The sequence below is a fragment of the Petaurus breviceps genome, unplaced genomic scaffold (assembly GCF_028583685.1).
Source record: "Petaurus breviceps papuanus isolate PSGF00001 unplaced genomic scaffold, PetGlider_PUasm1.0 187, whole genome shotgun sequence".
In the NCBI taxonomy this organism is placed as follows: domain Eukaryota; kingdom Metazoa; phylum Chordata; class Mammalia; order Diprotodontia; family Petauridae; genus Petaurus; species Petaurus breviceps.
In genome coordinates this window covers 23,456,717-23,528,805 of record NW_027185799.1, presented here as the reverse complement: position 1 = coordinate 23,528,805, position 72,089 = coordinate 23,456,717, and the positions used below count along the sequence as shown (strand labels likewise).

At 38.4% G+C, this 72,089-nt stretch overlaps 1 pseudogene; it reads right to left on the bottom strand.

Moving 5' to 3' along the window:
- Positions 1–30,145: 30,145 nt before the first annotated feature.
- LOC138163064 (small ribosomal subunit protein uS2-like) lies at positions 30,146–46,661 on the bottom strand (annotated as a pseudogene).
- Positions 46,662–72,089: the final 25,428 nt, after the last annotated feature.

The following is a 72,089-nucleotide window of genomic DNA, read 5'->3' as shown; positions in this document are numbered from 1 at the left end:
GGTAGTGAATTTACCTTTGGTGGGTAGGCTAAATGGAAAGAAGATGCCATAGAAGGAACTCATACTTTAGGCATATAAAATATTAGATGCTTTCTGTGCTCCTTTAGGAATTTGAGGGTCTATGAATTTATTGTAAAAAATATCTATTAACCTATAATCATATCCTTCTGTGTGTGTGTGCTTTCATTCAATACTCTCACAAAAAGCAGTTTATACTCAATATGGTAGATTTTCAAGGTTGCGTGTATGTATGTGTACACGTGAATACAAGTACCTATCTACATAGGTTTACATAAAAGTATACTTACAACAGTACATATGTGTAAATATGTGTATTGTATATACATATATGTACTATATATAATGTGTATATTCAAGTAGACAGATAAGCGATGTTCAGCTTTGTTTTTCTCTTCCAATAGGATATACGATCCTTTGTCTTCTTAAACTACTCAGAGTGATCTGCCTAGTCAATAACCTTTTCTGACAAGTTCCCCCAAGGGTCCTACTTCAGGTATTGAGAAGAACACATGTTAACCCCAGCTGTCAAAGGAAGCTGCTGCCTTCTCAGCCTAGAGTATGCAAACTTAAAAAGAAACCAAATAAACAACATAGGTTAGTTTGTCTTTAATTAAAATCTGAAGCCAAGGTTCCCTAGCTCTGGCAAGGGCTTTCCAACTGAAAATCTGCCTTTCATAGATTTGTCTCACTCCAACTTGTCTCACAGCAGGCCTCTTAAACTGCTACCGTGAGATCCCGAATAGAGCAAAGGCTTTCAAAGCCAGGAAGAAAAAGAATTAAAGGCCACAGGGACCAAGAGGTCTTTTCAGTTCACTAAACAATGCTAACTTGAGAATCGTTACTGAAGGGAAAGATTGGACATCTTGTGCTTCAGTTGTTTCTGGTTCTTCGTGACAGAAAGTGGTTTGCCATTTCCTTTTCCATCTCATTGTATAGATGAAGAAACTGAGGCAAATAGGGTTAAGTGACTTGCACAGGGTCACACAATTAGTAAGTGCCTGAGGCCAGATTTGAATTCAAGAAGAGAAATCTTCCTGATTCCAAGCTTAGTGCTCTGTCTACTGTGCCACCTAGCTGCCCAACAATTGGGCAGTTATCAGAAAAAGATCAGTGACATCAGGTAGGCTGTTGGCCCTGGTCCCCAAATGTCCCACAATGATCATGGACTCCACCTCTTATACCTTAATCCCAAATTTAGTTCTGGCTTTTAGGAATAAATCTATGTGTAAGCAGAAAGGTGGTAGGGAACAAAGTGTTCAACTTGCAGTAAGGAAGACTTAAGCTCAAATCTGCTTCAGATACTTTAAAAATTCTGTGACTCCAGGCAAGACATTTCACTTCTCTTAACCTTAGTTTGTTGATCTGTAAAATGGAAATAATGATAGCATCTACCTCTCAGGGTTATTGTATGGATCGAGTGAAATAATATTTTTCAAGTACTTTGCAAACCTTAAAGTACTATATAAATGCTGGCTATCATTATATCTTTTTCCTATTCACTTTTCCTTCCTAAAATATAAGGAGATACAGTATGCTGCAGTCAAGTCTTCATATTCTCATTACTAAAACAAGGGTTTGCCTCTGTTTTATCTATCATGGAATAGAGCACAAATGTTCACTCGGGAATTAAAACACAAGATAGGAGAGGAAAGGATAGGAGAGGAAAGGAGAGGAGAGGGAGAAAGTGTTTCCAAGCCTTTGGCAAGTTCAGACCAATAGACCCAGGGGAACTGAATCTCCAGTAGACTGTAAGACCCTTGAGGTCAGGACCATTTTATTTTTGCAAGAGTCAAACAAAGAACCTTGTAAATAGTAGTTACTTCACAAACATTTGGGAATTAAAATAACTTCCCTGGAGTATCAAATAATTGAAAGTTTGAAAAGTTGTGGTGATTGAATGAGGTCCTTCATGGCCAGGCCAAGGCAAATGCTCAATTGAGTTTCCATAAGTGGGAAAAAAGAGTCTCAAATATAGGGTAGTAAGTTTGACTTTGATTCCTGGCAATATTTTAAAACATATTATTAAAGACATGGTTTCTGAGCATTTGGAGAGAGAAGTAGGAATAGTTATAAGATAGCATGAAATTCATAAAGAACAAGTCATGTCCAACTACCCTTATTTCTTTTTTTGAACTGGGTTCCTAGATGGGCAGTTCAGGCAAATGCTAGAGACAGAGCATATCTGGATTTCAGCAAGGGATTTAAACAAAATTTCTTGTGCTACATTTGGGGTCAAAGATAGAGAAATGTAGCTAGTATCATAGTATGATTTGGCAGATTCGGATGGTTAAATAACCTGTTCTGAAGAGTATTACTCATTGGATTGATGTTACCTAAAGGGAGGCCTCCCTGGGTGCTGTCTGGTTTTGGCCTAATTTGTTCTGATTCTTATCCATGGCTTAGATCCAAGCAAAAATGTCATATTATCAAATGTGCAGATACAGAAGAATGTAAGGAGAGAAGGAAGTATAAAGGAAAGGAGGAAAGAAGAGGAGGGAGGAAAGGAAAGAAACATTTATTAAGGACTTATTATGTGCCAGGCACTATGCTACAAATACATGCCAAAAAAAAAAGTTTCTGCCTGCAAGGTACATACAGTCTAATGAGGGGAAGACAACTCACAAAAGGGAACTAAGAAGTGATAGTGAGAGGAAGCAGACCTGGGGAAGCTATCAAATGTCAGGTGACAGAATTGGAATTTCAACAGTTTGGAACAAGAGGTCAAATTGAATAAATTGAAATAGGAAAAAAAATATGAGCCCCACATTTAGGTTCAAAAAATCAATAGCACAATAATTGCATGAAGAAGGCTTAACTAGAACACAGTTCATGTGAGAAAGACCTGGATGTTTTAATGATCCACAAGTTCAATGTCAGCCAAAAGGCTGACATAATAGTCAAAAAAAGCTAACTGCAATTCAGGTCATTTTAACAGTGTCCAGAAAGAAGGAGGCAATAATTCTGCTTCATTCTTTCTTGGTCAGATCACATCTGGAAGGATTTTATTCTGTTCTGGGAATCACATCTAAGGAAGAAAACTGAGAAGCTGGAATATTTCTGTGGTATGTGATCAGGATGATGAGGGGACTTGACACAATGTCATAAAAAGGTTGATTGAATGAACTGGGAATGGATGTTTGCTCAAAAAAAATAGGAGGCTTATGGAGGACATGATGGATTCATTCAAATATCTAAAGGGTTAACATATACAAGAAGGATTACGCTGACTCTGCTTGGCTCCACACGGCAAAATTTGAGCATTAGCTAGAAGCCGGTCTAAGAAAAAATTCTCTAAAAAATAAAATGGGTTGGGTTGCTGTGGGAGGTATTGTGTTTACCATTGAAGGAGATTTTGTGGCTCAAGCTGGAGGACCTCTTCATCAGGGGTGTGGTATAGGTGATTCCTGTTTGGAATAGATTGGATATGATAAAATCTAAAGTCCCTTCCAACTCTGAGAATTTCCATCTCTGAGATTCTGTGCAGTAGATTTCAACAAATGTGCCTACATAGTTTACCTAATTAATTTGATCAACAGTCTAGTAACCAAGGTATACCTGGGACAGGGCTGAGAATATAGTAAAGAATAAGTATTTCTATAATCAATATAACCCACTGGAAAATATGTTCATGCTTTCCAGTAATTGGATATTTGGTCATCTTCTAAAAGCTCTAAGCCCTCAGATCAAGAATTACCCTACAAGGATGGTGCTATGATTTACCTGGATAAGCAGTATTTCCTTTTCTCAATTATACAGTTCATTCTTATTTGCCCTAAGCAGCTTCTATAAAAGGAATAATATTTTCTTTGTTTTCACTGAGGACCTCTCTCATGAATGCGAACTCTAGATTGATCAAAAGAATTGCGAAGGTTGAGTGTGATTTTTTTAAAATCTATATTGAGGAATGGGTCAAAAAAATAATACCATTAAATTTGGGGCTAATTTTTTGACCCAGAAATCCAAACTCATCTTCCTGATGCTGATCATAAAGTGATAGGAAATTTATGCATTGCCCTAGTAATAGAGAAAAGTGAACCTTACACTAAGGACTTAAATCAAGTGGAACTTAGTGGCTTCTTATGGCTACTACTGTGGTCCATATCCTTTCTTTTATTAAAAAAAAAAGATCTACTAATACATTTTGTTTTCATATCATAGTGATTTGTGGGCATTTTACCCCCTAGCTACCAATCCTAGAATTAAAACTGTTAAACAAAAACAACCAATTCTCTGATTTCATATGGCAATAACTTTGATGTGCAACATTCTGCCACCCTAGTCGCAACTCCAACTTTTTTTCAGAGGAGAAGAAGCAAGTATATCTGTTGTCTCTTCTCCATGGTCCTTATTTCATTGAAAGAAAGGGTTTTTCCAATGGTAATGAATTAAAAGGGTATTATACCAATTTTGATTTTATAACCACTTAAGCAACATTAACAAGAGAAATACTTTCTCCTCTTTCTTAGGTCTTAAAATCATAGGATTTCATATTTAAAGCATCCTTAGAGATAATCTAGTGTAATGTGCTGATTTATCAGGTGAGGAGACAGATTCAAAGTTTGTCTGAAGTAAATGGAGGAGTCAGGATTTGAACTATGGTCCTCAGGTTATATATCTTATTCTCTTTCTACCAACAAGTAGCTGCCTAGTTTCCTTAAGGATAGTCTGTCCCAATGAAGGCTATATAGTTAGTGACCCAGAGCCCTAACCCAATATGCCATGCATGGAACCCACTCTACTTTGAAACTCATTAATAGAATTTCTAGGACAAGGAATACCAGCAGAACTAAGAACATGGTCTACTTTTATAATCAATTGACTGAGAAGTACAGAAGCAGTGGCATCAGACTCAAATAGAACCATTTCTGCGATAGCATATTGACTTAGAAAACCACAAATCAAAATTATCTATGTTCTATTTTATTTTTATTTGGTTCCTGCTCTGGGGGTTTTGCAGGCTATATTTAATCAGCTATCATGAATTTGACACCTCTATTGTAGAGAATATGATTCCATCATATCTATTATTTCCGGATTGCCAAAAAAAGTCATTGGCCTAGCAAAGGACACACACACAAAGTTTCTCCTTAAGCTAGGTATCTCTTATACACATGTTAAAAAATCACATAAGATTCTATGACAAATGTGGTCATGGAAATAATATTCCACAACTGATGAGTATCCACTGAATATCAACATTAAGGAGGGCATTAAAACAGGAAAGCATTCTCCAATGTCTGTGCAAAGTTCAAAAAGGGAATCAACTTCTCTAAATGATCCTATTTGCTGATTGCATCAAGCCCCAGAACATTAGGAAAGCATCATTGCCATGCACAGGAAAAATAGAGCAGATGAAGAACAGAATATATATGGGCTAGATTTATGACACATGTTTACACATTATTGTATTAGTCCCTTTGTTTACCCAGGACGGGAGCTACCAAAGGATAGCGTGTTTTTTTCCACTGTTGAATAAGAGGAAGACAAGGACTGCCTCTCTTTACACTTGTACTTGTATCAACAGTGTTTAGCAGTGCCTGGTACATAGAAAGCACTTTAAAACTGTCCGTTTCCTAGTAGGTTAATTTTTAGGAGGATCTCGCCTCTTTTTAGGGGATTAAGTTCTCCATTCTCACGTTCAAAGGTTCATCGAACCCCCTCCCTGGCATCCCAGGGACAAGTTTACTTAGAGCTCTCATCTAGACTTACTCCCCAAAGAGGAAAGTAGCAAAGGGTACTTTCACAATACGAATTCACAATATGAATTGGTCATTTGTTCCTACATGAAAAACAATGCTACACTTAAAGAAATAATGACATAGATTAATAGAATTATTTTATTTTATACTGAACTAAAGAAATCTGCAATAAAATGAGCATTATAATGATTATATTATATGAGCAATATAAGTGAGTACTATATACCAAGTAGAATAGAAAATGAGGATTTTCCTTCTCTACCCCTCATTGAAATCATATCTTGAGGACGCAGGCCGGGAAGGCGCGGTGGTGGACGCAGGCCAGGAAGGGGCCTGATCAACTCTGAGGGCAAGTCTTCCCACCAACCACAAGGTCCACTACCAGGCCTATCACCAAAGGGCTGGGACTGGAAAGAGCAAGGTAAGAAGCAAATACAGGGGCCCCTGTCCTGGACAGCAAACACTCCTGGGGTTACCACATCATAGCACAGAAATCTTTTTTTAAAAAGCCCCTTTCAGGACCTCCAAAGATGAGGATGACAGAGTGAACCCCACTTGCTCCAAACCCCCCCTCTGACCCTGAAAATATAGTAACTATTGTCCAGGGCAAAACCCTCTACAGTAAAGGCTTGGGATCCTAGAGGAAGGGCGTGCTTAGGACCCTGCCTCAAAATGGGTAGAAAGCAGACTACAAAGACAAAGACTCTAGAGTCCTACTATCCTCAGAGAGAGGAACCAACCTCAGAGGGAGACAATGGGGACTCCACACCCACAGCTGAAACTTCAACAGGGAATGGATCCCAAGCACAGAAGGCTCTCCTAGATGACATCAAAAGGAACTTTGAAAGCAAAATGGGAGAGATAGAAGACAAAATGAATAATTCTCTCAAAACAAAAATAGCAGAATTTGAAAAGCATTATAATGAGGAAAACATCTCTCTAAAAAGAAAAGTGTATGATATGGAAAAGGAGCTTCAAAAATTAACCAAGGAAAATGATTTGCTAAAAACCAGAATTAAACAAATGGAAACAAATAACTCTATGAGGAACCAAGAAGTAGCCAAGCAAAACAACAAAATTGAAAAATTAGAAAAAGAGGTAAAATACCTCAAAGAAAAAATAACTGACCTGGAAAACAGATCCAGGAGAGATAATCTGAGAATCATAGGCCTACCAGAAAATTATGATGAAAAAATGAGCCTGGACAACATTCTCCAAGAGCTCGTTAAGGAAAACTGCCCTGAGATACTTGAACCTGAGGGGAAAATAGAAATCGACAGAATCCACCGGACACCTGCTGTAAGAGATCCCAAACTGAAAAATCCTCGAAATGTTGTGGCCAAACTCCAGAACTACCAGATGAAAGAGAAAATACTTCAAGCGGCCAGAAAGAAACAATTCAAATATCGAGGGTCCACAGTGAGGATTGCACAGGATTTGTCAGCCTCCACACTGAAAGATCGGAGGCAGTGGAATACAATTTTCAGGAAGGCAAAACATCTTGGATTACAACCAAGGATCACATACCAAGCGAGACTGAGCATATTCTTCCAGGCAAAGAGATGGTCATTCAATGATATAACAGAGTTCCAGAGCTTCTTGATAAAAAAGCCAGAACTCAATGGAAAATTCAACCTCCAATTACGAGAAGCAACAGTGACTTAGAAAGGTAAACAAGGAGAACACACATCATTTTCGAGGGAAAGAGGGGAGGGAGAGGAGTTTCGCATGAGATCTGTTCCTGTCATTCTTGATGCGAAGAAAAAATAGCATACCTCATTAAGTATAACAATATCCTACAGGTAGTAGGAGGGGGAAAGGGTTATAAAAGGGGGGTGGGAGTGGTTTGTAGAGAGGGAAGTAGTAAGGGGAAAAGGGGAGGAAAAGGGAGGGGGGCCGAAAAGGGAACACTGAGGGAGGCGGTGGTCAAAAGGAAAACTATTAAGGGGGGAAGGGAGAAGGGAGGAAAAATATGAACATTAACAGGGGCAGGAATAGGATAAGGGGAAAGAAACAGATAACAATCATAACTGTAAATGTGAATGGAATGAACTCTCCCATAAAATGGAGATGGATAGCAGAATGGATTAGAAATCATAATCCTACAATATGCTGTTTACAAGAAACACATCTGAAACAGAGGGACACACACAAGGTAAAGGTAAAAGGTTGGAGTAAAATATATCATGCCTCAGCTAAAGTAAAAAAAAAGCAGGGGTAGCAATCCTTATCTCAGTTAAAGCAAATGCAAGAATTGACCTAATTAAAAGAGATAAGGAAGGAAACTATATCCTGTTAAAAGGCACCATCGAGAATGAAGTAATATCACTACTTAACATATATGCACCAAGTGGTGTAGCTTCCAAATTCCTAGAGGTGAAGGTAAAGGAATTAGAGGAAGAAATAGATAGCACAACTATACTAGTGGGAGACCTTAATCTCCCCCTATCTGAACTTGATAAATCCAACCTCAAAATAAACAAGAAAGAAGTTAAGGAGGTGAACAGGATTTTAGAGAGGATAGGTATGATAGATCTCTGGAGAAAACTGAATGGGGATAAATAGGAATATACTTTCTTCTCAGCGGTTCATGGCACATACTCAAAAATTGACCATGTTCTAGGGCATAAAAACTTCACAATTCTATGCAGTAAGGCAGAAATATTAAACGCATCATTCTCAGATCATGATGCAATAAAAATTATATGCAATAAAGGGCCAGGGAAAGACAGACTAAAAACTAACTGGAAATTAAACAATTTAATCCTAAAGAATATGTGGGTCAAACAAGAAATTATAGAAACTATCAGTAACTTCATTCAAGAGAATGATAATAATGAGACAACATACCAAAATCTGTGGGATGCATTAAAGGCAGTTCTTAGGGGAAGTTTTATATCCCTGAGTGCATACGTGATTAAATTAGAGAAAAGGGAGCTCAATGAATTGGGCATGCAATTAAAAAACCTAGAAAAAGAACAAATTCAAAATCCCCAATTAAATACTGAAATAGAAATATTGAAGACTAAAGGAGAGATTAATAAAATCGAAATTAAGAAAACTATTGAACTAATAAATAAAACCAAGAGCTGGTTTTATGAAAAAACCAACAAAATTGATAGACCCTTAGTCAATATGATAAAAAAAAAAGAAAGAAGAAAACCAAATTTTGAGTATCAAAAATGAAAAGGGTGAATCTACCTCCAATGAAGAGGATATCAAAACAATAATTAGGAATTATTTTTCCCAATTGTATGCACATAAATTTGACAATCTTAGGGAAATGGATGAGTATTTAGAAACATAAAAGTTGCCCAGATTAACTGAAGAGGAAGTAAATTACTTAAATAATCCCACATCAGAAAAAGAAATTGAACAAGCCATCAGTCAGCTCCCTAGGAAAAAATCTCCAGGGCCAGATGGATTCACTAGTGAATTCTATCAAACATTTAAAGAACAATTGATTCCAATACTCTACAAATTATTTGGGAAAATTAGTGAAGAATGAGTCCTACCAAATTCTTTTTATGACACAAATATGGTACTGATACCTAAATCAGGAAGAGATAAAACAGAGAAAGAAAATTATAGACCAATCTCCCTCATGAATATAGATGCAAAAATTCTAAATAAAATTCTAGCCAAAAGACTACAGCAACTTATCTCAAGAATAATACACTTTGATCAGGTAGGATTTATTCCAGGAATGCAAGGATGGTTTAATATTAGGAAAACCATCAGTATAATTGAGCATATCAACAATAAAACTAGCAGAAACCACATGATCATCTCAATAGATGCAGAAAAAGCTTTTGACAAAATACAACATCCATTCCTATTAAAAAACATTAGAAAGTATAGGAATAAATGGAGCCTTCCTTAAAATAATAGGTAGCATCTATTTAAAGCCATCAGCAAGTATTATATGTAATGGGAGAAGCATTTCCCATAAGATCAGGGGTGAAACAAGGGTGTCCACTATCACCCCTCTTATTCAATCTGGTACTAGAAATGTTAGCAGTAGCAATTAGAGAAGAAAAAGAAACCAAAGGAATCAAGTTAGGCAAAGAAGAGACCACGCTATCACTCTTTGCAGATGATATGATGATATACTTAGAGAATCCTAGAGAATCAAGTAAAAAACTGCTTGAGACAATAAATAAATTTGGCAAAGTTGCAGGATATAAAATAAACCCACATAAATCCTCGGCATTCCTATATATTTCCAATGAAATTCAACAGCAAGAAGTAGAAAGAGAAATCCCATTTAAAGTTACTGTAGACATTATAAAATATTTGGGAATCTACCTGCCAAAACAAACCCAGGACCTGTATGATCATAACTACAAAACACTTTTCACACAAATAAAGTCAGATCTAACTAATTGGAAAAATATCAATTGCTCATGGCTGGGTCGAGCTAATATAATAAAAATGACAATTTTACCTAAATTAAATTATATATTTAGTGCCATACCAATTAATTTACCAAAAAACTACTTTATAGAGTTAGAAAAAATAGTAACAAAATTCATCTGGAAGAATAAACGGTACAGAATATCAAGGGAATTAATGAAAAAACATGCTAGGGAAGGTGGACTAGCTTTACCAGATTTCAATCTGTACTATAAAGCAGCAGTCATCAAAACTACCTGGTACTGGCTTAGAAATAGAGAAGTGGATCGATGGAATAGATTAGGGACACGAGATTCAGAAGTCAACGACTACAGTAATGTATTGTTTGATAAACCCCCAGACCCTGGTTTTTGGGATAAGAACTCACTGTTTGACAAAAACTGCTGGGAAAACTGGAATATAGTATGGCAGAAGCTGGACATAGACCATTATCTAACACCACATACTAAAATCAAGTCTAAATGGGTTCATGATCTAGGTATAAAGGTTGATACTGTAAGCAGTCTGCTAAAACAAGGAATAGTTTACCTATCAGACTTGTGGAGAGGGAATGACTTTATGACGAAACAGGAATTAGAGAACATTATAAAATGTGAGATGGATAATTTTGACTACATGAAATTGAAAAGTTTCTGTACAAATAAAGCCAATGTAACCAAGATTAAGAGGGAGGTGGGAAATTGGGAAAGAATCTTTACAACCTATGTCTTTGACAAAGGACTCATCTCTAAAATATACAGAGAATTGAGTCAAATGTATAAGAATACAAGTCATTCCCCAATTGATAAATGGTCAAAGGATATGAACAGGCAGTTTTCGGAGAAAGAAATTAAAGCTATCTATAAGCACATGAAGAAATGCTCTAATTCACTATTGATTAGAGAAATGCAAATCAAAACAACTCTGAGGTACCACATCTCACCAGTCAGATTGGCTAAGATGACAAAACAGGAAAATGACAAATGCTGGAGAGGATGTGGGCAAACTGGAACACTAATGCATTGTTGGTGGAGTTGTGAACTGATCCAGCCTTTCTGGAGAGCAATCTGGAACTATGCCCAAAGGGCTATAAATACTTTCATACCCTTTGATCCAGCAATACCACTCCTAGGGTTATATCCCAAAGAGATCATAGAAATGGGAGAAAGACCCATATGTACAAAAATGTTTATAGCAGCTCTTTTTGTTGTGGCAAAGAATTGGAAATTAAGGGGGTGCCCATCAATTGGGGAATGGCTGAACAAGTTGTGGTATATGCATGTTATGGAATACTATTGCGTCATAAGAAACGGAGGGCAGGCGGTCTTCATATTTACCTGGAGAGGCTTAAAAGAACTGATGCTGAGTGAGAAGAGTAGAACCAGGAGAAATTTGTACACAATTACAGACACAACGTATGTGTGATGACCAACTTTGATAGACTGGACTCTTCTCAACAATGCAGGGATATAAGTCAATCCCAAAAGACGCATGATGGAGAGAAAAACGTGCATCCAGAGAAAGAACTAGAAAGAACTAAATTTATATCCAGGTGGAAGCAAAATACCTGATCTTTTTCATTCTCTTATTTGATTTTATGTCCTCTTTACCATTTTTCATTCCAGCTGGTACAATCCATCCTCATAACCTGACCATTGTATAATGTGAAAGTATTTACAGATCCTATACTTGATAATAAGCCACCATGGGGGGGAAGGGAGGGAGGGGGACAAAATGTGAAATTCAAGGAATTGTGGAATTGAATCCTGTAAACTAAAAGGAAACAAACAAATTAATAAATTAAAGTTAAAAAAAAAAAAGAAATCATATCTTGTTGCCTGGAAAGTTCCAGTCAGAAGGCTGCTGTTGAAAAGTCTTTTAAAAAGTCACAAGAAGGCAGTTGGGTGGCACAGTGAATAGAGACTAGCCCTGAAGTCAGGAGGACTTGAAATTGAATCCAGCCTCAGACACTTACTAGCTGTGTGACCCTGGACAAGTTGTTTAACCCTGATAGCCTTTAAAAGCAAAACAAAAACAAATAAAGTCACATGAGTTCTTAGTTCTTTTAGCCCATCAGTCCAGATAGGGAGACTTTGAGCACTGAATCACATGTGGCCATAAGCCAGACCCCCAAATTCTTTTGTTGTCAACCAGAACAGGCAAAGAATATCTGTGCATGCCCTATTCATCCCTTGTTTCACAAAAAAACACTATTCTGTGATCGGAAATCACCAAACATCATGAGCTCAGAAGAATCATGATCACAGGTATTCTGAAGAGCAATGGAAGGAGGTATGCTGGGTATCAGCAATCTAAGGCTTGTTACCAAGAGTGACTCATATAAGAGATATCAGTAAGCCGAAGTATGATCCAGAAAATGGTGAACCAGTCCCTTGTGAGAACGAAGTAGTTGATAACCCAAATGCTACATTGTTATCTACAACCAGAGTAAATCTCCCATTGTATTGGATAGATATGGATAATCTATGGGGGAAAAGTGGACAAAAGTCTCAAAAGCTCAGAAGGTAGAGAAGAAGTTGTGGTCTATGCCAATGGAGAGAGTACCTATGCTAATGAGATCCATCACGGATCCATTTAAGCATTTCAAGGAATTCAGTGAAAGGAAGGAGAAATAGGAAATGGTAGCTGGAGACAAAGGAAGAATTTGGGGAGAGGCATTGGAAGGACTTGAATAGGATCATAGTTATGAAGTAAGTGTCCACTTAAGAGGGAGACATTTATGAGAAAAAGATGGTGTGACTGATAGAGCAAAGTTCCAGGAGATGAATCAGAGGATGAAAATAAAAGGACAGATGAGAATAGTGATAAACTGAGTAGTTTCTAAGAAAGGAAGAGGGATGCTGAAGGAGTTTACATCTGGAGGCCTCAATCTTTTCTTTTTTTTTTTTTAAGCAATAGGGGTTAAGTAACTTGCTCAAGGTTACAGGGCCAGTTATTTCTGGGTGTGGTGCTGAGTATCTGAGGCCGGGATTTGATCCAGGTCATCCCGACACGGGAACCGGTGCTCTTACTCGTTGAGCCACCTGGCCGTCCCACCTCAATCTTTTCAATAAAAAAGGTGTCTTGGTTATAATCATGGGGAACTGGAGGCTAGAAGTCAAGAGAACCATAGTTCTCTTCCAGGTTCTACCATTAAGTCTTTGAGTGACTTTGGGCTAGTCACTTTATCTTGCTGGGCCTTAGGTTTGGCATCTGTAGAATAAAGGAATCAGATGTGATGATCTCAGGTTCTTCTTGAATCTGATATTTTATATAACTCTTTTATAATACACTATTTCTTTCTATACTACAAGTTGTAGTAGCATATGGTGCTGTGAAATTTTTTTTAGTTTCAGACAAACCAAAGATAGGAATGTAGATCAGTTTCCTATCATGTTCAGCATTGTCCAACAGGAGACTAACCAAATTAAAGATAACATGGAAAATTATTTAGAAGATGAAAAAACAAGAAAAGAATGGAGGATAAAATATGAAAATTGGAATTTTTTCACTTAATTGTATTTTTCCCCAATTGCATGTAATGATAGTTTTTTTCAAATTCATTTTTCTAAGATTTTGAGTTCCAAATTTTTCTCCTTCCTTCCTTCCTTATCCCCTCCGCAAGACAACAAGCAATCTGATATAGGTTATACATGTACAATTATTTCCACATTAGTCATGTTGTGAAAAAGAATCAGAACAAAAGGGAAAACCTATAAAAAAGAAAAAGCAAACAAAATAATTAAAGTAGTATGCTTCAATTTGTGTTCAGACTCCATAGTTCTTTTTTTGAATATGGATAATATTTTCCATCATGAGCCTTTTGGAATTGTCTTGGATCATTGTATTGCTGAGAAGAGCTAAGTCTATTATAATTGATCATCACACAATGTTGTTGTTACTATGTGCAGTGTTCTCCTAGTTCTTACTTCACTCAGCATCAGTTCATGTAAGTCTTTCCAGGTTTTTCTGAAATCTGCCTGCTCACTAAAACTTGTTCAGCTATCCCCTCAATTTCTAATTCTTTACCACCACAAAAAGAGCTGCTATAAATAAAGAGCCTGTGGGGTTTGCTTCAAGAGGATCCTATAATTATAAGGTTTTGTGTGAGATTTCAAATCTGTGCTGCATCAAATTCTTCCCTTCTTGCTTCCTTTCTCCTTTCTTCCTTCCATCTTGCTTTCTTCTTTCCCTTCTTTTAAAATTCAGTTAAAAAGAGTTTCAGGACACCTGTACTACAAGCCTATGAAAACAGCCACTTTGGAACAATGCTGTTGAATAGAACGTCCTAGTCAAACATTTTCTGGGAAGCCACAGGGTTTTCCATCTTGTCAGGAAAAGATTTTGATCTTTTGGATAAAGCTGAGTTGTACAGGCTACAGCAGACACTCAAAGCAGCCCTACTCTATAATGGAAAATAAATAGGAGCTGAGATGACTGTGCTACAGGGCTGACACTGCACTTAGGAGTGTGTAGACAGTGTGTTTCAACTGTATGGCTTTTATTTTCTCTAAAGAGTAATTTGGGGGATGGTGAGTTGGCATTTGCAAGGGGTTAAAAGAAAAAGAAAATTGTTACCCTGCTGTGAATTTGTTCATGCGCCTGTTTTATGTTTCCAAATAGCAGCCTGTGGCTTTATTCAATATAATTGTGAACTGTATTTATAAGAGGTTAAGAGAGAGAAGTTTCTTAATTTAAAAAGTATGTGAGAGCCTCCAGACAGAAGCAGCACATTCCAGTGCAAACTTTGGTCTTTTAGGATATGTGGGTTTTCTGCTATAGATTATATCTCTCCATTACATAGAGATTGCTTTAGCAATCCATCCACAATATGCTTGCTGTATATATAATAATACCATGGAAAAGAAAAAGAATGAGCAAAAATGCCCTGTTCTACAGAGTTTCCCTACTATGGGAATAATTCTGTGACTGCTCAGTTTATGTGGTAAAGCATTTTCAAGAGATTCAGTTTGGAATTTTTTTTTTTACCACTTACTCTCAACTAATGTCATTCTTACTCTATACGCACATCAAAGACCCAAGATGTGGCTGACTTTTACTTTAATATCAGAGACTACAAAGGCTTCTGGGAAACCTAAAGTATAGAACATATTTCTATAATGCTAGGTATTGTTACTTCAAGGATCATGGTGTCATCTCTGTAGACCCTACTTTTACCATTACAACTGACAGCCCTCTATATAATCAATGAAAAACACTCAAAAGACATCAATGAAACTTGAAAATAAAATAAAATGCATTGTTTTCAGTTCAGGGATGAGGATGAGAAGAAATAGAATAGTAAAGTCTATGCCAACTGTGACTCTCTCTACGTCCTTTCCATCCTTTCCAGTTTTAATCCTAAGTGAGTAAGCAATTCATTCTTTCTAGTAGGAGTGATTCACACTCCCTTGGGCCACATCATTTAGAGGTATTTTTATTTGTTCCAGCATAAGTAGTTCAATGAGCATTCACGGAATTAGCCCTTTTAGTGCTTAACCACCACTTCTAGAGTCAGTAGCCAGAAAAGTGCTGCTTGTCTGGATTGGTCAGACTTTTGTCTGCCTACATTGGAGAAAACTCTGAAATTTGCTCCTAGTGTAGGATCTATCTCCAGGCCCAAAGTGTGATTTCCTGCTTGAAAATGGCAGTACATCCACAAGAACTTTCCTCCTTGCATTGTGTTCTTGTGCAGGAAATACCACAAGAGTCAATGTTCTCCTTTGTATTTTTCCTAGTCTAGGAAGGAAATTATTGGATACCAGAAAAGACCCAAGAACCTTGTCTGAATTAGAGACAAGTTGAGGAAACGTGTTTGTTTGTTGTTCACAGACTTAAAATTCTAAAATTCCTTGATTTATTTTCAAACTTTTCTTAGATACAATATGGGTATCAGGTATAGTAGAGTTATTTCCTCTAATGCAGAAAACACTTCAAATGCAAAAAAACTCAGAGGCGTGCATTAATAGAGAGACCAAAGGTCTCAAATAGCTCATCCCACACCTTGTACTGCAGGGGAAGTTGTAGAAGCTTATAGAAATACTGGGTAGTTGTTTCATATTCACATTTGCCTTTGACCTTCATTCTTCAGCACATCCAAAGGTTCATATCCAAAGAAGGTTGGAAGAGAAAGTTTGTATAATGACCAAGAGGTCCCAAAAGAGAAAGACCCAAAAGACAGCTCACACAGATGGGAATGTTTCCTCAATAAAGCTTCATTTCCCATGACTCTCAGTCACCAACCATCTTTCATGAAACCTCCAAGTCATGAAAACAAAATACAGTGTTATTGTGTCATCCCAGCATCTCAAGAGGACTCTTTCCTCTCTTTTTTTGCTTTATTTTTTTCTTTCTCATAGTTTTTTCCCTTTTGTTTTGATTCTTCTTTTACAACATGACTAATGTGGAACAATGTTTACTATGATTGTATGTGAATAATATATCAGACTGCATGCTGTCTTCAGGAGAGAGAGGGAAAATGTAGAACTCAAAATCTTATAAAAGTGAATATTAAAAACTAAAAACAAATAAAGAAATTTCCTTAGAGTTAATCCTAAGATGAGAGTATTAAGCCAGAATAAGACACCTCACTCCCACAACTCCCTGAACTTTGGGGTCAGATTCCCCTCCACTGCCCATGATGAATCCAGGTCTGTGTGAGCCCTTGAACATTTTTCAAACACCTACTATGTGTCATCATATTGACAAGACCCCTTCCAGGAAGATTTATGGGAAGGATAGGGACAAAAGTGATACAGAATGAGCAGGCATAGATAGGCTGTGATCTGCTTTACTAAATCAATGAGATCACAGATCCATTTAAGCAAATGTCAGCCACTGGAAATACAAAGACCAATATAACAGCCTCAGAGCACTTCCATTCAAATACTATATTCTTTGTGGATAGAGAAGAAGGGGGTGAATGATTGAGCTGGGTTCTTCCAGGTCTGAGTCCCTCCTAAGACCTTGAGGAATTTCTCTAAGAAAATGTAATGCTTTCTAATACCTTCACTTATGAAGCAGCTCATTCACATGCAGTCATGATCAAAATCTGTCAATTGCACCCACCAATTCTGCCCATTTCCCCTCCCAGTCCCAGTCTCCCACCACAATCCTCTACTAAAATAACCAATGGGATTCAAAAGGAGAAAACAGATGGAGGAACCAGAGACTACCATAAATTTCTAAACTTCTTATTATGTCTAACAAGCAATTTTCTCTTTTACTTTACACTCCCTGCAACTGGCAGAACAATTTGGCCTTGTTACCTGGGGTTCCCAGTGGGTACATTACCTGCCTTCCCTGCAGGGTCACTCTATTAAATGTGCCTCTGCATATGAGTATAAATGAGTGTCTCTAGACAGAGAATTGTCACTGGAGACAAGCCTATGGGCTATACTAACAGAGTATCTATGCGATGGTTGGGTCAGAGACACCAATTTTCCCTTCTTCCAAGAATAAAGTGTGCCAAAACCCTGGGGCACTTCAGAAGGTTGCAGGGATGGTCATCTCCAATGTTTCTACAACATTCTTAGTGAGAGTAAGATTCACACATATTCCACCAATATCCACTGTATTTTGTTTCTGGGATTTTGCATCACATTTTTTAGTATTTCATATCCTAGTGGTAGAGTTAGAAAAAAACTTCAGAAGTCATCAAGTTCAAACTCCATTTTACAGATGAAGAAACTGAGGCCCAGAGAGAAGTCATTTACCTAGAGTTATAGCAGATATGAGATTTGAACTGAAGCCCTCTTCACTGCTTTTTATTTTTGCACCTTATGCTTCACAAAAAGACTTTTTTAAAAAAATTCCTTTTTGGGGGCAGAGCCAAGATGGTAGAGTAAAAACAGGAACTTGCTTGATCTCCCACTCCAACCACCACCAGTACCTGTAAAATATGACTCTAAACAAATTTTAGAGCTACAGAACCAACAAAGTGACAGAGAGAAACAATCTCCCACTGAGGCAGTGCCAGGCTGACAGGAAGGGTCTATCACACCAGGCTAGGAGCAGAATATAGTCCTGTGTGAGCCATGAGGGCCCAGACCCGGGGCAGCCCCAACCAGCATCCCAGACAGGATGGATCAGACTTCAGGAGAGTGAATCAACAGCAGTTGTGGAAGTTTCCAGAATTCTCAACCCATAAATGCCAAAGAGAAAGTTAAAGCTCAGTGGGGAACACAGCTGATCCTGGGTGAGAGAAGAGTGAGGTCTGGACCTCACCCCCGGGGCAGAGGAGGTGACAGCAGCTACAAATGCTGCCACTGCTGCTGCTTCCAGCTCCTGGCCTACAGATCATAGGGGGACCAAGTGACTGTCCAGAGGGCATTTGCAGGAACCTCTCTGCTGGCACTGAGGCAGCCTTGGGTGGTGGTCCTGGGGTGAGGAGTGCTGGTGTGCAGAGATTGTTGACACTGTGGAGAGAAAGTCATTCTCACAGTTCTGAGGCAGGTGCCTGGAAAAAACTCTGACAACAGCTGCAAAAACCCCCAGAAATTTGGGACATAGCACTCTCCACTCTGGAAGAAGAGTTCTATCATGGCAAAGAGCTCAAAAGTCAAGTAATTGCCTGGCAAGATGAGCAACAGAGGAAGCACAATCAGACTATAGAATTCTTTTGAGGGGACAAAGAGGATCAAAACATGGAAACAGAAGAAGACAACAAAGTCAAAAATCCTACATCAAAAGACTCCAAGAAAAATATGAATTGGTCACAGGCCATGGGGGAACTCAAGAAAGATTTTGAAAATCTAGTAAGAAAAGTAGAGGAAAAATTGGGAAGAGAAATGAGAATGATACAAGAAAATCATGAAAAACAAGTCAACAGCCTGACTGAAGAAAATAACACCTTAAAAAATAGATGAACTCAAATGGCAAAAGAGGCCCAAAAAGCCAATGAGGAGAAGAATGCCTTAAAAAGATAAATTGCCCAGATGGAAAAGGAATTTTAAAAACTCACTGAAGAGAATCATTCCTTCAAAATTAGCTTGGAGCAAATGGAAGCTAATGACTTTAAGAGAAATCAAGATACTATAAAACAGATACAAACAAATGAAAAAATAGAAGACAATGTGAAATATCTCATTGGAAAAACCATTGACCTGGAAAATAGATCCAGGAGAGATCATTTAAAAATTATTAGACTACCTGAAATCCATGATCAAAAAAAGAACCTAGAAATCATCCTTCAAGATATTATCAACAAAAATTGCCTTGATATTCTAGAACCAAAGGGAAAAATAAAAATTGAAAGAATTCACCAATCACCTCTTGAAAAAAGATCCTCAAAAGAAAACTCCTAGGAATATCATAGCCAAATTCCAGAGTTCCCAGGTCAAGGAAAAAATATTACAAACTGTCAGGAAAAAACAATTTGAGTATTGTGGAAATACAATCAGGATAACACAAGATCTAGCAGCTTCTACATTAAGGGATCAAAGGGCTTGGAATATGATATTCCAGAGGTCAAAGGAGCTAGGATTAACACCAAGAAACACCTAGCCAGCAAAACTGAGTATAATGCTTCAAGGGTAAATATGGTCATTCAATGATACAGAGGACTTTCAAATATTCTTGATGAAAAGACCAGAGGTGAACAGGAAATTTGACTTTAAAATATAAGAAGCAAGAGAAGTATGAGAAGGTAAAAAGGGAAAAGAAATCATAAGGAACTTATTAAAGATGAACTATTTACATTCCTACATGGAAAAATGATAGTTGTATCTTATAAGACTTTTCTCAGTATGAAGATAGTTGAAGGGAATATATATGTATGTATATGTATGCATGCATGTATATGTATTATAGGAGTATATGTGTGTATATATGTATATGTATGTGCATATGTATATATGTATGTACATGTATACATAGACAGGGAACAGGATGATTTGAATATGAAGGGATTATATTTAAAAAATAAAATTAAGAGGTGAGAGGAATTTATTGTGAGAAGGAGAAAGGGAGAGATAGATTAGGGTAAACTATCTCATACAAAAGAGGCAAGAAAAAACTGTTAGGATGGTGGGAAAGAACAGAAAGGTGAAAGGGAATGAGTCAAACTTACTGTCATTGAATTTGGCTTAAGGAGGGAATAACATACATACTCCATTGGGTATTTTATCCTACAGGATAGTAGGTGGGAAGGGTATAAGAGTGGGGATGATAGAAGGGAGGGCAGATTGGGGGAGGCAGTAGTTAGAAGCAAACACTTTTGAAAAGGGACAGGGTCAAAGGAGAAAATAGAATAAATGGGGGGTGGTACAGTTAGTCTTTTCATAATATATCTACTATGGAAATGCTTTGTATAACTACACATGTACAACCTATATTGAATTGCTTGTCTTCCCAGTGGTGATGGGTGAGGTGTGAAGAAGGGAAAGAATCTGGAAATCAAAGTTTTAAAAACAAATGTGAAAAATTGTTTTTTACATACAACTGGGAAATAAGATGTACAGGCAATGGAGTATAGAAATCCATCTTGCCCTACAAGAAAGTAAGGGGGATAGTATGGGGAGGACATAAGAGAGAACAGATTGGGGAAAATGGGATTCAGTATACTTGTTATGTTGGGGTATGGGTAGGGGAGAGATGGGGAGAAAATTTGTAACTCAAAATCTTGTGAAAGTGAATGTTGAAAACTAAAAATAAAAAAATTGATTTTTAAAAAATTCCTTTTCTTACATAATGAAAATATCTTATACTTTTCAGATTCCCTTCATGTAGGATTTTTTTTTTTAGGAAGCAACTTCCCTCTGCCCTCTGCAACCTCTTTCCCCTTCACAATTTATACTGCAGGCCAATCTGCCCATCTCCGCATCTCAAAGGCCCACAGCTGCTTTCTCCAACTTTAAGCTGGCTGCCCTCTGAGTTTCTACAGTCTTCCCTACCTGCCATTTGCCAGTGATGCAACTGCAAAACCTGACAAGAAGAAAATTGTTGCCAGGTTAAAGGAGAAAATAAACTGACTGTTGCTTTGTAAAACTAATCTTCCCCAATTTGGAAAGCAAACTTGAGGGGCAAGAATCCTCCTGAGGCATCCTTGGCCATCACTTAGAGTTACTAGTGATCTGATAACCAAGTTTAAGAAGGTAGGCCTAATGTGGTGGCTAAAATTCTGGACTTGGAGTGAGAAAGATCTAAACTCTTCAGATGCTTTCTAGCTGTGTGACCCTGGAAGAGTCATTTTACCCTTCCCAGACTCAGTTTCCTCACCTGTAAAGTGAGTATAACAACAATAGCTACCTCACAGAGTTGTTATGAGTCTCAAGATATATAATTCACTGTGTAAATCTTATCGAGCAGCTAGGTGGTGCAGTGCATAGAGCACCAGGCCTGGAGATCTGAGTTTAGATCTGGCCTCAGACATTTACTAGCTATGGGACCATGGGCAAGTCACTTAACCCCTATTTTCCTCTGTCCCTCATCTGTAAAATAGAGACACACTGGAGAAGGAAATGGCAAACCATTCCAGTGTCTTTGCCAAGAAAACACCATGGCATCATGTAGAGTCAGATAATCTTGAATAATGAACTTTAGAGAACTATATAAAAGTTAGCTTCTACTTGTAGTACAAACAGCAGAGTTTAGTAGATAGAGCGCTAGTTTGGAGTAATGAAGAACTGCGTTCAAATCTTGCCTCTGACAGTTGCTGGCTATTTGGCCCCTAAGCAAATCGCTTGACCTCTAAACATCCCAGGCAACTTCCTAGATTTAGCTACCAATTCCTATATAGAAAAGTTAGGATCTGTATTTGAGGGAGGAAGTTTCCACGCTGGTGGTAAGAGTTTCCCACATTGAGGAAATTACTGACCCTCTGAGGATATGAGTATGTGCATTGTCAATTACACTTAATCCCTTTTAAGAATATTGGAAGCAGCATAACATAGCGAACACTGGATTTGGATTCAGAGGACCTAGGTTCAAATCCTGTCTCTGCCACATACTAACAATGTGACTTGACTAATAACAATAGCAACAACAGTACATAAAAGCTAACACTTATATTGCACTTGAAGCTTTGCCAAGAGCTGTACATTGTATCTCATTTGATCTTCACAACAATCCTTTAAGGCAAGTGCTATTTTTAATCCTCATTTCACAAATGATGAAACTGAGGCTGAGAGAGAATAACAGACTGGCTAGTTAATGTCTGAGGCAGGATTTGAACTCGGATCTTCTTGAAGTCATTTAAATTCTGCAGACCTCAGTTTTCTGATTTGTAAAATGAAGGGATTGGACTAGATGACTTCTAAAGTCCCTTCCAACCCCAAATCTAGGATCCTTGAAGTATATGTTTCCCAATGTGCACAAAGAGAAATGGTATGATCCAATCTCGTCCTCTTTCACAGGTTGAATTTAACCTCTTACTGTCCTAGAACTCCACTCAACAACTCCAACGTAAGTACTGAATGTTTTTCTCTCTTTAGAGCAGCACTCCTGTCATTTTCTCTTACTAAAATAGGTAGTAAATGGGAGGGAGAGGAAGGGAGAAAAAGAAGCACTTAGTAAATGCCTACTATGTGCCAGGTACTGGGTCAAATGCTTTATTAACAACTCTGGGAGTTGGTGCTATTATTATCTCCATTTTACAGTTGAGGAAACCAAGGCATACAGAGGTTAAGAGACTTGTTGAGGGTCCTCTGGCTATTAAGTGTCCGAGGAAATGGGAATGTTGGCTTAAGGAAAGCAGAATTTTTAAGGGAGTGCTGCTACAATGCTGTTTGGACTGGTTTTCTTTTCTCCCCCCTCCAACATCTGATCTGAACTGCTGATTGATTTTTAGTTGTGAGCTCATTAAAATCAAGATCTCAACTGTTATTTCAGGTTTCTGAGGAAGAAGGCAGGGTTGTGGTCAGACACATCAAGTTCTGCCATCACTCACAGCCCAGGAAGTTGAGCATTTTGGCACCCCTGGGTTCCTCCTCTTCTCTCTACCTCACTTGATCACTGGGTTGCTTGGCTCCATCAAAGGCTGCTGGAGAATAAAGGAGATAGCAAATGCCCACAGAAATGGAGAAAGATGGTTTACCACAAAGAAAATAATGGTCAAAATGTATTGTTCATATGGATTATTGATTATATACTTAGAAGGTCCTTTCCCTATACATATGCTTCCATAATGGGGGAAAGCCATGTCTTTTGGAATTGAATAAGAAATTCAAAGAATTTGCCCAAGAGAATCCTATAAAATGGGAATCCAAAACCCTCTTAGTGATTTGAAACTTGGTGTTGGATTTAGAGCTGTAAGGGACCTTCAACAATGTCATCTAATTCAACATCCCAGTACTTGTATCCTTTTCTGGCAACATTTATCTTAAGAATGTGATCATGAAAATGCATAATTAAATTCTAGCGTGGGGTAGAATTCATTGTTGTAGATTCAGAAGTAGGATCAGAGAACCTAGAACTAGAAAGGTTCTTAGGGATAATCTATTCCATCCCCCCCCTTTTTATAGATGAGGAAACTAGAGCTTAAAGGAGTGATACATTTTGTGCACATTTTTACAAGCTTCTCGAGAATTAAGTATATTCTCTTTGACTTAGGCCTTTACCCAGAATCTTTCTGGGAAGAATGAGAATCTAGCTTGTTTTAGCTCTTCTCAGGATATTAGACCCTCCTCTGGTAAATAACTCAAGGCATGTAAAAGTGGATATCTTTTTTAGGACAATGGTGAACATAATAGAGACTAGAACCCTAACTGCTTTAATAAATTAATAGAAACTCTATCTCACCTCTAGGTGTCATCACCTATCATTCCCCAGAATCATTCCATCTAAGTTCCCTCAAAACTCATGATACTAATTGGAAGAATCTAAGAGACATTCCAATAGGGTGGGTTCCATGTTTGCTATAACCTGTTTAAGTATAATAGGGCAGTTAGGTGGTGTAGTGGATAGAGTGCCAGGCCTGAAGTCAGGAAGGCTCATCTTCCTGGGTTCAAATCTGATGTCAGTCATTTACTACCTGTGTGATTCTGGGCAAGTCACTTAACCTTGTTCACCTCAGTTTAGTCATCTGTAAAATGATTTGGAGGAGGAAATGTATCTTTTAGTACCATGTTTCCCCGATAATAAGACACTGTCATTATTTTTTTTTGGAAAGAAAAACACCAGAGGGCTTATTTTCAGGGGAGGGCTTATGTTGTCCTGCCTCAGCTCTCCTCCACGGCACTGCTCTCAATGGCGCCAGCAAGCAAATCACTGGGGAAGAACAGGATGACGCGCTCACTGCTGCAGCTCTGATTGGATGCAGCTCAGAGCGCGGCGTGCATTTCACGGGGGTGGGGGGGACGGTGCATACAGAGGGTACCGTAATGTAGCGTGTAGCGCAGGGGATCACCTTCACCACAGTAGCAATATCAATAGGGCTTATTTTCGGGGTTGGGCTTATTTTAGAGGAATCTTACACGGTAAGGGGAGGGCTTATTTTCGGGATGGTCTTATTATCAGGGAAACCCGGTATCTTTGTCAAGAAAACCCCAAATGGGATGTAAAGGTTATGGGATTTAAAGATCTTCCATGCCCCATTGGACTTGCTGATGTAGCAGGAAGGGGCGGAGCAAGAGGAAGCAGAAGCCAAGCTAGAGTTCCTGCAATGGCTAGTAGTGGCAGCGACGGTGGCAGCAGCAGCAGAGGCAGTGGCAGCATGGACCCCTTTTTGAGTCAGCCAGAATTTCTGCTAAGGACTCCTGCTGAGGACTGCCAGGGGCCGGAGCTGCTGGGAGCACACTTCCTGGATGCTGGGTGTTTGCTGTGAATGGGGAGAGGAGGACCTTTCCCTGAGGTAGACTGTTCTGTTTTAAAGGCTTGAGAATGTGGGTGCTTTCTACTTTATCTGCCTGTGCCAATTTCATAACTACTCTGATGGCTTTGACTTTCTGGTTTTGGGACTCAGTCTTTTGGTATTTTAATAAATGTTCCAGCTTATTCCCCCATATAGCAAGCCCGATATATTTTGTGATGGATAATTATATCAGCATATCTGTAATTTCCATAGGCATTGTGAATATTGCATTGCTGATACATGGGGTCATGAAGAGTTGGACTTAACTGAAATGACTGAACAATAACTATAAATCAGGTGCTTTTATCATAACTCCCAGTGTGGGAATGCCCTTCATTCACCATTGCTGTTGCCACCACCTTTAGTTGGTCCTGTTCTGCAGCCACCATCTTTGATAGGATTTTGTAGCTCCAAGGCCTCTTTCAGGTATATCTAGCCACTTAATTTCAACCACAAATCTCTCTTCTCCATCTCCCCCCACCTCCACCCCATGCATAGATATTTCATAGCTTTTCTCATTGCCCCTATGTCCTAGAGATCTTCTTGCATGTAGCTTGCCATCTTTTTTTTCCTGCCACAAACCCATGCTAAATGCTTCTAGTTCACATCATTTGGGGCAATGAAGTCTTTTCCCTCTGCTGCAGGGCTACCACAGCACACTGTTCTCTTCTCTAGGGATGGGGAAAGGAGGAGGGGTTGTTGCTAATTGCATATATTACTCAAGAGGTAGAAAGTAGTGGGGCTGGGGTTTGAACCCCAGTTCTTGTACTCCAAATAGGACCTCACTTCAAAGTTTGGGCAATCTCAAATTAACCCCTCATGCAAAACATTATCCAGTGAAGGCATTTCCAAATGAATTGTCCAACAACTAGGGCACAAGCTGTGATGGTAATTAAAGATTTTCCCTGCCTCTTAAGAAGCCCAAGGGAATTTGAAGACCTTACCTGCTTTGAAGATACACCCTGCACCCTAATAGACTGAATATAATCACATGGAGCCTGTTGTGGGAGGAGTTAGATGAAGGGAGGAGCAGAGTTCACAGGAAACTGGGAGTCAGAGCAATTAGAGATAGAGGGAACAGAGGACACACCCAAGGGAGACAGGCTTGTGAGTAAATGTTAGTTTGTAGGAAAGTTAAAGGATGGTGTGGCTCTCTGTGGTGTTATGGCTTATTAACTTCTATGTTGCTATAATGAATTAGATTTTCTGGTTTGGGGATTCAATTTTCTGGTATTTGAATAAATGTTTTGCTTCTGTTTTCTGTGTGGAAAGTCTGTTATATTTTACCATTGAACACTACGTCAGCATATTTACAGTTACCATCAGAGCTGTGAACATCGCATTGGCTCTGCACAAGCCTAGTAAATAAGAAGTTGACCAGTATGGCATAAGATGAAGAGCACTGATTTTGGGGTCAAAAGAAATAACTTCAATTGTTTACCCTGATACTAAACTGCTCCTAGTCTCCCAGGTTGCAACCTAGGTGATGCCCTACTCACCACTATAGCTCACTCCCCCACCCCCAACCAATCTGCTGCTAAGATCTTCGATTTCACACTTGCAATATCTCTCAAATATATCCCTTTCTCTCCTCTCATACTGCCACTTCTCTGGTGCAGACTATCATCTTCATGCACTTGGGACTGTTGCAATAGCTTGTTGGTGCATCTGCCTGCCACAAGGCTCTCCCCCCTCCAGTCTTTCGCTTTGCTGATAAAGTGCAGAGTTCAGCTTATGTCAACCTCCTGCCCCCTCCCCCAACACATACACACTTGTTAAGCTCCAGTGGCTCCCAACATCTCCATGATCAAATACAAAGCCCTCTTATTTGGTTTTCAAAGCCCTTTATAACATAGTCTCCCCTATGTTAACACTTTCCAGTGTTCCCTAACATATACTCTTTATTCAGGGACACATATGGCTTTACTGTCTTATAAGTAAAACAGTCCATCTCTCTTGACTCTGGGCATTTCTCTGACTCTCTATATCCCATGCCTAGAATGCTTTCCCTCCTCAGCTCTCTTACTGGCTTCCCTGGCTTTTTTTAAGTCCCAAGTACATTAATGTCTTCTATAGAAAGCCTTTGGGAATCTCTCTTAATTCTTGAGCCTTCCCTCTTGTGATTATTTCCTATTTTTCCTGTAGCTTGTCTGTACATAATTGTTTGCCTGTTGTCTCTCCCATTGGACTACTAGTTCCCTGAGGACAGGGACTGTCATTTGCCTCTTTTTGTATCCCCAGCACCTAGTCCAGTGTCTGGCACACAATAGGTGCTTAAAAAATGCTTATTGATCGACTGACATTGGGTAAATTATATCATAGCTCTGGGGTTCCACTTCCTTTTCTAAAAAATGAGGTGACTAGACTCTATATTTCCACATCTCCATCCTAGGCATGGAGCCTTTTGAACCTCCAAGTCTTTTAACTTGAATAACAGGTACAAAATGCTTGCATTCCCACAGGCCTGTTTATTGCATTCATATCTATTAGGTAATATATATTTGAGGCCTCTGGGGGAAATAATGACAACTTACCCTTGGCAAACATTCTTCTTTTCAAAATGTTTGTAATATATCATTTCATCCCCATTGCAAATGTGTGAGGAAAACCAGAATGGATATAATTTTCTCCAATGTATGGGCAAACTAGTACACAACGTCCTGCTTGGGGTCACCCAAGTGGTTAACTGCAGGTTCTGGAAGATAGCCTAGAGCTCTCTTCTACTTCCCTATATATCAGAAGTCATTAAATCAAGCATAGGGATGTGGACAAAGGGCCTCCAAGAAATTAGGCTGAGCCTATTGGAAGCCAAGCTCAAAAAAATTTAAGCAATTTCATGGAAATCATGACCCATGAGTATCATAATCCTTTAAGCTTTCAGATTTAACAATGGTACTGCTTTATATTTTATATAAGATATCTTATTTATATTAAATAATACAAAAGGTAATGATTCATCAAGGATCTATGATTTTATTGGGGAGGGAATTTTCCTCTACTCTTACAAATCCCAAGCTCTTTTTAAGTCTTAAAGGACTGCTTAAAAGGAAAGCTTATTATTAGAGATATAGAGTCTCCCGTGGGGTTAAGAAATCCTGGGTTCAGATCCCATGTCTGATACGTACTTACTATGAACATTTGGACAAAGTATTCAACCTTTCAATGTCCCAGGTGAGTCTCTAAGAATTTTTGTTCCAGAGAAGGGACCAGTGATGTGCACTGGCAGAGGAATTCCACTCAATGGAAGCACCCTATACCAGTGAAATTAACGTTCTGGTTTCATATAAATATACAAAATGTATAATACCATGATAGTATAGTTATTACAAAATGTATCCTGGTCACAATGACCAAGAGGCAACATAGTATAGGGATTAGAGATCTGACCCATGAAACCAGGGAGACAGGTTTACATTCTCCTTTTGACACATACTGACTTTATGGACATGGTCAAGTCACTGAAACTCTGAACCTTAGGCATTTCTCTAAGAAGTAAGAAGCTGACATGACAGTAGCAACATGGTCTAAGACAAAGAGGATTTGGAGTCAGCAGAGTTGGTTTCATTTGTTCACCTTACTTATCATCAATGGGCAAATTATATCATCTTATTGCAGAAAAGGTGCCAGTTGGTAGTTAACCTCACCTGGGAGTTTCTTATATCAATTAAAGTCTAGTACCTTTCTCTACAATGATATTAGTATCCCTGTGGGCAGCTAGGTGGTACAGTGAATAGAACACCGGCCCTAGAGTCAGGAAGATCTGAGTTCAAATCTGGCCTCAGACACTTAACAGTTACTAGCTGTGTGACCTTGGGCAAGTCACTTAACCCCAATTGCCCTGCCTTCCCCCACTCCAAAAAAATAAAATAAAATAAAATATAATAACCCTGAAAAGGACTTCATGACCATTCTGTTCATAGATAAAATTATCACAGACAAATACAAGCTGGAAAAAAACCCTAAAACAAAAGGTACACTATAGATATGACTTCTTAGCATAGAAGTATGGTCAAATTCATCATATGCTTTATATCGGTGAAACATAGCCCAGAGCTCAGAGAGAGTCAGGGTTCAATAAATATTTGTTGATGCTGAATATGATAAAGTATAGCAGGGAGAGGGAGGCATAAAAATTCAATATCTATAAGAAATAAAATACAATCATCAAAACTTATTACTATCAATAATTGAAAACATAAACCCACCCAATGACCAGTTGACCAAAATCTACTCCACAAACGTTGTAATGGAACACATCATTGTACCAGGGAAATGGTCCTAGTTCCATATGATTATATGATAGATTTAAAACCGGTAGGGACCTTAGTGGTCATGGAGTTCAAATCCATCTCATTTTACAGATGAGAAAACTGACAGATCTGACAGGTAGTACCAAGTTGTAAGGGTCTGTACTATAGCCCATGGATGGACCTGTTCCTTTGCATACAAGGACCTACCTAGACAAGATCAGAGAAGGTCATCACTCACATTTTGAAGTTTGGATGATATTTACATGTGGATGGCACACAGTAAGTCATGAAATTTACCTGCATGGAGAACTTGGCATCTGCTTGAATGGAGGGAATATTCATATCAAAGGATTTGAGGCATCCAGCATAGTATAGCAGAAAGAGTACTGAATTTGGAATCATGTGACTAGTTCAAAATCTAGCTCTGGGACATAAAATTAATATGATCTTAGTAAAGGTAACTTATGCCCTTTGGTACTTAGTTTCTTCCTCTGTAAAATGAGGAATTGGACTAAATGATTCCTTCTAGCTCTAAATCTATGTTCCTGTTGCATTATTTTTAAAACAGGCTGAATAATAGTGGTGAAAATGGACATTCTTATTGTATCATCATTACATTAATATTTGCTCTTGGTTTTAGATAGATACTATTTTTTAAAAGGCTCCATTTATTCCTAGGCTTTCGAGTGTTTTGAATAGGAATGGATGTTGTAGTAGTTTTTTGTGTGGCTTTTTCTGTATCCATTGAGATAATCATATGATTTTTGTTGGTTTCATTATTTATGTAGTCAATTATGCCAATAGCTTTCCTAATATTGAACCAGCATTCCTGATATAAATTCCACTGGTCAGAGTATATGACTTGATTTTTGTTGGTTTTGTTGTTGATATGGTCTTTTTTTATTTTATTTTTTTTTTTGAAGAAGCCAATGTTTATTTTCCATCAGCATTTTTCCAACAGTATTAGAGAGAATCTGGGGTAAAACTTGAGATCACTCTGTGGTAGTTGCTACCCACTCAGAGTCCTGAGCAGTAGGTTCCTCAGTAGCAAGCAAAGCACTCCAATCTTCAGTAGGGAGCTGCTGAATGGGCACAGGTGGTATCTGTACTCCCTCAGACCAATCAGCCACCTCCAGGTGAGGAGCAGTGAATTCTAGGGTGGGTACAGTCCATTCACCCTGAAATTCCTCCTTTTTCACTGCCTTCTCAGCTGTGGCCTGCTCTTTCTTTTCAGTCTCCTCTGGATGCCTGTAGAAGTAAAGATCAGGTATAACCTCCCATGGTATTCATGGAAGATGGTACCATGCATATGCCAGCATCTACCACATCAGAACCACTGAGTGAGCTCCCTTGTTACATTGAATGGCGATGCCCACATAGTGAAGTGGGGATTCTGTGTTGCATAGTGCAATGGTTGGGAAGTTAACATACAATGCTTCAGTCAGAGGTTGGTGATCTGCCCAAGGATCAGTGAACATCAACAGGTGAGACTTTCTGAAAGCTGCCTGGATCTGGTTAATGAAGGTACACAGTGTGAAGCATCTAACAACAGATGTGATGCCAGGCACAGCAGCAAATTTCAAAACATTGTGGGTCAGTGTTCCTGGATGAGATGGCTCTAACATCAGCTAGATTTTCAGTGGCAACAATGGCATGAGGTGCCAGCAGAAGCTTTTCCAAAGTTCTCTTCAAATTAATGATATAGATGCCATCACTCTTTCTTTGTTTTATATTTTTTTTTCCTTTTGGATGGGGCAAAGCAAAGCAATTGGGGTTGTGACTTGCTTTTGGTCACACAGCTAGTAAGTGTGTCAAGTGTCTGAGGCTGGATTTGAACTCAAGTCCTCCTGAGTCCAGAGCCAGTGCTCTATTCACAGAGCCACCTAGCTGCCCCCATCACTCTTTCTTTTGTATATATACTGCTCCATCTGGAAGTCCAAATTGGTGCCACCCAAATGGGTTCCTGCTGCAAAGAATTTGAGGACATCTCCCTTCATCTGCAAGATATCTAGGGCTCCAGACATTGTGAACATTTCCCTTTAAAGTTAAAACAGAAACCTAGGACAATGCCATATAGAACCCTCTTCTGGACAGCATGGAAAGCATATGGTCTTTTTCAAGAATTTCATTCAATAATTGCTTGAACTGATCAGTAGCAAAGAATATCATATGTTTTAGGATCATAGCCTTTGAGCTGAGGGGTACCTCAGAAGTCTACAAGTCCAGTCCTCATATTTTGCCACTGAGGAAGCCAAGAGTTTATTAACTGCTGTGCCCAAGATACAAAATTTCAGGTGCAGGATCTGAACCCAATTTTTCCAACCTCAAATTCATAAAAACAGACACTGGGTTGCATTTCACCCCTGCAATTTGTCATAGTGCCTGGCACATTGCAGTGTTTGTTCAATTAAATGGAATTTTATTCTTCTTTCAAAAGGGTGGGTTGTTTTTAAATGTCCCCTTGGAGCCAGCTGGCCTATCAGCCTCCTTCCCTCTACTCAGTTTTATTTGCCTATACCTATTTTCTTGAAAACCCGAATATGAAACTGCCATGACAGCATCAGACAGCAGGTAGGGAAAACATAGGGAGGCCAAAAAGCAAAGATAGAGAAAGAAAGCAAAGTCCATGAGACCCAAAGCAGACAAGAGACAGAAACTGAGACCAGGGAAACTATTGAGGGGCTAGTTTCTATCTGACAAAATTAAAAGCAAAGTTGATCCAAGGCAGAAGGGAAGGCAGCTAACTTTTCTTTCATAATATCCCCCTTTTGGAATTTGGCTTCCAAATGGATACTAGTTAGAAATACCATGTCATCTTTCTACCATGCCAGTAGAGAAGCAGGAGTTAATTTAACTCAACAGTTGGCATGTCTATCCTTTAAAAAAAATAAAACTTAATTTACTTTTACTTAATTGCCTTGTTTCACCCTTGCTATATTTATTAATAATGAATATCTGTTCATTTTAAAATGGCATTGATCACCAATTTCTAGCACTGCTGAGGTCATTCAACATGACAAATATCAGGGGCTGGAATTTGGGAGCCATTGTGAAGCTATTCACATTTACAGCTAGATCAATTTATGAGGCAATGTATAGTACACCTGTAGTGAACCAGCTATTTACATGGTAGGGGAATGCAGCCCTATTTTCCACTGTGACTTGCCCAGGAGTATAACTTGATGAACTTTAAAAGCAAACACATTTCTCTGCCTTTCATTATTTCCTAGGCCCCCTGTCCCTTTCCCATCTGGGTCTACAACAAATGTGACCAAGACTAATTGATCTATTTCCAGTTTGCAGAAAATACCCCAATGGATGCAGAAAGCCACCTTTTTAACAATGTTAAATGGTAGAAAACTGGCGGAGTGAAGGACATTTACTGCTCCCTGCGAGTGAACGGTGTAAATGGTATTGATCTGCTATGAAGGGTTTACAGTAGAGAAACATTCAGCACATTATTTAAAGTGTAAATACCTATTTGATTTACTTTTGGACTTTATCCAAACATTTGTAACACAGTTTACTCCTTTGTTTGCTGTGTTTTTCCCCTACTCCATGTTTTGCCACAAGCAACACCAGGGTCTGCCCTACAGATGAGATTGTTCCCGTTTCATGATGAAAGGCTGAAATTTCAAGAAAAACAAAAGAAATGGAACAGCCAAAGGAGAGAGTAGGTAGATTTCCACTAACATTGGAAAGGATCCATGAAGACAGCCTCCATGCTTCAAAGCCAGCACCAACCCACCAAGAGACAAAGCCAAAGACTTTGGAAGGCAAAGTCTTCTAAATTGGCAACCTCCCTGTTTCTGATTATGCTCATCTGGAAACTCTTGAAGGGGCAGCCAGGGGATCACAAGCCTGGCAGGAATGTAAAAGATACTTTTATGGCCTTCATGAAAGATGCTAAAACATTCAAAAGAGAAAATTGGAAGTGGGGAGAAGCAGGGACAGGATAATCTTGGGTTGAGCTAGAACTAGAGATTTTGGCACTTGGGGAAAAGGTGGAATATGGTGGCTAGGAGGAAAAGGATACCTCAGGGAGAGAACTTGAGTCTTCTTTTCAGAAGTCCACCCATGGAGAAAGAAGCAGAATGGGGTTGAGCTAGGGAGCTAACCTGAAATACTAAGATACATCAGGATCCTACCTCCCATGATGTTACTAGTTGTTAGTGCTATTCTTCCCCTGCCCCCCCCAAAGATTACTTTGCATTTATTTTATATATGGTTTGCATATCTTTCCTCCCTCCTCCCCCCATCCCCCAAATAGCTTACAAGCCACTTGAGGGCAGGGGCTATTTCATTTTTTCTTTTGAATCCCCAGCATTTAGCATGGTATCTTAATTAATAAAGGACTACTGAGTGGAATTAAATTGGATTACTTCATATGTGAATTTCCTGCAAACCACTCATGGTCAGATGCAGTAATGCTGGAGACATTACTCTTATTACCCTACCCTACTTACAATTCTGATTGTAGAAGCTGGAACAGACAGAGGATGAAGGGGAACAAAAAAAGTGTGACATTATAAGGTTAGTATGTAATAGTGAAAAGAACCATGTATATAGAGTTGGAAAATCTAAATTGGCAAATCATCTCTTCTACTTACTAGCTATGTGTGACCTGGCCCATACTGGGTTCTCAGTCTCCACATCTATAAAAGGAATGGTTTAAACTAGATGTTTTCCTTAGATTCTCTTTCATCTCTAACAGAATTTTGAAGTCAAGATGATAACGAGCACTGTTTTCCTTTAGATCAAGTCAATGGAAAATGAAATAGAGCTTCAGACTCACATTCACATGTCATATTCCTTTGTTTTTCACAATAAGGGTAAATAGGAAGCCAAATTTTATTTATCTATGTGTGTGTGTTCAAATATTATATTAAATATAATACACAATATTATAATATTCTATTATTACATTGTATGGTATAATATCTTATATAATGTAAAACACATGAAATTCATATATGTGGATATACACATACATAGATATGTACATATGTGTGTACATACAAATATACATACACGCACACACACACATATATATATATAAATCTGCAGCTATGGGATACTTTAGGACAAAAATTATTTTGCCTCATCCTTATAGAATGACACATACTATAGTTTGGAAGATCACTCTTTGAAAAGAAAGTAGTTGGAATACATAATTCAATACATCATTGGGCCAGTGATCTCACAGAAGCAGGTGCTCCCTCCACTAGTGCAATAGTGAGCCATCCTTGACTTCTCTCGTCCTATATGATCCTTGTTTTTCCAAAGAGCCTCAATAGAATGAAGGCCTTCTTTTGGCCCTATTGACATTTTGTGAGTTTGAATACAATTTCAGGCTATCAATTTTTATTTTTACTCAGACTACATGACTAAATGAACTTTTCTAATCATGTGATTCTTCTAAGTTGTTTTTCAATCCCACATCAAAACTGGCAATATATAATCCCCCTACTGACATCTTCCATGTGACTTTCTTCTCTCTTTGGTCACCTGAAATTTTTCTTTTCTGAGATCATAGGATTATAGATTTAGAGCTAGAATCAACCTTAGAGGTCATCGAGTGGAAGGGCTTCATTTTATAAAAAAAGGAGGTTAAAAGGTCAAATGACTTGCCTAAGTCATGAATGTAGTAAATGACAGGACCAGAATTTGGAACCAAGACACCTTAACTCTAATTCCAACATTCATTCATCACATCATGGCATTCTAGGACTCTCAGCCATAGAGTATCAGAGGGAGAATACTAGTGCTACAAAAACATGTGTGTGTGTGTGTGTGTGTGTGTGTGTGAGAGACAGACAGACAGACAGACAGACAGACAGACTGGGAACATTGAAAGTGCTGAGGGGCTTTACAAATGTTATATAGCTCCCTTCTCCTCTTTCTATTCAGTTCCTTATCTAATTCAATGCTATCATGAAATGGTAGTAGTTCCAATTCCACAAGACTTTACAGTTTACAGAACACTTTCCCCATAACTAACTACACTGTGAGGTGTAGTTAAAAAACACTTTAAAAGTCACCTAGTCCAACATTCTGTCCCATGTACCATTCACTTAGACAATCTCTTAAGTGGATGTCTAGTCAGCTCCCATTTGAACATTCTTAGTTGATAGGCATCTCATCACTATGGACATACTCAGCTTCCCCTTATAAGCAAAGAACTCTGCTGAACTTTTTGGAAAGGACCAAATCTGCATGAGATTCCAGTGTAAACTGACAATAAAAGAGATGAATTAGCATAACTGGCTGTTTCCGTTATGAAGATTAAATAGCCTTTTACTGCAGATGTTTGCCAAGGCAAATGCTCCCCAGTGGAAAACTCTAAGCAGTTAAGATAGATTTGATGAGGGTTTTAATTGCTGTTATGCAACTGGTAATGGAAAGTTTTTATTAAATGTCATGCAAGAGCCAATCAATACTTTAAAAGAGAAAATCTTCTTTCTTGCGTCCACCTCAGGCTTCTGAGCAGGGGTTTATCAGCCAAAGCAGTATCAACAGTAGCTAATATTTACCCAGGGCCCAGTATGCACATCTCTCTATCAGAAATATTATGGGGATTTGTAGAGGATAGAATAGATTCAGTCCTTGCCCCAGGCGACCTGACAACATAAAGGTAAACAGACTGTAAAGGTACTGTAGAGTTAAAGAATACAAAAAAAAATGAAATGTAGATAGATGGGTATAGGTATGTTCCATTGTTATAAAGCCTATCACAGAATTATTGGAATTCATAGAGTCATAAAGGATATCAGAAGTTATTTAGTATGACTTCCTCATTTATCAATACAGATACTGAGGAACAAAGAAACAAAGAAATTTGCCCCAAGTCCCCTGGGGAGTAAATGGCAAAGTCAGCATTTGAAACAAGGTCTTCTGACTCTAAAAGCACCTCTTTCTGAAGAAGAAAATGACAATTTATAATATTAGTAAAGCATCTAGAGCTTTAGAGGCACTGTGTAAATATTCATTCCCTTCTATTTCTTTTCCGTATTTACATGTAAAAAAGGATTTACAGAATGACTCATCATGAAAGTCTTTTAAATAATGATCACACAGAATGTATTCAAATTATTTTTCCTTTACAAAAATTGAATTTTTGTACTTTTTGGACACTATAACATAAAGTGAGGTATTCCTGGGAACAGCTAGATGAATCAGTGGATAGTGTGCTGGGCCTAGAGTTAGAAAGACCTGAGTTCAAATTTGGCCTCATGTACTTACTAACTAGCTGTGTGACCCTGGACAAGTCATTTAACATCTGTTTACCTTGATCCAGTGGAGAAGGAAATGGCAAACCTCTCTCCTATCTTTGCCAAGAAACCCCCCAGACAGTATGGTCCATAGGGTCATGAAGAAATGGAAACAACTAAACAACAAGAGGTATTCCTATATTTTGTTCATCTTTTAAATTATCAATTATATATGTATATGAACAATAAAATTAAATTTCCCTCAAAAAATGGATGCTTTAAACATTAGAGTAGAAATTTACTCAGCTAACTACATCTGTACTCAGTTCCCTCCAAAGCCATTGGAGGGAACTAATCTGGCCATTTTTCTCTAGTCCCAATCTTGATGCAAACTACACTAGTTAACTAGTTCAACATTATACTACTTTCTACTCTTGGATTACTATTGCTACTTATTCTTGCCAAACTTCAATCCTGGATGATTCTCACTGTCTACCTCTCAGTGCTGGAGGAAGCAATGCAACCATACTAAATGGGTCTGCTACAATTTTGTTATTTAATCTCAAGTAGGCTTTCAGTGAAGCAAGGCAGTATTTTAACTCTTCCCTAACTAATTCCCTGCACAGGCTCCCAAAGTGGGTGATACCACCCCCTGGGGAACACTGAAATGATCAGGAGGGGGTGGTGGTAGTAGCCTTGGGTGCAATTGAAGTGAGTTGAATAAAAATAAGGCGGGGGGTGGGGGGGAGTGGAAGAATAAGGAAAGAAAAGAAGAAAATTTTGAAAAACCATTCACACCTGTTTCATCTGTTGTATAACAGAGTTAAAGTCATAGTGATCACATTATTTTCCAAGTAAACACACAAAATGCAAGCTATAACCAATCAGTGGTCAAATCCACCAACAGGTCTTAACAAATGAATATTGGCAGGTAAGCTTGTCACGCTGCATTGTAAGGAAGTCCAGCATGCATCAGCAGGAATATGTGCATATAATGATTTGTTTACAATACTATACAATTACATGACCCAATACTGTGTCATCAAAATTTCAATGCAGGAAAAAACCCTATAAATTTACAATAAATTATTAAACTTGAGATGTGTCATTTTAAAAAATTACATTTTTAAATAACACAATTAAAAAAAAACTGCTAAAGGATTAAAGAAAGTAGATTTTCAGGGAGCCCTGAGTAATGTTTCTTTTAAAAAGGGGATGGTAGGCTAGATAAACTGGGAAACCACTGCTATAGGGCATTCCCCAAAACAATGATACTAAACGTTATCTTCTATCCAAGTCTCCCATATCATCCTTTCTTTCACTTTCTCAGCAGAGGATTTCTCCTCATAAAATTAGACACCTCATAGTTACCCAAGAAAATAGAGGCCATTTTCCATAAATTCCCTCTTCTCCCATCCTCTATATCACAAAACTCCTGAACTTCATTTCTCATTCTCTCCACCTTTATTCTGCTCTGATGAAGAGATGTCTTTTTTTTTCAGTCAATCCTTCAATCCCATCTCCTTCCTTCTCTGCTGAGAGTAAGAGACAGCTCCCTCAATCATCCCACTCTTTGTAAATTCCATTCTCTATTTAATAATTCATTTCCTGATGCCTACAAATTCTTTTAAAAAATTTTTAAGTCTCTCACTTGAACATCTTCTCAAACTATCATCCTATCTCTCTACTGCCTTTCACAGTCAAATTCCTAGAAAAAAAAAACTGCCTACACTTAGTACTTCCTCTTTTCACTCACATTATGTGTGACCCTAGACAAGTCACTTAACCTCTTGATTGAGTGGAGAAGGAAATGGCAAACCACTTTAGTATCTTTGCCAAGAAAACCCCATAGACAACAGTATGGTCCATGGGGTCAGAAGGAGATGGACTTGACTAACTGAACAACAATAAGAGGTATTCCTATGTTTTGTTCATATTTTTAATTTTCAATTATATATGTGTATGAACATTAAAATTAAATTTTCCTTAAAATGGATGCTAATTTTCTAACTTCATCACCACACTAAAATCTCTCTCCAAAATTACTCATAATCCTTTAATTATCAAATCCACTGGATTTTTTTTCATCCTTTTTGACTTCCCTGCAGCCTTTAATACTGCTGAGTGATGAAATTGTTTCTCATCCTTTGTTTTTGAAGAGAACCTATGACATTAGGGGGTAATGTCTTGACTTGAGCACGAATTGATTTAAGTGAGGCAGAGTTGCACAAAGTCATCGACCTCACTCTTTCTTTCAGAGTCACTGAAATCCAGTGGCAAGACAAAAATCAGGATAACTGGTGATGATCTAGGATGAAGTGGATGACCTTGGCTTCTTCAACATCTGACCAAGCTCTAAGCACTCCACAGTGCCTGCTTCAGCCACCTTTGTGGCCATTGGGACAAATTGTTCTCATATGCCCATTTTGCTTGAGGGAAGTTTTCACATACTTGGGGCTGACATCCTCCTAACTCACTGATGGGTTTGAAGACTGTTGGTTACTAAGTTAGGAACATTATTTACTAAGAATTCCCCATTCATTTATCCTCCCCTCACCACACATGGGTTGGGAGATATACATTTAAATATATATGTATATGTGCATATACAAATATAAACATACATATGTATGTGTGATATATATGTATATGTGTACACACACACAAAGACACATACACACACAATTTGCCTTGAGAAGCTTTCCTTGGGATTTCATTGGTTCAGGAAGCTAACATTCAAGCTTTTCTTCCTTTTCCTCAGTTTCCTGGTTACCTCTGGCTGCACTGATATGGCTTCTTGGTCACTTAAAGTGACAGAAAAATCTCTACCAATATGGAATCTGGGTCTTCAGACTTGGCAGACACCACAAGACCTCAAGGGTCACTATACCTTACCCAGCTGACCAAATATAGAAGAGCAGCATATCTACTCAGGCTCTGTTTCATTATCCTTGTTAAATACTCCTCCTATGCTGTGACTACATAAATTCAGTGGAAATCAAAATAGTTGGAGCAAAGGTTAGTGGTTAGGTTAAAAGATTAGCTTTTGAAGGGAGGATAGAACATCTTCAGACAGGGGTAAAGAGTTGTTAGGAAGACTACTAGACAAAGAAACTGTTGGACAAGTCAATCCATTTCCCATACTAGCTAGACCTCAAGTTTCCTCATTTTAAAGTGAGGAGTGCATGAGCTGTTTCCTCCCACTCACTACTGCCCTTTCCCTAGATATCACTTTCTTTATATTTTATGTTTAATTTTCTATGTAAATTTGGTCCTCAAAATTTTTTAATAACTGTTAAAATTTGTCTTTACATGTAATTGGAAAAAAAAACTACTATTAAAAATTTTTCTGTGTGATGTCCCTTCCAATAGGAGACATCCCTCACCCATCCCCTAGCCCTTTTCATCTGTTGTTGTTTTTGTATTGCCAGTGTCTAATACAGTGCATGGCACACAGCAGATGTTCATTGTATTAAATTTTGAAAGTGGTGAGTGACCTTTTTTGTGTCCTGGACACTTCTGGCAATTTGGTGAAACCTACTGACCCCATCTGGGAATGTTTTCAAATGCAATAAATAAATTATCTACAATTACAAGAAAAATCAACCATATTAAAAGACAGTTATAAAAAAAGTGTTTTTTTTTAATTTATGAGCCCCAAGTTAAGTACATATAATGTGATTGTGTGACTTTTATAGAACATTTACACATGTAATCAATTCTATGGCCCTCTAGGATATAAGCCTGAGTCCTTTGTAAGTATCAAATTCACAGAAGAATACAAGCAAACCTATCCCCTAGAACTGGTAAATTAAGTCCCCAAATGAAGGGCCAGAGGATAAGGAATTAAGTGGACCACCCCTGGGACTTCTGCTATTCTCTTGTTCCATTGCTGAAATGATGCTGGCGGGTACAGACAAATTACTGAAAATTATCTGAGATTAGATTTTTTAAAGAGAAGGAGCCAAAAGCATGAAAAATAGGTTTTTCTTTTGAAATTACTTAATTTCTGTAGTGTTATAATAATCATGCTTTGCTTGATGGGTGGATGGCCTGCTGTATTAAGTATGTTTGTTTCTCATCTGCTCTTTAGACTCACAATGGCTCTTCAGATAATGTTAGCAACATAATTATCATTACACAGATGTTCCTTGGTCAGATACTATTCATCTGTCTGGCTCCTGAACATCTGATCTTTGCAGCAGTTGAAATGAGAAGACTCATTTTTGCTTCTGCTTTTTTGACTGGGTATCCTTTCCTTGTATTTACTGAGATACTATGAATGTTTTCTGTACACAAGTTTATGTGTCTTCAGAGGGAGTTGTGGGGGTGGGAGTTTACAACATTAGAAGGCCCATGGAGAGTTATACTTATATAGGAATAGAGGAGAAAAGTAAATAGGATTGACCAAGGTGGAGAGAGTATGGACAAATCTGGTTTTTTCTCCTCTCTCTTGACACTGAGACCTTGGACAAATAACATAACCTCTCAGTGCTTCTAGGAACTGCTTAGAGCTGCTAAGTCATAGGCACAATTGCAATCTGTAATAGTAAGGGTTGCTGCCACTCATTTAATCAACCATCGTCCATTTATGAAGGCCTTACTATATGCTGACCACTGCACCAGATCCTGGGGATACAAATTCAGAAACAAAACTATTCTTGCCCATTCTTTTGGGGAGAAACCACATGTATATCATTCTCATCAGAGTCAATGTTTGTTTATTGCTATAAATTTGCATGGCATGCAATGGCATGGAAATATGTTTAATATGCTTGTACATGTATAGCCTCTATCAGATTGCATACTGTCTTGGGGAGGGGGGAAAGGGGAGAGAGGGGGAATTATTTAGAACTTAAAATATGATAAAAGTGAATCTTGAAAACTAAAAATTAATTAGTAGAAAAATAAAATTTTCATAGCACTTGACAAATTTCATCACAACAACCTCCGTAGCCCAGTACTATTCTTATCACTATTTTACAGATGAGGAAACTGAGGCTGAGAAATTTAAGTGATTTGATCAGGATCACACAGCTAGTAAGTGTCTGAGGTAGGATTTCAACTAGGGTATCCCTGATTCCTGAGTCAGTCCACTGGGCCACCTGGCAGCCTCATATAGCACATATACCTGTGGAAAGCATGTAGAAGGTAATGAGGGATAGAGAGAAGCACTAGGACTGAAAGGGTTAAAAAGGGCTGCACATCCAATGTAGCCATTAAGTTGTTCTTTAGGGGAAATCAGAAATTCTGAAAGGTGGAAATAAGGATGGAGAACATTCCGGGGAAGAGGGATGGCCTGTGCAAAAGAGCAGGCATTTTGTTTATGAGAAACAACAAAGACAATTGGGCACTTTCCACATTGGGAGGTTCTTTTGCTAACCAAAGGAAAGATCCTTCCTATAGTTGCACACACACACACACACACACACACACACACACACACACACACACACACATACACAATCACTCACTCACTCACTTGACAGGAATGACAGATCTAGTCCTTCTGGTGAACTACATGGTCTAGGTCTTTGCTAAAGGGCATGCGGGATGTGGTACTCCTCATTGATCCCTGTGGCTTGAGTCTTTGCCAAAGGTGATTGGTAAATGAACCAGGAAAAATTCCCCTTTCCAAATCCACAGGTAAAAAGAAGAATTAGAAGGCTATTCTATAAGTGATTTCTACTTTGTACAAGAAGTCAAGCTTTATAAGGGAGACTCTCAATTTGAGCCATACCTAAGTATTATTTGAAAAAATTTCCCTGGAACTCAAGGCTAGGTGCAGTGAACCAGAGAATAAGAGAAAAAGCTTCTTTCCATGGGGTCAGGCTGCCTGAACCCCATTTGCCTGAGCACAGAGCTAGTGCTCCTTATTGGAACAGACACCCTGCTAGTACAGGCTACAAATATGTGTATCATATATACACTTGTGCTTATGTAATTTTTACAAATGAAGTATGTATAAAATACATTCACATTTATATATACATAAACCCAGGAAAATGTGTACATATAAGTCATATATACACACACACACATCCATAATACATTCATAAGTGTTCCTTGACATGGGGTGGGATAAGGGGGGAGATTACTACCAGGAGACCCTGACCACCTATTTCTCATTCCCTTATGGCCATCCTACCTCATCTTCTACAATCTCCATTCCATGACCTACTCCAAAATTATAAGCCTATTTTAAAGCTCTTCCATTTTTGAGAACCATTTCAGTCAGGTATCCTGTTTTTCATAGATATGACCTCTTTGGAAATATAGGTTAGATACAATGCTACAGAAATCACCATCCTTTTCACATTATAATAATTTGCTGATAGGAGCAGGGATGACCTTACTTAGAGACAGAGAAAAGCAATCAAACATGCAAAGTAATTTGAAAGGTTCTGAAAAATACGTTCCCCCTTTCCTCACCTTACACCAAAATACAGAATTTGCCTTTGGTACTTCCTTCCTTTGGGTGAAAGTTCCAGTTTTACCTATTAGACATTTTGCCCTGGGTGTTTCTTCCTGGATATCAGTTGGACCTTGCAAACTCAATATGTCTAAAATTGGATTCATTCTCTTCCTGTTAAAATATCTGTGTTCTGAAAATGATTGGTGTTTATTAATCCAATTATAACTAATTCATTCAGTAAACATTTATTGATGAGATAGACATATTCGAATAAAAATGCGGAACAGCATAAAACAGAGACAGGAATAAGGTAAGGGTAAGCTCCTGAATAGGTAAGCAGAAAAAAATAAAGCAACATCCATCCATTCACTCATCCATCCATGGATTAGATTCATTCACTCAGTAAATATTTATTGAGCACCTAGTATTTACAAGCAGGTGTATGCTGGTAAATGTTTAACAATCAACTCTCGGTGCCCACCCTCCCAAGAAATCTACACAGGACAGACTGCTTAATCTTCATTGTTAACATTTTCTCCATCACTTTTATAAATCTATTCAATCAACAAAACAACAAACTAAACCCTGATTTGAGACATTTGCCAATTTCTGAGGTATAAATTCTCACAATGAAAATTTAACCATTGACTCATTGACGTTGATTCTAGCATGCCACAGAAGACACTGGAGATGGGGATGGGAGCAGTGGACAAAGATGAATAAGACATGATTCATGCCCACAAGGAACTTAAAATCTAGACAGAACTAGAGCAAATTGAATTGTACATTTTTTGAGGGATTTTTTGTCTTCTTGTTCTCTGCCAAAGGGACAGTTCTGTGTAAACAAATGGCACCAGTGTTACAGGATAAAAGTGCTCTCTTTTGAATAGTGCTGAAGTAATTGAGAAATTTGGCAAGACCATTCCCAAATGACAGCCTCGCTGAGAACAGATTTCAAAAGATGGTAGTATAACATGGTGGAGGGTACAGATAAGAAAAGATAAAGTGAGAAGGTACAGATAAAGAGAGGACAGGAGTGGGGTGGAGAGCTTTTTCTTTCTCTTGGTCCTTCCTCCTCCTTTTCCCCCCAAACATCTGTCAGTCTTCTTTCCTTCTCTCTCTGTGCTCTCTTCCTTGGTGGCCTTATTCACCACCATGACCTCAGGTATGGTATCTGTGCAAATTGTTCCCACATCTAGCCTTCTCCACCTAGATGGGTCATCCCTCTCAAATCAGCAAACATTTATTAAGTTCTTGCTATGGGCTAGGCACTGTGCTAAGCATTGGGGATACTAATATAAGCTGAAAGATAGATAGTGCCTGCCCTCATGCAGCATACATTTTAGTGGAGAAAGGCAATACATAAAAGGAAGTTGAAACAGGGATGAGGTTGGGTGTGGGAAGAAAGTCCTATAAAGAGTCAGGCATTCAACCTGGAAAGGAATGAAAACATGGATGGCCTGGGCCTCTCCCTGAAAATGGAGGACTGATGGGGAGCCAGACAATAAGACAGACAATTAGAGGGATTTTTTTTTTTGCCTTTTGGAGGGCAATTGGGGTTAAGTAACTTGCCCAAGGTTACATGGCTAATTTTTGTGTGTGTGGGTGGGTGTTAAGTGTCTGAGGCTGGAACTGAACTTGGGTCCTCCTGACTCTAGCACTGGCGCTTTACTCACTGAGCCACCTAGCCACCTGGATTATTATTTTTTAATTGTATCCTCTGCACTTAACACAGTGCCTAATATATAATAATCAATTTATAAACGCTTTTGAGAAAATCAGCCCATGACTGAATATGATCACTGCATCCTCCCTCTTCCTCAGCCCTCACACTCTATCAGCAGGTACAATAGATACAGAGGTAATTAGATGACTATAAGGAGCTCTGGACCTGAAGTCAGGAAGACCCAAGTTCAAATCTAGCCTTAGAAACTAGATACATAACCTTGGACCAATCACTTAACCTCTCTTTGCCTCAATTTCCTTATATGTACAATGGGGATAATAAAAAGCATCTACCTCTCAGAGTTGTCATGAGGATCAAATGAGATAATAATTGTAAAGACCTGGTACATGGTAACACTATATAAATATTGGCCATTATAATATCATTATGTAGAGGCAGCTAGGTGGAACAATGGATAGAGTGCCAGGGCTAGAGTCAGGAAGACTCCTCTTCCTGAGTTCAAATCTGACCTGGGACACTTAATAGCTGTGTGACCCTGAACAAGTCATCTAAATTGGGTTGCCTCAGTTTCCTCATCTGTAAAATGAGCTAGAAAAAGGAAACTCCAGTATGTTTGCCAAGAAACCCCAAATGGGGTAACAAAGAGTTAGATATGACTAAAATCTTAATTTAAAAGTTAAGTAACTTAACTTATATATATATATGTATACATACATATATACACATATATACATATATATGCGTATATATGTATAACTTAAAAGTGTCATAAGTTACAATTATCATTTTTCCATATAGGCATGTAAATAGTTCAACTTTCCTTACAATTTCTTTTCCCTGTTTACCTTCTTATGCTTCTTGTATTCGAATGTCAAATTTTCTATTCAACTCTGTTTTTTTTTTTCATCAAGAATGCTTGAAAGTCCTCTATTTCATTGAATGACCATATTTTCCCCTCAGTTAAATACTCAGTTTTTCTGGGTAGGTAATTTCTTGGTTTTAATTCTAGATACTTTGACCTCCAGAATATCATATTCTAAGCCCTTTGATCCCTTAATGTAGAAGTTGCTAGATCCTGTGTTATCCTGATGGTGCTTCCACAATATTCAAAATGTTTCTTCTTGGTTGCTTGTAATATATTCTCCTTGATCTAGGAACTCTGGAACCTGACTATAATATTCCTAGGAGTTTTCTTTTTGGGATCTTTTCCAAGAAGTGATTGGTGAATTCTTTCAATTTCTATTTTGCCCTCTGGTTCTAAAACATCAGGGCAATTTTCCTTGAGAACTTCTTGAAGGATGATTTCTAGATTCTTTTTTTTGATGATGGCTTTCAGGTAGTCCAATAATTTTAAAATTATCTCTCCTGGATCTATTTTCCAGTTCAGTGGTTTTCCAATGACATATTTAACATTGTCTTCTATTTTTTTTATTTGTTTGGATCTATTTATTAGCATCTTGATTACTCATAAAGTCATTAGCTTCCATTTGCTCCAGTCTAATTTTGAAGGAATTATTCTCTTCAGTGAGCTTTTGAAATTCTTTTTCTATTTGGCAAATTCAGCTTTTTAAGGCATTCTTCTCCAAATTTGGCTTTTTGGGCCTCTTTTGCCATTTGAGTTAATCTATTTTTAAGGTGTTATTTTCTTCAGTCAGGTTGTTGCTTGCTTTTCATGATTTTCTTGCGTTATTCCTATTTTTCTTCCCAATTTTTCCTCTACTTCTCTTACTTGATTTTTCAAAATCCTTCTTAAGCTCCTCTATGGCCTGTAAGCAGCTTATTCTTTTGTTGGAAGCTTTTGGTGAAGGAGTTCTGATTTTGTTGTCTTCCTCCCATTCCATGCTTTGATCCTTTTTGTCCCCAAAAAAGGAATCTAAAGTTAGACTGCTGTGCTTGCTTTGCTTCCTTTGCTTGCTCGTGTTGCCACTCAATTACTTGACTTTTGAGCTCTTTGCCACAGTGGAACTCTGCTTCCAGCAGGGAGTGTTTTGTCTGAAATCACTGGGGTTTTCACAGCTACTGTAAGCTATTAGGAGGGCACCATCTCTGCAGCCCCCACCAGCTCTGGTGGTCACACATCTCAGGACCACCATCTAGATCACCCTCTGAATGGTCTCTTGGCCCGCCTACGATCTCAAGGCCAGGAACTCTGAAACAGCAATGTGGAGGCTGCTGCATGGCTGCCGCGTCTCCATCGCTTCTTGATCTGGGGGCATAGACCAGACCGTGCCTCCATCCCGCCCAGTTCCAACAGAGTTCTACACTGACCTTTTACTTTTTTGGGCATTTATTGGTTGATATTTCCAGAAACCACCACAGCTGCTGGTGATCCACTCTCCTGAAGTCTGCTCTAGCCTGTATATTAATCTTCTAAAAAACATCTTGTTTTGATTATGTCTTTTCCCTGCTCCAAAACCTTTAAATGAGTAGCCCTATCTACAAAAAAAAAATTAAAAATCTTTATAATTAAGGAATTAAAACACTCCTTACTATGGCTGTAGCCCTGTTTTAATATTTTAGTTCCCACTGTTCTATGAGTCCAATGTTCTGGGGTGGTGGTCTCCAAAGCTGGGGAGTGAGGCACAACATTATCCTCAAAGGGTAACTCATTGGAGGGTACAAAGATGGGTCACATCCCACCATCCTTACAATAGCCAATTGTGAGGTTCAACTCTAACAAATGTAATTATACCTTTCACCTACTATCATGCAATATCTTCCCCCTCTGTCCCCTCCCACAGTTAGTCTTCTGTGTCTATGTAGCTGTGTCTATGTAGCATTAGCCCCTTGTGGTAGACTGTGACCCAGAAATCTCAATATTTTGAAAATTCACATATGTGTCCTCCCTCACTTCCTCCTCTCCCCCAGAATACCTGCACTCTGAGTTCTAGATTACCCTTTGGGCATAGGAGGCACCCCTTGAAAATGTGGGCACTTATATGGAGCAATGATTTGTACATGAAAGATTTTATTTTCATTTTCCAAGATACAGAGTGAGCAACACTTGAATCAGCAAACATAGATTGTCTGCAGTCTGTAGTGCAGTTTTTATTGCATTATCTTTTCTTTCAAACTCACTCTTCTTTTGAACTGCCCTATTTCTATGTAGGGGGAGGGGCATACCACTGTCCTTCCAGTCTCCCATGTTTTCAATCTCCTCATTAGTCTTGACTCCTCACTTAACTGAACCTGCTGCCTTCAAAAGTACTAGTGACCTCTTAATTGCCAAATCTGATGGCCTTTTCAGAATCGTTTTCCTTCTTAACCTCTCTGAAACATTTGACACTGTTGATTGCCTTCACCTCTCTAGGTTGCTGAAAATATGTATCATATGTAAAAACTCTCAAATGCACATAAACTGGGATATAAATTTTTTCACCTGCTTCTAAATCTTCCAAATGAAGAGAGCTTAACTGGCTTCTGTGCCTCTTTGTTAAAAATATAAAAATGTAGTAGCTTGTGCTTGGTTTGCAGGACACACTGATAGATATCAAAGAAGATAAAAACTTGCTAATGGAATTTTAACAGGAAACTTTACAAAATGGTAGATGGGATTGAAGTAAGCACAGATAACAATGTACTTGTTTGGATCTTTGTTTGTAAGGTATCTTTTTCAGTCATAACAATGATTTAATCAAAGTACTGAAATAAATTGATTTAGACTCAGACCTCTGGGTTATCATATCACAAGTTGTTAAATGAAGATGTTTTTAATGAAGCATATGTTATCACATTGATTTTTACTAAAATATCATTTTTAAGAGAGTTACTAGATTTTCAAGTCGATGGGTTGCTATAATTTCTATGCCAATTGTTCACTATTCATTGTTTATAGAATACTAATACTTGGCCTCCATCTTATTCTATGTTCTTTTATTCACATTTCTTGAATAGATATAATTTTTTCAGTTATATTATGGCATGTTATTTATCATATACCATATTTTCTTTATTTCTGCAGTTATTAACAAATTTTTAGAAAATGATTAATTTTTGTAAAGGTTTTGTATGATACTTAAAATTTTGTAGTTAAGTTGTATTTCAGTCTTGTCCAACTGGCAAAGATACTGGAATGGTTTGGCATTTCCTTCTCCAGCTCATTTTACAGATGGGGAAACAGAGACCAACAGAATTAAGTGACTTGCCCAGAGCCACATAGTTAGGAAGTATCTGAGGCCAGCTTTGAACTCAGGAAGATGAGACTTCCTGACTCCAAGTCTGGTATTCTATTCACTGTGCCACCTAGTTGCCCCTACTTAAAAATTAGGTATGCTCCAGATTCCCATTCAGTAATCACTATTGATCTATCATATGTAGTTTTTCTAACATTCTATTGAAATGAAATTGTTTTCTTTATCTTTCTGTTAGATGTGTTTAAATCAGAAGAGGCACAATGAAATTTCAGTTATTTTTATTGTTATTAATTATGGCATCTTATTCAGCAGGCTTCTTTTTAAGGATTTATATACTATGCCATTTTGGCATACATGTGTACTTAATGGTGTTTAATAGTTTTTATCCTTAAGTACAAATAATTTTTAACTTTTCTTATTTATTTTTACTATTGTCTTGTTTGAAATCATGGTTGCAATTGCCACTCCTGATTGTTAGATTTAGTTGAAGTAAAATAAATTGTACTCTAATTCCTTTTTTATATCTTTATGCATTTTTCTGCTTTAAATATTTTTCTCCTATACAGGAAGTTACTGAGTTTATGAGTAAAATTTCTGGCTCCTTTATTACCCTTCTAGCACTATAATTTCTGTTTGCTTATTTAACCTTTCCTTTCCAGCCTCAGATAAGAGTGAGATTCATAAGACTGTCTCTCTTCAAAACCCTCACAATTATGCTTGAATGAACTTTTTCTGTGGCATCCCAGTTACAGGAATGTACTCCTCTCTATTCCTTACCTTTTCTTCCTAGGGATATTTCTGTATTTTGTTTGGGTTTTGTATTTTTAATGCTTTTGCCTTTTTGAATTCTATCCTAAAGACCTTCTCTTTGTAGCTTCAATGACTCCTAAGGTGTATCTCCAAAAGGATTATAGTGTTTTCTTTTCCAAATATAAACATTAGAATCCCACCTGTTTACCTTTCTTGTTATTTGTTTGTTTATTTTTGTCCTTTGACTTTGCATTTCAAAGACTACTCATTTCTACAGTAAGACAGTGGCATACATCTTGGGTACCTAGATGGTACAGGGAGTGTAGTGCTGGGCCTGGGGTCAGGAAAACTCATCTTCCTGAGTTCAAATATGACCTTAGACACTTCCTAGCTGTGTAACCCTGGTGCAACTCACTTAACCCAGTTGGCCTCAGCTTCCTCATCTATAAAATGAGCTGGAGAAAGAAATGGCAAAATGTCAAACCACTCCAGCATCTTTACCAAGAAAATCCTAAATGGATTATGAAGTCACACACAACTGAAAAATGACTGAACAACAGCACTCATCACACTGTACCACACCTTATATCAGTACAGCTAAGCTCATTTTTTTTCATGTTCAACTTTTCAGAATGAGGTATTCTGGAGGCACAATCTATTTTTCTTTGTTTTATACTGACTCCAATATTTCTTTTCCTTTCCCTTTGTTGATCAGTAGTCCTAGAATTATGAATTCTAGAATTCCTACTGACTTCTCTTGGTATATAATATGTCTCAGCCTAGATTCTTGTAATATCTTCATATTTACCATGTCATATATCATGATACAGGAATATGTAAAATTACATTGTATTTGGGTGTGAGAAACAAAAGAGAGAGAAGAATAAATAGTAGAAAATAGGGTGAAGAAAAATGCAAATAGCGGTCATAACTGTGAGTGTGAATGGGATGAGCTCATTCAAAAATAGAAGCAGAAAGCAAAATGGACTAGAAACCAGCATCCAACAAAATATCATTTACAAGAAGAGCATTTTTAAACAGAGAGATACACAGAGTTAAAATAAGGAGCTAGAGCAGAATCTATGATGCTTCAACTGATACTAAAAAGGGCAGGAGTAGCAATCATGATCTCAGACAAAACAAAAGCAAAAATAGATATAAATAAAAGAACTAAACAAGGAAATTATGTTTTGCTAAAAAGTACCTTAGATAATGAATCTATATCAATACTAAATATATAAACATCAAATGGCATGGCATCCAAATTCTTAAAGGAAAAGTTAAATTAATTACAGGAGGAAATAGTAATATTATACTGGTGTGAGACCTCAACCTTCCCCTCTCAGAGCTAGATAAATTTAACCATGAAATAAATAAGAGATGAATAGAATCTTAGAAAAGTTAGATATGATAGCACTCTTGAGAAAACTGAATGGGAATAGAAAGGAATATATCTTTTCTTCTAATGTATATGACACTCACAAAAATTGACCATGTATTACAGCAAAAAACCCTTACACCCAAATGCAGAAAAGCAGAAATATTAAATTCATCCTTTTCAATACATAATGCAATAAAAATTACATTTAATAAAAAGTCATGGAAGCATAGATTGAAAGCTAATTGGAAATTAGATAATCCTAAAGAATGAGTCAGTCAAAGTACTAATCACAGAAATAATGATTTCATTAAAGAGACAATCCAAAATCTGCAGAATTCAGTCAAAGTAATACTTAGAGGAAAATTTACATTTTTCAATGTATACATTAACAAAACAGAGAAAAAGAAGATGAGAATTTGGCATACAACAAAAAAAAACTAGAAAAAGAATAAATTAAAAATCCCTAATTAAACACCAAAATAAAAAACCTAAAAAAAATCAAAGAAGAGATTAATAAAATGGAAAGCAAGAAAACCATTAAACTAATAAATAAAACTAGGAGTTAGTTTTATGGAAAAAATAAAATACTGATTAATTTGATTTTTTTAAAAAAGAAAACCTAATTACTTGTATCAAAAATGAATAGAGTAGGTGGAAAGATGAAATTAAAGTAATTGTTAGGGATTATTTTGCCTAATTATAAGCCTGTAAAACTGACCATCTAAGTGAAATGGAAGAATTTTACAAAAGTAGAAATTGTTCAGATTAACAGAAGAGGAAATAGATTATTTTAATAACTCTACCTTCAAAAAAGAAATTGAAGTGACAAATGGGCTCCCTAAGAAAAAAATCTCCATAATTAGATGGATTCACAAGTGAATTATAACAAACATTTAAGGAACAATTAACCCAAATGTTTTATAAACTTCTGAAAAAATAAGTAAAGAAGGAGTCCTGTGGCAGAGTCAAGTTGGTGGAGTAGAAACAGGACTTCCTCGGGTCTCTGGCTCCCACCTCCTCCAATTCATGTAAAAGGTGACTCTGAAGAAACTTTGGAGCTATAGAACCCACAAAATGACACAAAGAAGCTAACCTCCCACTGAGGACAGCCCGGCAGGCCAGCAGGAAGTGGTCATCGAAGTACTCTGGGAGCTGACACCAGCCCATCTGGATGCCAAAGGTTTTAGCCTCAGAGCAGGCCTGACCAGCCTCCAGCTGGAGAGACTTCAGATCACCAGCAGCTGTGGTGGTTTCCAGAATTATCAACACACAGATGCGCAGGACAAAGTGAGAGGTCAGTGCAGTGTGGACTTTGAGATCCAATAGTTTGGGAGTGTGGTTTGTTTGCCCCCAGGGCAAGAAGCCTGTGAGGTGCTGCAGCTGTGCAGATGCCGCCACATGGCAGTTTCAGCTCCTGGCCTGCAGATTGTAGGGAGACCACACAACCGTTCAGATGGGTAATAGCTCTTGCTTTAACCTGCTTGGATCTGGATTGTGGTCTAGGGTGGAGGTCCTAGGTGTGCGACCAGCTTGTCAGAGTGTGTGGAGGCTTTAGAGAGGGCACCCAAATAATACCTTTGGCAGCTGAGAAAACCCCAGCATTTGGGAGGAAGCTCCCCTGTCTGGTGGCAGAGTCCTACTGTGGCAAAAAGCCCAAAAGTCAAGTAATTGAGTGGCAACATGAGCAGGCAAAGGAAGCAAACAGAGCAACCCAACTTTACACTCCTATTTTGGGGACAAAAAAGATCAAAGCATGGAACAAGAGGAAGACAGTGAAGTCAGAACTCCTGCACTAAAAGCTTCCAAGAAAAATATGAGCTGGTTACAGACCACAGAGGACCTTAAGAAGGATTTTGAAAAGCAAGTAAGAGAAGTGGAGAAAAATTGGGAAGAGAAATGAGAATGATACAAGAAAATTATGAAATGAGAGTCAACAACCTGACTGAAGAAAATAACTCCTTAAAAAAAAGACTAACTCAAATGGCAAAAGAGGCTCAAAAAGGCAATGAAGAGAAGAATGCCTTAAAAAGCCGAATTTGCCAGATGGAAAAAAAATCTCAAAAGCTCATTGAAGAGAATCATTCCTTCAGAATTAGATTGAAGCAAATGGAAGCTAATGACTTTATGAGAAATCAAGATACTAAAATGGTCAAAAGAAAAAGGAAAAATGGTCACAATGGAGGGGAAGAACAGGAAGGCAAAAGGGAATGTGTCAACCTTATTCTCATTGAATTTGGCTTAGGGAGGGAATGACATACACACTAAATAGGGTATTTTACCCCACAGGAGAAGAGGGGGGAAAGGGATGAGAGGGGGGATGATGAAAGGGAGGGCAAGGTGGGGGGGGGAGAAGTCTTTCTTGGGGCTTTGGCCATACCCCACATTGGGTGCCACTTATAAGGACCCCTTGTGTTAGAATCCCCACAGCTTCCTTGCAAACAAACGAGGGGCCATTAGGTGTCCTTGATGGACTGCAGGCAGCTGTGACCTTCAAGACCTTATGATCAAGACCTGTGTTTACCAAGGAATAAACAATTAGTGTGCATTCAACCTAGCACAGCACATTCTTCCCACAGGTCTTCAACCTGGATCACTGTTGCAAAAGTTACCTGGAGGTCACCAGCCATTATAAATTTTATACGGGGACATCAGTCCCCTCACAAAAGGGTAATCCCCTTGATTTTTCCTGCTTGGATCTGGGTGTCAGTCTTGGGTGGTGGTCCTAGGATGAGGAATGCCAGTGTGCACAGCTTCTTGTGACTGTAGAGAGGGCACCCTTCTCATAGCTCTGACAACTGTGAAAACCACAGCAATTTGGGAAACATCACTCTTCACTCTGGAAGCAGAGTTCTACCATGGCAAAGAGCTCAAACGTAAAGTAAGTAGCTGGCAAGATGAGCAAGCAGAGGAAGCACAATCAGACCATAGAATCCTTTTTAGGGGACAAAAAGGATCAAAACATGGAATCATAAGAAGACAACAAACTGAAAACTCTTATATCAAAGGCTTCTGAGAAAAATACAAACTGATCACAGGCCATGGAGGAGCTCAAGAAGGATTTTGAAAATCTAGTAAGAGAAGTAGAGGAAAAATTGGAAAGAGAAATGAGAATGAAGCAAGAAAATCATGAAAAGCAAATCAACAGTCTGCTAAAGGAGACCCCAAAAAAATACTGAAGAAAATAACACCTTACTAACTTACTGAAGAAAATAACACCTTAATAACAGACTAACTCAAATTGCAAAAGAGGCCCAAAAAGCCAATGAGGAGAAGAATGCCTTAAAAAGACAAATTGCCCAGATGGAAAAGGAATTTCAAAAACTCACTGAAGAGAATCATTCCTTCAAAATTAGATTAGAGCAAAGGGGAGCTAATGACTTTAACAGAAATCAAGATACTATAAAACAGAACCAAACAAATGAAAAAAAATAGAAAGCAATGTGAAATATCTCATTGGAAAAACCACTGACCTAGAAAATAGATCCAGGAAAGACCATTTTAAAATTGTTGGACTACCTGAAAGCCATGATAAAAAAAAAGAGCCTAGAAATCATCCTTCAAGAAATTCTTAAGGAAATTGCCCTGATATTCTAGAACCAGAGGGCAAAATAGAAATTGAAAGAAGTTCTGCATTCTGTTCATCTCTTCTCCTTTCACCTTAGGGAGCTAAAGTTTCATCTCAACAGAGGGAAAGCCTCCAATTGCCTACTCTAAACCTTATGGGTACCAAATTATCATGCTTCATCCATTTGCATAGGCTCTGTGTGCCCTTACAACACCTATGCATTATCAGTCAAAACTACGCGTCTTAGACAGAATACTCCGAAAGTCAAGGTCTGGGCAGTTCTCAATTTCACTAGAGAGTCCATCATAGAATATTATATAACAGAATTTAACTACTTCTTCTGAAATCTATAAATGTATCATTTTTGGATAGCAAGAATAAGTCCATGCAAAAGAGCTCACATGATTTTTTGATGACTCCTTGTGCCCTTTATGGATTCTGCTCTAATAAGAGAAGGAGGGAACATTTCAATCTTTATTATCATTTGGTTCCCTTTCTCTCTTGAAGGCTCATTGATCATGTGAATTACCTAAATCTGGAGTATCCATTTTACATATCCAAATAGCATTAACATGGAAGTGTCTACTATTAGCTCAGTAGATAGATAATATGATGATGGTGGTGATAATTCATATTTCTGTAGCTTGTAGGTTTACAAAGTGCTTTCTTAACCATATCTTTGGGAGAAAGAGATTACAAGTGGTAGCTCTGTTTTGCAGATAATGGAGGTAGACCCTAAGGAATAATTTTCTAGGTTTGCATGTTATTAACTGTTAGAGGTTGAAACTAGAACCCAGGTTTCACCTGACTATTTGATAATTACTATAAGATAATGGAAAGACCACTAGCCCTAGAATCAGAGGACCTGGGTTCAAATACTGGATCTGCCATTAACTACCTCTGTTATATTGGGTAAGTTCCTTAATCTCTTTCCTAGCCCTCAGTTCCCACATTTGTCAAAGCAGTTCTAGAGCTATGATTTCAGTCCAAATATTTGTCTAACTAAACTAAATTCAGTTTATTCTAAATAAACTTTAAACTAAACTAAATACAATATAGATTTCTGAAGTATCATTTGCAAATCCTCATGATAGACTTGGATTTACCAAGACAAAAACTTAAAAAAAAAAACAACCCTGCTTTCAAGGAGTTTACAGTCTAGAAGCATAGAACATAAGTAAAGATAATGAGATTAGCCACCAATTATACTGGATTAATAATCTCTGTGCCTGAAAGACTTGGGTCTAAGCCCCACCTCTGGCACTTACTGGCTGACCAAGTCACTTTGTTAATCTCTTAGTGTTTTAGGAAACTATTTAAGATAATAAATTGCAGAAAAAGGTACCAATCAACATTAGCAAAGGGAGTTTCCTGTCTCCAGGAAATCACAGGTCTAGCTCCTGTGCTTAAATATTTTCCTAGGATATCTCATGTGTGCCCAATTTTGTTTTGTTTTTTTGTTACCTGCATTTCCACATTCAACTCCATGGAATTTCTGGGGAAATAAACTCCTCAAACTCAAAACACACTATTAGATCTTGCCCTCTCCTGATCTCTAGCTTACAACATGCATCTGATGCCTTGGGAGGGACATGGTTGCTTGCTTCCCACCTCAGGACAGAAGAAAAGATGATTGAATATTTTTTAAATATGAAAACATGCTGAAACACTCATAAACAACTCAGCGATGGGCCTAAGGTGGACAGATTCTTGGTAGGCAGCCCTAATTGGTGCAATCACTTTTAGGTGTTCTAATGCACTCAAGTGAATTATGCACCACACTGCTTCTGAATGACATAGTCATTTCTGACTCCATTAATATGGAAGATTTCAGCCAAATGCTTTTAAACGATAGCTTCTCTTTATTTGTAATTTCAGACTCTATTGATTTCCTTCTGTTCCCTTCATTATGATTTCAATTGATTACCTAGGCAACTGCAATAACAATGATTGCATTTGACACCGTCTCAGACTCTTGAGATGGTATTTGAATAGGAATGGTATAATTTGGGAGAAAATGCCTACAAGAACCTGCCATTAACAGTATACTTACTCTTTTCTTTTATTGACTAGTCTCTCTTTTGAGGAGGCCCTTGTCATGGGAGTAGGCCCTGTTAACAGGACAACAGTAGTACTACAGATTTCAGGGGCTCTCCAAAAGGTAAAAGATTCTTATTATCAAGGGGAGAAGACTTTTTTTTTTGGTAGTTGTTTGCTGATGGTGCCAGCTCAGTGACTTGCCTTTCAGGTTGAAATACCAGCTGGGCTAGGTTTTCTGAGGGTGATTGAACCTTAAGGCACCCAGGGTTCTTATTGGAGCCTTCAACCAAGACCCTATAATGAATACCTCACAGTGTCTTTATTAGGCTCTTTTAAAAAAAAAATCGCTTTGTCACACCATGGAATTTAACATTCAGATATTCAAAGGCCTGTCTGAGGATCCCAAGCTGTGACTTTCCAGGGAATGATTTGGTACCCCATTTCAGCTGAGCTGGCACCCTGTGAAAGAGTCCTTTCTCTGGTAGTTTCATGGGGAAAATCGGCTATACGACTGAGGGGTTTGTACAGTTACCCTTTTGCCATTTTTTCCATTCTTCCTTCAGAGGGTGCTACACATTTACCGCAGCTATAGTTACATATGGCTGCCAAGGCGAGGGGACACATTTTGTCAGGGCACACACAGAAACCCACTGACCCTATATTCAGGGCCTCGAAGGAGGAAGGCACTTAATCAGTGTTTACTGTGTTAATTGAATAACAACAGACTTTCGCTTTGTTTGGGTTCTGTTTATTTCTTGGTATCATTTAAAGGGAAAAAAGATAGCATACTTTTTTTTCCTCTACAATTTCCTTAGTAGCTAATGGTTCTGACAAAATAACCTTTGGTGAGGTAAATGAGTATGTAAGAATCTCAATGTAGTTGAATACAAGGAAAGGGGGCAGGTGAAAGCCCCTGATATATGATGTGCATAGGTTTAGTGGAATCACCAAACTTGAAAAGAAACTCAAAGGTTTTCTGAGCTCCAAGTACTTTATTTTACTCCGAGTCATTCTTTCTTGCCTGTTTAGAGGAGCCTTCTTGTTTTGTTGTGCTGAAAGGTCATTTGATTTGAAAAGCTATCTCCTGTTTATGTAAAAGACTCAGAAAGTCAACACTGTCCTAAGCATAATCAGTTTTTTCAATTTGCCATTTCTTACCCAGACCCCAAATCAAGTGAGAGGTGTTCTTATCTCTCTTTTGCAGACAGGGAAGGGTGGAGTGTCCAGGCTGACAGGGAGCCAGTGCTCATATCACACTACATCTGGAATATTTTGTGTTCAGATGTAGCCACAACATTTCAGGGAAGGACATTGATATGCCAGAGCAAGTCTGGAGAAGGGAGACCAGGACAATGGGAAGACTAGAGAACATGCCATACAAAGATTGGCTAAAGGAACTCATGGCTTACCTGAAGAAATAAAACTATAACTATCATGGAACTACTAGGGACTGACACCCCCATCCCTACTTTACTCCAGTTGAACTGATTTTCCCCACGTGCTAAAATTTACAATTACAACTTTGTAGAAGAGAGATGTCATAGTGGGGAGAAATCATAGCTCTCTTTAGGTATTTGAAGGCCTGCCAAATGGAAGACAGATTGGACTTACTCTTATTGATACCAGAGAGTAGAATTTGAAATAATGGGTGCAGAGAAGCAAATTTATTTTTTTATTATTTTTTTTTATTTTTTTGCTTTTTGGAGAGGGGAAGGTAGGGCAATTGGGGTTAAGTGACTTGCCCAAGGTCACACAGCTAGTTTTGTGTTAAATGTCTGAGGTCAGATTTGAACTCAGGTCCTCCTGACTCCAGGTCTGGTGCTCTATTCACTGTGCAACCTAGCCACCCTCAGAGAAGCAAATTTAGACTTCACATAAAGAAAGACTGCCTAACAGCTGTCTAACCCCTGGCATTGCAGTTACTCCAAATTTAAATGTTCTACCTCAATAGGGAGTGAGTTCTTCTTTGATGGCAGTCTTTCAGAAGATCTTCTTTTCTTTTCTTTTCTTTTTTTTTCTTGTTAGGGATGAATGTTTGTTGGGCTTTTTCCAGACAGTCTTCTATTCTTTTGTCAGTATTCAAAGAATCTAAGGGGCCAAAAGAAGCATCGGAAGTTAATTTGTGACTAACATGCCTTCTACTAGAATCACATAGGAGGAAGGGATAAGGGAATAAACATTTATATTGCACCTGTGTGCCGGTCACAGTACTAAGCAAATATTATCTTGTCAGATCCTTACAACAACCCTGTGAGGTAGATGTTATTATTATACCTATTTTGCAGTTGAGGAAACTGAGAAAAATAGAGGTTAAGTGACTTGCTTAAGGTCACACAGCTAGTGTGTTGGTCTAAGACTAAATTTGAATTCAGGACTTCTTTACTCTAGCTCCAGTGCCCACTGCATCATCAGCTGCCATAGTACTCTGGATATGGCCTGAAGGGAGCAGAGTTTAGAAACACTATCAACTCTCTCATTCAGGACCCTGTGCACTTGTAATAGCATTAACTTTTTGAGGTCACCATGTCATATTATTAATACACATTGAGCTTTCAGTCCACTAAAACCTCCTCATCCTTTTCACTGGAACTCTTACATAGTCATATACACACACACTCTCATTCTCTCTGCACACACACACAATATTTTGTATATATATGCATATAATATGCTTGGGAAGAAGATTTTTAAGAATCTCAGGAGTAAAACTTTAGCTCTGTCCTTATTAAATTTCATCCAATTTGATTTTGCCCATTATTCTACCCTGTCAAGATATTTTTGGATCTAAATTCTGTCATCCAACATGTTAGCTGTCCCTCCAAGCTACTGAAAATTTGATGAGCATACCATCTATGCTTTCATCTAAGTCACTGATAAAATGTGAGGCAGTATAGTAGAAAGAATAATGGATTTAACAGCAGGGGACCTGGGTGAGATTCCTCACTCTTATTGTGTAACCTTGGACAAGCCACTTGACTACTTTAGGTCTCAGTTTCCTCATCTAGAAACATGAAAGGAAAAACATTATATGCTCTCTTAGGTTTTTTCAGCCTAAAGATAATTCTCCTTGGAAGAAAAGACAGCAGTAGGAGAAAAGTTGGGTAGTTCTGCACTCTCACTGTCACAATCAACCTCCCAATAACATTGAACAGTAGCCTTATCCTCTACTTGATTCTTCTTGCTCCAACGTAGCTAACAGCAACCTCTTTTATAGCCTTTACAGAAGTGTGTTATTGATTGAGAGCAGAGAATTCAAAAGAGAAAGGGAGTTTTGAGAAGTGAACATATGGCTTAGAAGATGGTGTATGAGAATAAGATTTGGATTTCTGGCCCATAGCATAAAATATAGGAGTGATCTACTGCTGTTCATTCTGTGAACCAGAAGTGAAAGGGTTGGATTCAAGCCTTGCCTGTGACAGATACTGTGTGTCCATGGGCAAGTTACTTAACCTTTCAATAGTTTAGACAACTCTCAAAAACTATGCTTTTCAGAGAAGGAGCTGACTTCCACTGATAAAGGGAATTTCACTACATGGGAGTTCCCTGTACCAATGAAATCACAGATCCAGGTCCCTATCTCTATGCGGTTATAATCCATAGCTGCCATTGCTAACCTCAGATCAGTCTGCTTTTCAATGGTCCTGGCAATTCTTTCATGATTATGCTACCTTAAAATATTCATCCTTGGTTAATTGTCCCTATTTCCATATTCTCTACATGTAATTATGAAATTGAATTTGTCAAAGAGTTCCCTGTGCAGCCACATGGGATTAATGTCTGCTTGTATCTTCCAAATTTCATTCTTAAGAACTTCTAATCCCTCTTGGACTAACTTTTCCTTTCTCTGAACCCTTTGAAATTATGCTTCATATAAATCTGGAGTTCATGTCAGACTATGCCTGGTTTTCCTCTCCTCTATCAACTCAATAATGAGGTGTTCATTTGACCTCCTTCCAAGTTTCCCATAGTTTGTACTTCAAGAATTAATTAATTCTTGTTGGTGACAATCTGTACCTCTTATCATTTCATTCTCTTATGAAAGGTGAAATTATCAAGCCAAATTTATCACCTGCTTTGTTTTCTCAAAAAGAGAAAAAAAACTGAGGAAGTATTGGGAATTCCTAGTGAAAATAATTTTTCTTTAGGTTCTCAATGGACATGCTCCCTACACTACAATAACTTGCTTTTAGATCATGATTGTGATTTATTTCCCAAACTCTTCTTCTATTTTCATCTTCTTCCCTGTCTGTAGTACATCCCCAAGAAAATATCACTCTTTTCCTCCTACCATTGACCCTCATTAAAGTGTTCCTGCTGTTTCTCAGCTCAAGTTCCTGGAGTTCCTGATTGGAATATACACTCATAATAAAGAGTGCTATTTTATTCTCCTTTTTTAAATTTATTCTTTTTTTATTTTTTTGCTTTTTGGAGGGCAGTTGGAGTTAAGTGGCTTGCCCAAGGTCACATAGTAAGTGTTAAGTGTCTGAGGCTGGATTTGAACTCAGGTCCTCCCAACTCCAGGGCCAGTGATCTATTCACTGCACCACCTAGCTACCCCCTTTTTATTTATTCTGTTCCTTTTGATTTAACTACAGCCCTAGAAAAGCCCAACTCCAAAACCATCCCATCAAGTCTCAGGGATGTCTATGAGGTCGAATTTGGTTGCTTGTTAGGATTTCCAGTCACTCTATTGATTACCAGAAATGAGCACACTTGTATATTGGTATCTGAACCCCTTGGTTTTTACTGCTATTAATCCATCAAATAAAAAAAAAACATTTATTAAATGCTGTAATGGTAATGTAATTTGAACCTGAAGATCCCTTTGTGTAGGCAAAGATAGCAGGTACTTAGCACTTAATAATTGGTCAAGCCTCTCTTGGGGAAACAGAAGGTATAAACTCTTATCTCCTGTTGTTGATGTAACAGGAAGGGGTTGGCTGAAACAGGAAGTAGCTAATGCTGTGTATATAAGAATAGCCCCAGAGAGGCACAGTCAGAATTTCTTGGGACCAGCATCTGGTGACAGAGCAGCTACAGAAGAGAGAATCGAGAACTGAGCCAGAATTTCCAGAGAACTTGTGGTGGTGGAGCTTCTTCTGAACAGGAGCCCAGGAGCTAAGAGCCCTGGAACCCAGGTGACAGAGGAGCCCAGGAGCCAGAAGTAGAGTGAGGAAGCATGACTAGGATGCAGGGACTTTGTCTGTTTGTAGCTTGGTTGAGTCTTGAATTCCTGGGAGCAGAAATTGTGAAGGATTTGAGATGGACTGGACCCTGTGAACTTCAGTGTGGAGCAGGACCTACCCAGAGAGCTGGACAAGGAACTGGGAGCTGTCTGCCATTGAACCCAGGTGACAGTCTGGTGAATCCAGGTAGAATCTGGGACCATGGAAGGGGATCCAGGGAATCTGAGAATCAGCCCCAAATCAAGATGAAAAGACCTGGGTACTGAGTAAAGATGAAATTGTAGTTTACTAGTGGCCTAGGGGTAGAGGGTTTGTGTATTAATGATACTTAGTAATTGATTGATAAGTGACTGATTGAGTTAACTTAATTGCCCCATGAGTGGAAGACTTTGACTATTGTACTTTGAGATGATTGTTTTTTTGTTCTAAATATTATGACCACTTTGGTGAAAACTATGTGGCCATTTTAATGATAAGCTGATGTGAATACTATATTGTGATTTTCTATGATAAGTTGCAATATTGTGAATGCTGTACCTTGATTTTCGGTGAATGTTTTGCTTCAATTTGTAATGGAATAGAGTGTTCACTATGCTGTGTAATCAGAACCTTAAAAGCTGTTCACAGTAGCATTCTACTGGAAAGCTGCTCGTGCATGGCATTACAAATGCCTATTATATACTAGACATTATGCTTGCAGCCAGACACACAAAGAATTGTAATGAAAACAGCCACTGTCTTCAAGGAGCATACAAAACACATATAGAAGCAAATATGAATTTCTCTCCTTGGATATCATCTTCTATGAATTACTGGTCTTTTCTTGTGTTATTCTTCCTCCTCTGTGTTGTCAACTACCTCATGTGCTACCAAGATTGGCAAATCTATGTGCATCCTCACCCCTTTTTTGTTCAAAGCCCTATTAATTAGATTCACAGGTGAATGTTTTTCTGCCCTTGTTACATTTTCACAGTGCCTGGTACCTAAATGAATGTTGATTGATTATTCAGTGCATTTCATCCTTTGCCAAGAGAGAATCACTCCTATCTTTTTTTGCTATGGCCCAGAAATCTAAGGCAGGTAGGTCGCAGAATGGAGAGAATACTGGGTCTGGAGTTAGAAAGACTTGAGTTCAAATATGGCCTTAGACCCTTACTAGCTGTGCAACCCTGGGCTTGTTGCTTAACCCTGTTTGCCTCAGTTTCCTCATCTGTAAAATGAACTGGAGAAGTAAATGGTGAACCATTCTGGTATCTTTGCCAAGACCCCTTCAAATGGGGTCACAAAGAGTCAGACCAATGACTGAATGACAACAGAAAGAAATCCAAATCCCATTCTCATATACCATCTTCCAAATCCTATGATCACTTCTCAAGATTTCCTTTCTCTTCTGAATTCCCTACTTTCAATCAACAACACGCTTCTGTAAAGGCTATAAAAGGCATTACTGTTAGCTATGTTGGAGCAAGAAGAGAATCAGTTACTTTTAATCAGCAATGGCAATGAAAACACCACTAATATCCCTATCATCTTTATGCCTAGGGTTTCATGATGTCTGTAATGTGTGTTAGGGTCCTTCAGGGGATATTGATGGTCCTCATGTGAAGCATTAGAAGTAGATATGGTCACCTGTGTTTTTATTAGTTCCAGGAATTCTCAGTGTCAGAACAGCCCTGCCAACACAGGTTTTACAATTTATAGTTTTAGAGTTGCCCTGGGGCATTAAGAGGTTGCAGGAGTGGGGAAGCTGTGGCCTTGAGGTTACATATGGCCCTCTAGGTCCTCAAGTACAGTGCTTTGACTGAATCCAAACTCCAGGGAACAAATCCCCTTAATAAAAGGATTTGTCCTCTAAAACTTGAACTCAGTCAAAAGACTGTACCCAAGGATGTAGAAGGCCACATGTAGCCTCCAAGCCACAGGTTCCCCACCCATGGGTTAAGAGATTTCCCTAGGGAAATCCAATCAGTATGTGTTAGAGATAGTATTTATATGGAGGTCTTCCTGCCTCCAAGACAAGTCCTCTATTTACTATACCAATGGCCTATCAGAGAGTTATCATTAAGTCTGAAAATTCTCAGTGGGCCTCTCTAACTTGTTATGCCGCAAGACTGAAGGTCTCCCTGTGATTTGTAGTAGCTGTTCAGTAGCTGCCTTGATAACCTTTAACCTCAAATCAGCACTTCAAAGATTGACTTTAACCTCTTTTGCATGGCTTAGCTTAAAGAGGGAAAAGACCAAACAATGGCCTAGGCAACTATGAATAGAACTCATAACACCTACCTCTCCCAGCTCAATGTTCCCTCCCTTTCTCTGATTTTATTTCACATACCATTTTGAATACATTCAATAGACACATATTATGGCTATAACCTGAGCTAAAAGTTGTGCTTTCTTCTTGCATAAATAGTAGCAATAGCAGGTAGAGAGAAGAGGATGAGGAAATAAAAAGAAAAAAGAAGTGGAGGTTGACAAATGTAGAATGCTCACTAAATCAGGCTCAACTCTAGGTTTCCCTTTCAGAGAAGTCTTTCTTTTTACAAAGCTATAGAATCTGCTTCTGATTTGATGTCCCACATCACTCATTCCTGCCAAAAGCTTAAGTCAGCATCTTCTGGATAAAACATCTACATGTTTACCATGTTTAAGCATGCCAATCATTCACCAGCCTCAATATTCAGACTTGCATGTCGGTTTAGTAATCACCCTGCCAGCCGCCGGAAAAATGGGTCTGGAGTAAACACGGGATGGATGACAGCTTGACAACACTTAGAGGGAAGGTAAGGTGTAATTTTAAACTCAGAAGCCAGATGTGAAAAGATCTTCCTCCTTTCTCCTCTCTAGGCCCTTGCTGAAAGGGTCTTATTGTCATGCAAGCCCTTACGCTATCCAAGGAAAGATTAACAAGAGAGGTTACAATAGCCCTGGAGTCCCAAAACATCTGGAGGAGAAAGTGCTGGTAGACCAGGAGACCCAGAGAAAGGTGATCCTGGGCCCACTCTTCTTGGCCTTCTGGCTCTTTTTGTTGATTTTCTTTCCAATCTATAGAACTTCAAGATTGAGAGAAGGGTTGGAGAAAAACAAAGCTCTGCACGTTGCAATGCTTTCTTTGAGAACAGAGGTGGTTTCATTTTAATTATAAACCCTGGAAATGAATGTGAAACAGTGCCCAAGTCAAATGGAGCATTGAAAGGTTGGGTAGAAATGGAATCTTTCCCTGGGTTGCAATGTTGGCTTTTATGCACTGAGACCATATGTTAGGGGTTTTTCCTATTTCTCACTATTTCAGAGTGCCTAAAATGAAAGCTTGGCACTTTCTGCTATCATCTTTGCCCTCCTCACTTTCTGTGGGGTTTATCACCCAAAGGTTTCATTCAATTGGACTTAATTCAAAAAGTTTTTGTGACACACTTACTGTGTATGAGGAATGCTATGCTAGGAGATTGGGAAGACATGAGGTTTAGCCGAGATCCAGTCCCTGACTTCCTGGAGCTTACAGTCTATGAAGGAGCTAGGGTACATATAAACATAACCATAGGGATTAGGAGGTGGACATGTGATTTCAGTAACATAGGGATCTCCCTGCTGCTGTGAACAGCTTTTCAAGGTTCTGATTGTATAGTATAGTGAACTCTCTATTTATTCAATAACAAATCAGAGCATAACATTCACAGAAAATCAAGGTACAGCATTCATCATGTCACAACTCAACAACTTATCACAAAAATGGCCACATAGTTTTCACCAAAGTGGTCACATGGTTTTAAACAAAGTACATTCATTTAGTCAATCACAAAATCCTTAATTTGATCACAGAAGTACAAAAGTCAAAGTTCCCCACCCCTAGGTCACAGTAAATCATAATCTTCTCGGTTCACAGTATCCAAATAAATTCTGCTTTCAGCTTGACTCAAAGCTGGCTCTCAGCTTCCATGGTTCCCCTTCCACGGTCCCAGCTCCAACTGTCACCTGCGTTCAAAGGCAGGCAGTTCCCAGTTCCTTGTCCAGATCCTTGTCCAGTTCTTCAAGTTCACAGTGTCCAGTACACCTCAAGTCCTTCACAGTTCCTGTTTCTGGGAAGACAAAGCTTGACAGAGCCACAATAATATTCATGCACATTGCTGGCACCATTATCAATTCACTATCTGCCTGTGGAATTAACACAGACCCACAAACAAGGTCCAAGAGGTCAGCAGAAATTATCAGTAAAGTCCCAGAATCTCCAAAACCTTCCTCCAAAACTTCTGTAAACATACAACCAGAAAATCCTCTTTCATGGCTTCCAGTAAAGTCCCAGGGCTTCTGTACAAAGTATCACAAACATCAACATAGACAGAGCAGAGTGCCAGGATATCACAAGTTTTCTCCTTCTTGATTCTGCCACCACAAGAGTCCTTTTCTCTGTTCTGCTGTCTCTATCCCTGGGCCTCTCCTTATATATGTCATTATTTCCTCCCCTTCCTGTTGTAGGAGTTCATGAGTTCTAGGGTTCACAAGTTGTGGGGTTCACATGTTCTGTGTCTTAACAGACTTGATACAAGGCTCAAAAGAAACTTGAACTGAAACAAGGTGTTAATTCAATAGCTAAAACAATGTGTGAACTACTTCTCTGCTTGCTGTTACACTCCCCAGGGAGAAAATTTCTTCTCTCAGTACAAGTCATTACCTTCTCTGCAACTAATAGTTCTAGAGTTATCTAGAGCATAGAGAGGCTATGTAATTTGCCTAATATTGCATAGATATATTTCTGACACATATTGGCTATCTACACTGTGTCCTCTTTTAGATAAGATAATACTGGTATTATTTAGCTAAGATAATACGGGTATTATTATTTAGATAAGACAATACTAGTAGATATGCACAACTATATATTGACCAAGGTCTTTGGGAGGTTGACTGGGATGGGTAAGAGAGGTTTTGTGGAGGTGGAGGCAAGCAGTAACAATATACTTGTATTGCACTTCAGGGTTTACAATGTCCTCTCTTTGCAGCAACTCTGAGACACAGATAGTATCCATACTCCTGGTACTAAGGTTTTTTTACAGGTGAGAAAACTGAAAGTGAGATAGAACATGTGACTGCCCCCTGGTTGCCCAGCAAATCACAGGTCAGAGACAGGCTTAGAACCCAGGCCTTCTAACCCCAAATCCAGCCTTGTTTGTACTACTCTAAATTTGAATAGGTGAAAAGGTGAAGGAAGGATGCTTCCTGCATGTGAAAGAGCTTGGATAAAGATAGGAGGGGTAAGAAAACACCAGGAGGCCTATTCAAATGTTGGAAAGAGTAGTTCAGTTTTCCTAGAGAGTGGCGTGTATGTGTGTGGGGTGACATTATCATTGTCCTCATTGTCATCATCCTCAGCAAGCATTTATTAAGTACTTACTGTGTGCCAGGAAAAAGAGACAAAAAAGGAAAAGACACACAGTATGTGGAGGGACTATCCATTTAGAACTGCAGGAGACTTTCCATTTGATCCAAGCCCCTCCTTTTACAAAGTAGGAAACCAAAGCCTAAAGGGATGAAGCGACCTCCCCAAAGTCACACAGGTAATAAGTGACAGGAATTTGAAGCCAAGTTCTTTGACATCATATCCACTGTGCAACATGGACTGAGTAGAGTTTAAACTTTACCTGGTAGGTAATGGGGAGTCACTGATTTAAAGGGAGGGAAGGGGAGAGAAAGGAATGATGCTTGCATGGGCTTTAAAGGAGTCAACTACCTTCATGTTGGTACATTTCCTTGTGAGCCCTGGAGAGCTTTCTCTGGGAGATAGTGATTTCTCAGGCCAGGGCTGTGACATATTTCCTTTCTTTGCTTCTTCCTCAAGGGCACCCTGAAAGCAGTGCTCTTTTGTTCAGTGATTTTCTGCACCAGCAATTTCCTCATTTAGGGACTGAAATGGATGTGCCTCACCTTGGAGAGTGAGAGTCTTGAATCTGTCCCCAAGGTTCAACATTGACTAGTAGTATGGTTTGAGGAATACATAAGGCAGGAAGGCAGGCAGCTTCACAGAGGAAAGAGGGGTCAGTGAGGAGAGTGTTGATTCCAAGGACTAGTTAAGGTAAAGGCCGCCCAGAAAATGGAGAAACCAACTGAGCTCTTCTGCTAGGGCTAAGATAGAGTAGGTTTGGGGAGTTGTTTTTTTTTTGCTTTGGTTTTTGGTATGTATGTATGTATGTATGTATGTATGTATGTGCTAGATCCTATGGAAAATGCAAAATCAGCAGTGTGGTTTCTGCTGTTTTCTTTTAGGCTTGTCAATGGGCATCTTTCATCTTAATGAAAGCTGCACTTGTAGGAATGCACTGTAAATCAAACTTAACCCAGATTCTAGTCAGGTGCCAAGACAGGCATGGCATGTCCTCTTTGTTGAGTAGCTGACAGACCAGAGCACTGAGGCTAAAGGGAAATAGGCCCATATGTGTCACTCAAATATTTGAAAGTTGAGAAACATTTATATCAGGTTTAAATTCCAAAATACATAAGAACCATTTCATTGAATATAATTTAATTAGGATTTGTGAGAAACATCTAGTAATAACATCTTGGTACTTTTCAATCAGACAAAGAATAGGCATTTATTATGTGCCTACTATGTGCCAAGCATTGTGTTATGTACTAGGGATACAAAAAGAGGCAAAAGATAGTCCCTGCCCTCAAGGAGCTTACAATCTAATGGAGGAGACAACAGGCAGATATATACAAAGCAAGCTATATACACGATAAGGAAGAAATAATCAGCAGAGGGAAGACAGTAGAAATAAGAGGGTATGGGGAAATCTTCAAGTAAAAGATGAATTCTAGTTGGGTCTTAAAAGAAACTGAGCTTGGGGGAGCCAGGTAGCACAGTGAGTAAGAACACTGGCCCCAGAGTCAGGATGACCTGGGATAGAATCCAGGCTCAGACACTTAGCACCCACCCAGAAAACACCTGGCCATGTAACCTTGAGCAAGTTACTTAACCCCAATTGCTTTAAAAAAAAAAAAGGAAGAAACTGAGCTTGCTAGTCAGAGCAAAGGAGGGAGAGTATGCTGGTATGGGAGAAAGCCAGAGAAAATGTCCAGAGCAGAAATATGGATTATTTCCTTCATGGAGCAGGCAGGTGATCAGTGTCACTAGATCAAAGACTACATGTTGTGAAGCAAGGTGTAAGAAAACAGGATTTGAGGGAATGTTGCAAAAGTAAAATCTATTGGCTTTGGGAACAGATTGGATATGGGGAAGTTCGGGTGGGGATAGGCATGGGTAAGACATAGTGAGGACATGATTTCCACATTGCAAGCCAGAGAAAATGAAATTACCCTCTATGATAATAGGGAAGGTAAGAGAGGAAGGGCTTGGGGAAAGATAATGAGTTCCATTTTGGACATATTGGTATAAGATGTTTGCTGGATATCCAATAGACATGTGAAAGATAGTTGGAGATGAGATATTGGAGGTCAGCAGAGTCTGAGGCATTTTTCATGGAATTTTATATTCATTGAATATTATTAGTTTTTTACATTACAGTTATGATTTATGTTTATGTCATCAGTGAAATTCCTTTCTTGGAGCAGGATGTCAGCTCATTTATAGCTTATAATCTAGTCAAGGGAACTGAGAGGTTAAAGAACTGTCCCTTGGCCACTAAGCCAGTATGGCTCAGATCTGTAGCTGTTCCACTAGAGAATTGTCTAGAAAATTAAGTTACTTGCTCAGAGTCACAACCAGTAGGTATCAGAAGCAGGACTTGAACCCAGATCCTGACTCCAAAGCTGGTCCTCTCTCTCTACTCTGCTGTACTGGCATTCATTGTTAAGATTATTATTAATAATACTTTTATAATAAACACTTCATAAGTGCCAACCACACATAAGACACTTGTGCTTTTAGGCAACTTTTAATAGCCTAATAAGGTAGGTTACTGAAGTATTACTATCTTCATTTTACAGATTTAAAAAAAACACCCCAAACTGAGGCCTAAAGAATCTGGGCCTCAGATCTCCTGGTTCCAAGTATGTTTTCTTCTTCCACAACACTAGTGAAGGTTACTTCTAAACTATGGGAAAATGCACAAAAACTTCAGCTGTATCTGAAGATATCTGAAGATCTTCTGGACACCCAAATCAATTCATATCTACATGATTAGAAAATAATTGTTGAGCTCTGGTGAAGCACAATGGGGAATAACACTTCCTATCCTCATTACAATTATCATTAATGGACACTAAGTACTATTCTAATTGAACTGACCTCATTCCCATAAAATACTTAAGTCATATTACCGGTGAATTTTTTTGGGGGGGTGGGACAGTGGAGCTTATTTAAAAGAGAACTCATTCCATCTTTGAACAAGCATTTTTAAGTACTGACTGTATGCTGAGATCATAAGAGAAAGGAGATATGCACATATATATGTATATATACATGTATACACACATGTACATACATATGTATATAGATATATAAAGAGAGAAAGAGAGGGGGGAGGAAGGTGGGGATGAGAAAGAGAGATAGGGAGAGAGAGAATGAGAATTTATATATCTTTATGTAGGTTATTTCTTCCTAAAAGGATACAAGTACCTTGAGTTAAGGGATTTTTTTTTAAGAAAAAAAAATGTATTTTTAAAAAGTAACTCTTCATAAGAAGGTAAAGGAGCTTGAACTACAATCAAGAGTTACCTACCCAGTGAAATTAAGCATAATACTTCAAGGAAAAAAAATGGTCATTAAGTGAAATAGAAGGATTTAGAACTTTCATAAGGACAAGATCAGAATCGAACAAAAAATTTGACCTCCAGTATTAAGACCCAAGGGAAACCTAAAAAGGGACAAGAAACCATAAGGGATTCAATTCAATGCACAGGTTGAATTGAGGTAAAAGGCTGGAGTATATTGAATATATTATGCTTCAACTGAAGTAAAAAAAAAGGGGGGGGGAACAATCCAGATCTCAGACAAAGCAAAAGCAAATATAGACCTAATTAAAAGAGATAAGGAAGGAAAATATTCACCAAGTGGTATAGCATCCAAATTCTTAAAAGAGAAGTTACATGAGTTATAGGAAGAAATAGCAAAACTATACTAGAGAGGGACTTCAACTGTCCCCTCTCAAAACTTGGAAAATCCAATAATAAAAATAAATAAGTAAATGGGGCAGCTAGGTGTCATAGTGAATAGACTCCATGTCCCTGGAGTCAGGAGGACCTGAGTTAAAATTTGGCCTCAGATATGTAAAAAAACACACTAGCCACATGACCTTGGGCAAGTCACTTAATCCCAATTGCCCTCCAAAAAGCAAAAAAAAAAAAAGAAAGAAAGAAAGAAAAAGAAAAAGTCCCCAGGACCAGATGAGTACCGAAGTGAATGATCTTGTAGCAAAGATTTAAAGAACTATTAATTCCAAGACTATATCAACTATTTGGAAAAAGAGGTAGAGTCCTACCAAACTCCTTTTATGACACAAATATGGTGCTGATACATAAACCAGGAAGAGCTAAAACAGAGAAAGAAAATTATAGACCAATTTCCCTAATGAATAATGATGTAGAAAATGTCTATCAGATTGGCTAATATGAGAAAAAAAAGGAAAATTATAAATGTTGAAAAGGATGTGGGAAAATTGGGGCACTAATACACTGTTGGTTGAGGTGTGAACTGATCCAACCATTCTGGAGAGCAATTTGGAACTATGCCCAAAGGATAATCAAACCATGCATATTCTTTGATACAACAATATCACTACTAGGTCTATATCTCAAAGATATCATAAAAAAAAGGGAAAAGGACCTACATATGCAAAAATGTTTATAGCAGCCCTTTTCATGGCGGCAAAATACTGGAAACTAAGGGGATGCCCATCAATTGGAGAATGGCTGAACAAGCTGTGTCATTTGAATGAAATGGAAGGCTACTGTGCAATGAGAAATGATGAACAGGTAGATTTCAGAAAAAAACTTGGAAATACTTGTACGAACTGATGCAGAGCAAAATGAGCCAAACCAGGAAAATATTGTACACAGTATCCGCAACATTGTGTGATGATCAAATATGAATGATTCAGCTCTTCTCAGCAACACAATGACCTAAGACAAGTACAAAGGTCTCAGGAAGGAAATGGTATCCACATCCAGATAAAGAATTGATGGACTCTAAATGCAGATCAAAGCATACTTTTTTCACTTACTTCATTCTTTTTTGGTGTTTTTTTTTTTCCTTTTGATCTGTTTCTTTTTTCACAACTGTGACTAATATGGAAATATGCTTTATGTGATAGCACATGATAACCTATATCAAATTGCCTACCATTTTTGGAAGAGGGAAGGGGAGGGAGGGAAGGAAGGTAGGAGAAAAAATTGGAACTCAAAATCTTGTAAAAATGAATGCTAAAAATTGTCTTGACATGTAATTGGGAAAAAATAAAATACTATTTTTAAAAAAGGAGAACAAAGTTAAAAAGGGACTCTTCCTTCTTTCAATTCTTATAGATCACATCATGGGATCATAGGACTTTAAAGGAAGAAAGGACCTTAGAGGTCATCTAGTCCAGCACACCCAGGAAGCCCAATGAGGAAATCCCTTTCTA